General features: G+C 44.1%; 1 protein-coding gene across 1 annotated transcript; it reads right to left on the reverse strand.

The window, feature by feature from the left end:
- Positions 1–36,935: 36,935 nt before the first annotated feature.
- LOC123426699 (protein NSP-INTERACTING KINASE 3-like) lies at positions 36,936–48,829 on the reverse strand. Its single transcript, XM_045110574.1, has 10 exons — positions 48,420–48,829; positions 47,922–48,054; positions 47,762–47,833; positions 47,514–47,657; positions 47,334–47,393; positions 47,028–47,128; positions 46,727–46,894; positions 39,548–39,886; positions 38,436–38,827; positions 36,936–37,670 (listed from the first exon to the last, which is right to left on the reverse strand). The coding sequence occupies exons 1-10, from the start codon at positions 48,547–48,549 to the stop codon at positions 37,341–37,343; spliced, it is 1,869 nt and encodes a 622-aa protein (XP_044966509.1). The 5' UTR covers positions 48,550–48,829; the 3' UTR covers positions 36,936–37,340.
- Positions 48,830–72,089: the final 23,260 nt, after the last annotated feature.

A 72,089-nucleotide genomic window follows, 5' to 3' on the forward strand; every position in this document is an offset into this window, starting at 1 on the left:
GATAACTAACTACTCATGCAAGGTATCAAAAGGTATTGTGGGGTTTCATGCGGAAAGCCAGCATCTGACTCGTGGCTAGACAACTTGCATTTTTAAATAATTTCTCGTACACGAGTCCACTAATACCACAACAATACACTATCGTGGAATCATTCCGTCTCCATACGGAAATGCCATCCACGACACTCACGGTTATCTTGGCAATTTTATGAGTAGGCATTGAAGTTATCTATGAACAACATATGTCTCCAAGTAGTCCATATCCGCGGACGCGGCTATTCGAATAGATCATAACCCTGCAGGGGTGTACTTCGTCACACACGCTCTCGCCACTTATCACCATGTGCACGTCATGCACCTCGGCAACCTTCAAGCGGAAGCCCAGCGAGGGAGTCGGCCACGACCGTTAACCACACTAGTACCTAGTCCAGGTTTATCGCCTATCTGAGAGTAACCCGTACGGAAGTCCGGCCGAGGTTTCCGCCACGGCCTCAAACAATGTGCGCAGGGTTCCCAAGCCCACCATCCGGATGCCACTTGGTACACCGTGCCACTGCCTACCGCATCACGGCCCACCTCTCAGGTCAGCACCATGCACGGCCTCCAGCATTACTATAAACACCGGAAACTACGTGCAACTCCTGGACCGAGTACTAAGCGATTAATAGGCCGAGCGGGGTCATATTTCAGGGCCCAGCATGTGGTAGTAACTAGTCTTGGATTACATACACGGAACTCAGTTCCTATGGACGGTTCCAATGAAACAACCCACCATGTACTAATACACAGCCTTTCACTGGTACCTTTAGGTTCAACACACAACCTTTGCTTACCGAACACATTCTCACAATTCTGTTCATCTCCCAGATGACAGACCATACACAACTCTAAGCATAGCATGCATAGCAGGATAAGGCACATCATAGCTCAAGCAACTACCAGGTATGCTAGGTTGCAAGGTTCGGCTATTTACTGTGACAAGGTTAGGTCATGCAAAGGAGGTGGGTTCAACTAACGTGGCAAAAGCAGTTGAAGCATTTGATACTAATGCAATAAATAAGTGCAGGAGCAAGAACATGGGAATTATTGGGATGATCAAAAGGGTTGCTTGCCTTGTTGCTTAGAGGAGGGACAATATCCGTCAGACGGATATTCGGTGGAATCCGGGGGAGCGGAGCCTACCGAAGGAAATGACAACAATCAATATCAAGCATATGCAATCAAGATGATGCATGAGCATGGCATGAGAATGCAAAGTGATATGCTATTATAATCATCATGTATTAGCTATGAAGTTGATTTGAATTGAATTCAAATATCAATTCAAACAAGGTATTCTCGGATACCGATTTAATTGATTCGACCTGATGCTCAGATCAACTTGATGTTAGCATGCATGAGATGTCATGTTAAGGTACTGGTTTGTTATTATAACAATGTTTGATCATGTCAAACAAAAAGAAATTTAATTACTTTTCATATTCCAATTATAAAGTATTTATAAGAGTTGACATATTCATTAATCTACATGTTTGGGTTCTGTAACTTTTCCAAACATGATTGAAAGTAGCATATTCAGATTCCTTGAATTTTTCTGATAGTTTTTCATATATAAATCATTTTCATTGGAGTTACAGATTAATTTCTATGAATTTTTGAAGTTTTAAACATTTCTGGAATTATTCTTATACTGAAAAATCCCTTTATTGCGTCAGCCTGACATCAGCAGGTCAGCCGACCTGTTCAGGTCAAACCTGACAGGGGGGACCCACTGGTCAGCCTCTCTGGGGTTAATCCCGCGCTGACCAGACCCTTAACTAAGTTGACTTGGCCTTGGGTCCACTGTCAGCGAGAGTTGAAGCCACTAAACTACCGGATTAACTTGGCCACCTCGGCCCCCACCGGAGTATGGCCGGCGGCGACCACGGGCGCGGCGGAGGGCTCGCCGGAGAGAGCAAGACAGCGCTACGGCCGTCGGTTTTGGGTGCAGAAGAGAGCTACATGCAGCTGGGGAAACGCCGCATCTATCTGGAGTGGAGCTGGACCCGGTGGTCACCGGAATCCTTGCCGGCGATGAGGCCAGCGACGGCTGCGTCTCGGGCGTCGATGAAAGTGCCGAAGCAGGGGGCTAGCGAGCTGGGAGAGAGACCCTACGCCATCTACAGAGCTCAAGGAGCTCATTCCTGAGCTCGGCCTCGCGAGCCGAGTACCACAACGACGGCAATGACATGGCCGGCGACGAGTTCCTTCGGGCTCCGGCGGCTAACGTGGTTAGAGGAGGGGGAAGGCCTCGGGAAGAGGGGGAATAGGAAGAGGAGCTCACGGCGGATCTTGTGAGGCTGCCGGCAGGGTCGGGGAGGACCGGGAGACGACAGATCGACGGCGACCGGAGCTTCGGGGGGAGAGAGATCCGAGAGGGAAAAGGGATCGAGAGGCCTAGGGAGAGGATAGAGCAGCAGGGAGGAGGATAAGAAGACGCGGGCATCGCGCTGGCGCTCCTGGAGGCCTCCAGCAGTGAGCAGGCAGGCAGGAGGTGGCCGGCTCGGCCGCCGTGCTCATCTTCTCCCCTGCCTTCTGGCAGGAGGAGGAAGATGACCGGGGAGCCCGTGGTGGGCTGGGTCGGCGACAAATAGAGGTAAGTCATTTCTTTCTCTTATTTCTTTTCTATTTTGTTTCTGTTTTGCTAACTATTGTTTTGCTATTTATTTCAGCTCCAAAATGGTTTGTAAAAACTATTTTAAACACACCTGAATATTTGTTGGAATATTTCCAACCATTTCCAAAGTTTTCAACATTTTTGAAAATTTAAAGTTCCTGATTTCAAATTAAAAACTTGAAACCAGTAGCTTTTGCATTTATTTAAAATGCTTAAAGTGTCAAGAAAATAGTTTTCTCCAATGCTCATTTACTTTCATGATTTATCAGAAAGTTTGAACATTTCTTGAGGCCATTTTGGGTTCATTGATTTTAACTAGTTTGAGATTTCCTTTATTTAAAGTAGTGGCTAGGGTTTTGAGTTTTTCCTTTGCCACTTTCTTGTTCTTGTTGAAAATTCTTAAATGCAAATGCAAAGAAGACATGAGCACAAGACTAACTTGCTTAAGGTGTCAGGGATGTGACACAATTGGTTCCACATAAGTGGATCTCTTAAAGAGATTAGCAAGTGGGTGAGGATCCTTATCAATAGATTTTCAGCAAGCGAAGATGCAAGCATATTGAAGGCACATAGCACTCAAGCAAAGGAAAGGCAAGCGAGAGAAAAGGGCGAACGAAAAAGGCAAACGAAAAAGGGCAAATCTTTTTTAAAATTTTTGTTTTTCAGAAGTGGGGGAGAGGAAAACGAGAGGCAACTCGCAAACAAAGTAAGTGCAAGAGATGAGTTTGCAACACTTACTTGGATGAGTTCTTGACTTGATCCTCCCCGGCAACGGCGCCAGAAATTCTTCTGCTACGGCAACAAAAGTCCTTCCCCGGCAACGCCAGGAATTCTTCTTGCTACTTCTCTTGCTTGCGTCGATTTTTTCCATGAAGAGGAAAGGGTGATGCAGCACAGGAGCAATAAGTATTTCCCTCAGTTTGAGAACCAAGGTATCAATCCAGTAGGAGAATCTCGTCGAGTCCAGAGTACCTGCGCAAACACAAAAGAGCTTGCACCCAACACTATAAAGGGGTTGTCAATCCCTTCAAGATTGATTGCAAAGTGAGATCTGAAGGCGGAAAGTGCAACGAAGAAAAAGTGTAAGGCTGAAAATATGGTGTGGAGTAGACTCGGGGGCCATAGTGTTCACTAGAGGCTTCTCTCAAAATAGAAAATATCACCGTGGATGAACAAATTACTGTCGAGAAATTGATAGAACCGCGCAAAGTCATGACGATATCTAAGGCAATGATCATACATATAGGCATCACGTCCGAGACAAGTAGACCGATACTTTCTGCATCTACTACTATTACATCCAAAGTTTGACAAGATAATAGCATGAAACCATCAAAAATTATAGATACGTTGGAGACGTATCATAGCCCCCAAGGGACGGGTCATCTTGTTTGAAGGTGAGCCGGGTCTGTAGTTTAAATTGTAAGAAAGCTTCAACCTCTAGCCCCCAGGGCCAGGTCATCTTCTTGAAGATGAGTCGGGTCTGTAGTTTAAATTGTAAGAAAGCTTGAACCTGTAGCCCCCAAGGGCCGAGTCATCTTCTTGAAGATGAGCCGGGTCTTGCTTAAGGTATTGCCATGGAAAATTGAATCTACATTAGCCCCCAAGTGTCAGGGATATTGCTTGCAATCTGCATGAAATTTGTCATAAACATCTGGATTTTTGTACCAATCGTTGATCCAGGTTGACTCAACTGTGTCCGTCTTGAAGAAAAGCTTAGCACAGCAACAAGATGCCCGAGCTAAGTTTGAAGAAAAACTCCACCTTGCACTGGTTGATATGGAGAAAATGAAGGCGAATCATGAAGAATTTGAAGAAAAAGTCGAGGTTGAGCGAGCCGCCTTGCTGAAAAGGGCCGAACAAGCCGAAGAACAAATGAAAGTCGTCGTTCAGGAACTGATTGGGCTGAAACTTCATGTCTCCAAAATGGCTAATGTTGTGTTTGGTAAGTATCCGCCACTGTCCTTATTTGTAAAGTAATGTTTTAAAACACATCGGCGACTTATGATTGTGTATCCTTGCTGTAGGTCCTCGATCTGCCAATCTCCATGATGATTGTGTATTGAAGCTAAAAGCAATATACACTTTAATAGAGCAACTTTATGCTGGCGGCTTGATGACTATAAAGGCTGTCATGGGCGATAAGGAGCCCGTGAAGACAATCAAGTATATGTTGGGGTGCTTGTCCACAATGGCAAAGCAGATTGAAGAATTTAAAAGATCAGCCTCCCGGAAAGGAGTAATTACCACCCTTAGTCGTTGCTTGTCTTATGCTCCAGAGCTTAAGCCGGAGGAGATAGCTGGCGGCTTTCCAGAATATAAAGACGACTAGTCAGAATTCAGTCAAGAGGACTATCATTGCTGTGTGAAGGAATCTCACCTATCGGCGACTTAACTCGCAGCCAGTCTTGACTTAGCCAAGTATCAGGCGGCTTATTACGAGAACAACAAACGTGTCACTCCTCCCTCGTTTGAAATCACAGATCTGACTCCGCAGCGCCCTAAGGACCTTTTTGACTCTGATACTGGCCCGTCCACCATCTTGACCGAAGAGGCTGAGTTCCACGCCTTAACCAATTGCAATTGGACAATGGGAGACTTACAGATCGAAGACGACGAAGGCTCGATGCAGGATAACCCGGAGGCGGCTTGAACAAGGTGTTACTTGAAGACTGCCCATGGAGATCGATCCAGAACATCCAATTCCGTGTCATGTAAAATTTGGTGGCCTTCTGAGCCATGTAATAGGTTAGAGATGAAAACAGTAGTATTTTGCACCGTACCTTTATTGACTCTGAAGTCTCACCCCTTTGAGAATATGAGCCGCCTTACTAGGCTTTTTGCTATGTCTTCATCAAAGTAATGACGCTTCATGTGGACAGAGAAGAATATTGAGCTGGCTCAATGAGACGCGGCGGGTAATCATGAGTCTTGAAAACTCTAACTGTACCCCAAAGATACTTTGTAGTTATAAAGTTTGCCGGCTCAATGAGTCGCGGCGGGGTAGGACGAGCTTGCAAGGCTCTAGTGCTACCCTAGAGAGGCTTTTGCAACAGCCTTAGTTGTTTAGACCGACTGATCAGGCGCGAGTCAAGCTTCAGTGAAGCAGGTTCAATGAACCCATGGTTTGTCTATTTTCCATATGCCGGCTCCCGCAAGCACCCTTCATGTTTTAACCAAGACAAATTCAGGGTCCAAAACTGTATTGACTCGGCAAGAGTACATGGGACCATAAGGTGAGTGATACGTCCATTTTGCATCATGTTTTCATGTTGATATTTATCGCTTCTTGGGCTGTTATTTCACTTCACGGTACAATACTTATGCCTTTTCCCTCTAATTTTGCAAGGTTTACATGAAGAGGGAGAATGCCGGCAGCTAGAATTCTAGCCTGAAAAAGGAGCAAGTTTGAGATACCTATTCTGCGCAACTCCAAACACGTGAAAATCAACGACTATATTTTTTTCAGGATTTATAAAAAATACTGGGCCGAAGAAGTGCCACAGGAGCGCAACCAGGGGGGCACATGCCTAGTAGGCGCGGCCACCCCCTGGCCGCGCCTAGGGGGCTTGTGGTCACCCAGCTGGCCCTCTGGCTCGCCCCTTTTGCTACAAGAAGGGTTTCGTCCGGAAAAAAATCAGGACGAGGCTTTTCGGAGGATTCGCCGCTGCCACGAGGCGGAACTTGAGCAGAACCAATCTAGAGCTCCGGCAGGACGATCGTGCCGGGGAAACTTCCCTCCCGGAGGGGGAAATCATCGCCATCGTCATCACCAACACTCCTCTCATCAGAGGGGAGTCGTCACCATCAACATCTTCATCAGCACCATCTCATCTCCAAACCCTAGTTCATCAGTTGTAACCAATCTCCGTCTCGCAACTCCGATTGGTACTTGTAAGGTTGCTAGTAATGTTGATTAATCTTTGTAGTTGATGCTAGTTGGATTACTTGGTGGAAGAGTTTATGTTGAGATCTTTGATGCTACTCATTACCTCTCTGGTCATGAATATGATTATGCTTTGTGAGTAGTTACTTTTGTTCCTGAGGACTGATACGTCTCCAACGTATCTACAATTTTTGATGGTTTCATGCTATTATCTTGTCAAACTTTGGATGTTCTGCATGCCTTTTATATATTTTTTGGGACTAATTTATCAACTCAGTGCCAAGTGCCAGTTCCTGTTTTTTCCATGTTTTTAACCTCTTTCAGAGGAGGATTTTGAACGGAGTCCAAACGGAATGAAACTGCCAAAAAGATTTTTTCCGGAACAGGAAAAGATCGGGGAGCCGGAGAATCAGGGCAGGGGCCACCAGGGACCCCACAAGCCCTCATGGAACGGCCAAGGGGGCACGGCCCCTAGGCTTGTGGGCTCCCTGACGCCCATTTGCCCTAGGTTTTGCGCCTATATATCCCCAAATATTCCAGAAAAAATCAGGAGATCATCGAAAGTACTTTTCCACCGCCGCAAGCATGTGTCTCCGCAAGATCCCATCTGGGCACGTTCTGGTGCCCTGCCAGTGGGGGGATTCGGATACGGAGGGTTTCTTCATGAACACCATGACCTCTCCGATGATGCGTGAGTAGTTCACCATAGACCTACGGGTCCATAGCTAGTAACTAGATGGCTTCTTCTCTCTCTTGGATCTTCAATACAAAGTTCTCCATGATCTTCATGGAGATCTATCCGATGTAATCTTCTTTTGCGGTGTGTTTGTCGAGATCCGACGAATTGTGAATTTATGATCAGATTATCTATGAATCTTATTTGAGTTTCTTCTGATCTCTCTTATGCATGATTTCATATCCTTGTAATTCTCTTCGAGTTGTGGTTTTGTTTGGCCAACTAGATATATGATTCTTGCAATGGGAGAAGTGCTTGGTTTTGGATTCATATCGTGCGGTGACCTCACCCAGTGACATAAGGGGTAGCGAGGCACGCATCATGTTGTTGCCATCAAGGGTAAAAAGATGGGGTTTCCATCATTGGTTTGAGATTCTCCGCCTACATGAACTCAATACACTATATGCATGCTGGATAGCGGTCGATGTGTGGAGTAATAGTAGTAGATGCAGAAAGTATAGGTCTACTTGTCTCGGACGTGATGCCTATATGCATGATCATTTCCTTAGATATCGTCATGACTTTGCACGGTTCTATGAATTGCTCCACAGTAATTTGTTCACCCACCGTGATATTTGCTATTTTGAGAGAAGCCTCTAGTGAACACTATGGCCGCCGGGTCTACTCCACACCATATTTTCAGCCTAACACTTTTTACTACGTTGCACTTTCCTCCTTTAGATCTCACTTTGCAAACAATCTTGAATGGATTGACAACCCCTTTGAAGCGTTGGGTGCAAGCTCGTTTGTGTTTGCGTAGGTACTCTAGACTTGACGAGACTCTCCTACTGGATTGATACCTTGGTTCTCAAACTAAGAGAAATACTTACTGCTCCGTTGCTGCATCACCCTTTCTTCTTTAAGGGAAAAACCAATGAAAACAAGTCTACGTCAACGTGTCAATTTTTGGCGCTGTTGTTTGAGAAGTAGCAAGGACATGGGATAAGTCATGCTAATAGTAGTCATGTGAATTTGGTATTCCTTCGGTATTTTGATGTGTTGTATGTTGTGTTCCTCTAGTGGTGTTATGTGAACGACGACTACATAACACTTCACCATTATTTGGGCCTAGATGAAGGCATTGGGAAGTAGTAAGTAGATGATCGGTTGCTAGAGTGATAGAAGCTTAAACCCTAGTTTATGCGTTGCTTCGTAAGGGGCTGATTTGGATCCACTAGTTTAATGCTATGGTTAGACTTTGTCTTAATTCTTCTTTCGTAGTTGCGGATGCTTGTGAGAGGGGTTAATCATAAGTGGGATGCTTGTCCAAGGAAGGGCAGTACCCAAGTGCCGGTCCACCCACATATCAAACTATCAAAGTAACGAACGTGAATCATGTGAACATGATGAAAACTAGCATGACAGAAATTCCCGTGTGTCCTCGGGAGCGTTTTTCCTCCTATAAGACTTTCTCCAGGCTTGTCCCTTGCTACAAAAGGGATTGGGCCACTTTGCTGCACTGTTGCTACTTTTGTTACTTGTTGCTTGCTACGAATCATCTCACCACACAATCACTTGTTACCGATAATTTCAGTGCTTGCAGATTTTACCTTGCTGAAAACCACTTGTCAGATCCTTCTGCTCCTCATTGGGTTTGACACTCTTACTTACCGAAAGAACTACGATTGATCCTCTATACTTGTGGGTCATCAAGACTCTTTTCTGGCGCCGTTGCCGGGGAGTGAAGCGCCTTTGGTAAGTGGAAATTGGTAAGGAAACATTCGTATAGTGTGCTGAAATTTATTGTCACTTGTCACTATGGATACTAATCCTTTGAGGGGCTTGTTCGGGGTATGTTCACCTCAAATGGAAGCACAAAGAGTTGCTCCTCAACCTGCTGCACCTACTGAAAATATTTGCTTTGAATTTCCTTCGGGTATGCTTGAGAAACTGCTGGCTAATCCTTTTACAGGAGATGGAACATCACATCCAGACTTGCATCTAATCTATGTAGATGAAGTTTGTGGTTTATTTAAGCTTGCAGGTTTGCCCGAGGATGAGGTCAAGAAGAAGGTCTTTGCTTTATCTTTGAAGGATAAGGCGTTGACATGGTATAGGCTATGTGATGATACTGGATCATGGGACTACAATCGGATGAAATTGGAATTTCATCAAATGTTTTATCCTATGCATTTAGTACATCGTGATCGGAATTATATTTATAATTTTTGGCCTCGTGACAGAGAAAGCATCGCTCAAGCTTGGGGGAGGCTTAAATCAATGTTATATTCATGCCCCAACCATGAGCTCTCGAGAGAAATTATCATTCAGAATTTCTATGCTCGGCTTTCTCATGATGATCGCACCATGCTTGACATTTCTTGTGCCGGTTCTTTTATGAAGAGAGATATTGACTTCATATGGAATTTATTGGAGAGAATTAAACACAACTCTGAAGATTGGGAGCTTGAAGAAGGTAAGGAGTCAGGTATGCATTTCAAGTTTGATTGCATTAAATCCTTTGTTGAAACAAATACTTTTTGTGACTTTAGCGCTAAGTATGGACTTGACTCTGAGATAGTAGCTTCATTGTGTGAATCATTTTCTGCTCATATTGATCTCCCCAAAGAGAAGTGGATTAAATATTGACCTCCTTTAGAAGTCAATGTAGTTAAACCCAATCCAGTTGAAGAGAAAGTCATTGCCTATAATGATCCTGTTGTTCCCAGTGCTTACATTGAGAAACCGACTTTCCCTGTTAGGATAAAGGATCATTAGAAAGCTTCAACTGTGATACGTAGAGGCTACATTAGAGCACCTACACCCCCTGAGCAAATTAGAGTTGAACCTAGCATTGCTATTATCAAAGATCTCCTATCCGACAATGTTGAGGGACATAATATTCACTTCTGTGAAGATGGTTCTAGAATTGCTAAACCTCACGCTAGAGACAAACATAGGCCTGTTGTTGGCACGCCTGTTGTTTCTGTTAAGATAGGAGATCATTGTTATCATGGTTTACGTGACATGGGTGCTAGTGTTAGTGCAATACCTCAATCCTTATATGATGAAATAAAAGGCGAGATTGCAACTATTGAGATAGAACATATTGATGTCACTATTCAGCTTGCCAATAGAGATACTATGTGCCGTCAGGGAATTGTTAGGGACGTTGAAGTCTTATGTGGTAAAACGAAGTATCCTGTTGATTTCCTCATTCTTGCTACCGCACAAGATAGCTTTTGTCCCATCATATTTGGCTGACCTTTTCTTAATACCGTCAATGCTCATATTGACTGTGAAAAGAAAAATGTCACTGTTGGCTTTGAAGGTGTGTCACACGAGTTCAATTTCTCCAAGTTTGGTAGAAAACCTCATGAAAAAGAGTTGCCTAGTAGGGTTGAAACTATTGTCCTAGCTTCTATTGATGTGCCTCCTACTGATCCTTTAGAGCAATACTTGCTTGAGCATGAAAATGATATGCATATGGATGAAAGGGATGAGATAGATAGAGTTGTCTTAGAAAAATATCCTATCCTTAAGAATAATCTCCCTGTTGAACTGCTTGGGGATCCACCCCCACCAAAGGGTGATCCTGTGTTCGAGCTTAAGCAGTTGCCTGATACTCTTAAGTATGCTTATCTTGATGAAAACGAGATATATCCTGTCACTATTAGTGCTAGCCTCTTAGAGCATGAAGAAAAGAAGTTACTAAAAACTCTGAGGAAGCACCGTGCTGCTATTGGATATACTCTTGGTGATATTAAGGGCATTAGTCCCACTCTATGCCAGCACAAGATTAAAACTGATCCTGATTCCAAACGAGTTGTTAATCATCAAAGGAGATTAAATCCTAAGATGAAAGAGGTAGTAAGAAAAGAAATACTAAAGCTCGTGGAAGCAGGTATTATCTATCATGTTGCTCATAACGATTGGGTGATTCCGGTGCATTGTGTCCCTAAGAAGGGAGGCATTACTATCGTCCCTAATGATAAGGATGAATTGATCCCACAGAGGATTATTATTGGCTATATGATGGTGATCGATTTTAGGAAATTGAATAAAGCCACTAGGAAAGATCATTACCCTTTGCCTTTTATCGACCAAATGCTGGAAAGACTGTCTAAACACACACACTTCTGCTTTCTAGACGGTTATTCTGGTTTCTCCTAAATACCAGTTGCACAAGCTGATCAGGAGAAAACCACTTTCACCTGCCCTTTCGGTACCTTTGCTTATAGACGTATGCCTTTTGGCTTATGTAATGCACCTGCCACCTTTCAAAGATGTGCGATGGCTATATTCTCTGACTTTTGTGAAAAGATTATTGAGGTTTTCATGGATGACTTCTCCGTCTACGGGTCTTCTTTTGATGATTGCCTCAGCAACCTTGATCGAGTCTTATAGAGATGTAAAGACACCAATCTTGTCTTGAATTGGGAGAAGTGCCACTTTATGGTTAATGAAGGCATCATCTTAGGACATAAAATTTCTGAAAGAGGTATTGAAGTCGATAAGGCTAAGGTTGGTGCAATCGAGAAAATGCCGTACCCCACAGATATCAAAGGTATAAGAAGTTTCCTTGGTCATGCTGGTTTCTATAGAAGGTTCATTAAAGACTTCTCTAAGATGTCTAGGCCTCTTACCAATCTCTTACAAAAGGATATTCCTTTTGTCTTTGACAATGATTGTGAGGAAGCCTTCGAAATACTTAAGAAGGCTTTGATAACTGCACCTATTGTTCAACCACCTGATTGGAACTTACCTTTTGAAATCATGTGTGATGCTAGTGATTATGCTATTGGTGTTGTGCTAGGGAAAATAGTTGATAAGAAGCTGAATGTTATTCACTATGCTAGTAAAAATCTAGACAGTACCCAAAGAAACTATGCTACTACGGAAAAGGAATTTTTAGCAGTTGTGTTTGCATGTGAAAAGTTCAGGTCTTACATAGTTGATTCCAGAGTCACTATTCACATTGATCATGCTGCTATTAAGTACCTCATGGAGAAGAAAGATGCTAAACCTAGACTCATCAGATGGGTTCTCTTGCTACAAGAATTTGATTTGCACGTTGTCGACAGGAAGGGTGCTGATAACCCAGTAGCAGATAACTTGTCGAGGTTGGAGAACATTCTTGATGACCCACAACCTATTGCTGATAGCTTTCCCGATGAGAAATTGAATGCCATCAATGCTTCACGTAGTGCACCGTGGTATGTTGATTATGCAAACTATATCGTTGCCAAATATATACCACCTAGTTTCACATACCAGCAAAAGAAGAAATTCTTCTTTGACTTGAGACATTACTTTTGGGATGATCCTCACGTTTATAAGGAAGGAGTAGATGGTGTTATTAGACGTTGTGTACCTGAACATGAACAGGGACAGATCCTACATAAGTGTCACTCCGAGGCCTACGGAGGACACCATGCGGGAGATAGAACTGCACACAAGGTTTTGCAATCTGGTTTCTATTGGCCCACTCTCTTCAAGGATGCCCATAAGTTTGTCTTGTCTTGTGACGAATGTCAAAGAATAGGTAATATCGGTAAACGTCAGGAAATGCCTATGAACTATTCACTTGTCATTGAACCATTTGATGTTTGGGGCTTTGATTATATTGGACCTTTTCCAAAATCCAATGGGTATACTCATATCCTAGTTGATGTTGATTACATCACTAAGTGGGTACAAGCTATCCCCACTAGTAGTGTTGATCACAACACCTCTATCAGGATGCTTAAAGAAGTTATTTTCCCTAGATTTGGAGTCCCTAGATATCTAATGACTGATGGTGGTTCACATTTCATTCATGGTGCTTTCCGAAAAATGCTTTCTACGTACGATGTGAACTATAGAATTGCGTCTCCCTATCACCCTCAGTCCAGTGGTCAAGTAGAGCTAAGCAAAAAAGAGATTAAACTAATTCTGCAAAAGACTGTCAACGGGTCTAGAAAGAATTGGTCTAAGAAGCTCGATGATGCACTGTGGGCTTATAGAACTGCCTATAAGAATCCCATGGGCATGTCTCCGTACAAAATGGTGTACGGAAAAGCATGTCATTTACCTCTTGAGCTAGAGCATAAGGCTTATTGGGCAATCAAAGAGCTCAACTTTGATTTCAAACTTGCTGGTGAGAATGGGTTATTTGATATTAGCTCGCTTGATGAATGGAGAACTCAGGCATACGAGAATGCCAAGTTGTTCAAAGAAAAGGTTAAGAGGTGGCATGATAAGAGGATACAAAAGCGTGAGTTCAATGTAGGTGATTATGTCTTGCTATATAATTCTCGTTTAAGATTTTTTGCAGTTAAGCTTCACTCTAAATGGGAAGGTCCCTATATTGTTGAGGAAGTATATTGTTCGGGTGCTATCAAGATCAACAACACGGAAGGTAATTGTCCGAGAGTGGTAAATGGGCAGAGAATCAAGCATTATATCTCACGTACTCTCATAAATGTTGAAAGCAATATTATCAATACCATAACTCCGGAAGAATACCTAAGGGATATTTATCAGCCTGTTTGAGACTCCGAAAATGAAGAGGTATGTGATTCAGTAAGAAAACAGACTCCAAAACTTTTCCAGTAGGAATTTTTCTCTGTTTTGGCATTTTTGAAAAAATAGAAATATTGGAAGTAGTCCGGAAATCGCGCGAGGAGGCGACAAGCCTGCCAGGCGCGGGGCCACCCCCTAGCCGCGCCTGGGGGGGCTTGTGGCCACCTCGTGCGCCTCCCGGACTCCGTTTTTGTGCGGAGTACTCCTTCTGGTCTGGAAAAATCATTATATATTCTCCCGTGAGGTCTGACCCTCGTATCACGCAGATTTCCTCTGTTTTCTTTTCGATCCTATTTTCTGTCGCAGATTTAGGGCAAGATGTCTTCTCAGGATTCAGAGAGGGAGAGTTATGTGGCATATTACCTTGCTAACCCCAAGGTGTATGGGGACTTGGATCCTTATGGCTGGACCACTGATGAGGAAGAAGATTATGATCCCAAGGGGAAGGAACAAACAAGTTCCGATGAGGAGGAGGCTCCTCTACCTCAATTTGGAGACACGCATGTGGAATTCAAGAAGTCGATCCTCCTTGACTCAAGGAAGAGGCCTAAGATTTTGTTTATCCCTTCTCGTTTCTTGCAGGAGAGTAAGCAGGAATTATGGCAAAGGGTGTTGAAGCTTGAAGATGAAATGACGATCTTAGGGAGCATAATTCTATGCTCAAGTGGAAATTAAACAAGCTCAAGACCTCTGCAACAACTCCACCACCATGACCTCCAAAAGGAAGACAACTGAGCATGGGTATGGGCAATCCCCTTGGCTTGTGCCAAGCTTGGAGGAGTTGCCCCGGTATTGTATCACCATCACATCTTTTGCCTTTACCTTTGTTTTAGTTTGTTCCTTTTCAGTTTTCTCTTTCTCTAGTAGAATAAAAGTCTTAGTGTTTTAGGCTTGGGTTTTTCATTGTGTCACCCCCGATGTATTCGAGCTCGTGAGCCATATAATAAAGAGTGTCTTAGTTGAAGGGCTTTGCCTCTTGCCATGATCAATAGAGTGAGAAAAGAACAAAAGCATGAAAGATCATGTAATGATCTTATGGGAAGTGATGGCTTCACATATAAAAAGATTGATGATTGAAACTTATTGAGGGTAGACAAACGTAGACCTTGGTCATTGTTGCAATTAATAGGAAGTGATAAAAAAGGAGAGGTTCACATATGAATATATCATTTTTGACACCATCTATGATTGTGAATACTCACTAAACTATTGCATGCCTAGCAGTAGATGTTGGACAAGGAAGACAACATAATGAACTGTGTTTGCTTGGTTCCGAACAATGTTATATGATTAGCGATCCCTCAGCATGTGACAATTGCTTCCACCTCATATTAGCCAAAACTCCCGCACCAAGTAGAGATACTACTTGTGTATCCATAAACCTTCAACCCAGTTTTGCCATGAGAGTCCACCATACCTACCTATGGATTGAATAAGATCCCTCAAGTAAGTTGTCGTCGGTGCAAGCAATAAAAATTGCTCTCTAATATGTATGATCTATTAGTGTGTGTAAAATAAGCTTTGTACGAACCTGTGATGAGGAAGACATAAAAGCGACAGACTGCGTAATAAAGTTCTTTGTTACAGGAGGCAATATAAAGTGACGTTCCTCCGCACTAAGAGGACACACATCCCAACCTCAAAAGCGCATGACAACCTCTGCTTCCCTCTGCGAAGGGCCTATCTTGTACCTTTACTTTTTGCCCTTGAAAGAGTCATGGTGATCTTCACCAATTCCTTGTTTCGCCTTTATCTTGGTTAACGTCATATGCTTGGGAAAGATCTATATTCATATGTCAACTTGGAAGTAAGTATTCATGAATTATTATTGTTGACATTACCCTTGAGGTAAGCAGTTGGGAGGCAAAACTATAAGTCCCTATCTTTCTCTCTGTCTAGCTGAAACTTTGATCTCATGAGTACCACGTGAGTTGTAGCAATTGTAGAGAATGAAAGGATGATTGAGTATGTGGATTTGCTTTACAAGCTCTTAGTTGACTCTTTCTGATGTTGTGATAAATTGCAATTGCTTCAATGACTAAAGGCTATCGGTTGTTACTTCTCGGTAAGGTTCTTGATCCATGCTTTACTTTGTGAAGGAATTATCACTTTAGCATGAGAGATTATATGTTTGTATTGCTGTTCTGATCATGATCATGATGCATGCATGTTCGTATCTTGTTTTGTCGACACCTCTCTCCCTAAACATGTGGACATATTTATTGAGCTAGGCTTTCGCTTGAGGACAAGCGAGGTCTAAGCTTGGGGGAGTTGATACGTCCATTTTGCATCATGTTTTCATGTTGATATTTATCGCTTCTTGGGCTATTATTTCACTTCACGGTACAATACTTATGCCTTTTCCCTCTTATTTTGCAAGGTTTACATGAAGAGGGAGAATGCCGGCAGGTGGAATTCTGGCCTGAAAAAGGAGCAAGTTTGAGATACCTATTCTACGCAACTCCAAACGCCGTGAAAATCAACGATGATTTTTTCTCTGGATTTATAAAAAATACTGGGCCGAAGAAGTGCCAGAGGAGCGCAACCAGGGGGGCACAAGCCTGGTAGGCGCGGCCACCCCCGTGGCCGCGCCTAGGGGGCTTATGGGCACCAGCTGGCCCTCTGGCTCCCCCCTTTTGCTACAAGAAGGGTTTCGTTCAGAAAAAAAAATCAGGAGGAGGCTGATTTGGATCCACTAGTTTAATGACATGGTTAGACTTTGTCTTAATTCTTCTTTCGTAGTTGCGGATTCTTCCGAGAGGGGTTACTCATAATTGGTATGCTTGTCCAAGTAAGGGCAGTACCCAAGCGCCGGTCCACCCACATATCAAACTATCAAAGTAACGAACGCGTATCATATGAACATGATGAAAACTAGCATGACAGAAATTCACGTGTGTCCTCTGGAGCGTTTTTCCTCCTATAAGACTTTGTCCATGCTTGTCCCTTGCTACAAAAGGGATTGGGCCACTTTGCTGCAACGTTGCTACTTTTGTTACTTGTTGCTTGCTACAAATCATCTCACCACACAATCACTTGTTACCGATAATTTCAGTGCTTGCAGATTTTACCTTGCTGAAAACCACTTGTCAGATTCTTCTGCTCCTTGTTGGGTTCGAACTCTTACTTATTGAAAGGACTATGATTGATACCATATACTTGTGGGTCATTAGCGAGTCGCCAAACATACAGTCCAGTATAACCATTGCTATGCGTTCATTTTTTGCTAGCCAAGAGGGTATTCAGGGTGAACTGAGTGAGTAGAAGCCCCCAAGTGACCTATGATTTGGGAAAAGTCGGACATAGGATTGCAGAAGCGTTTACGCTCTTACTGTAGAATGACTTGGGAACTAGTAGCCCCCAAGTAAGTCGGCTTAATTCCCAAAATCATATAAGATGCCCATGTTTGAACCGTGCAACGTGCCAACTTTGGTCCTCTTTGGCTTACCAGTATCCAGTTTTGAAATAAGTGCAGCATGGCAACTTATACTCTTTGATACTGATAGCGTCCATGCTTGGACGACTTGTGAAACAATAAAGACTCATGCTTTCAAGAAGCTGAAATGGCAGAGGCCCCGAATTTCATGGGCCTCGGCTTTATTGCTATATATAAAAATGAGTACAAGGACTAAACTATGTACAATGATAAGGAGCCAGTGGCTCTAAGTAAAATATGGCCGCAAGTGGGCGATGTTCCACGCCCGGGTTGTTTCTACCTCTGTCCTTGGACTATGTGGACGAAGGTCCACCAGGTAGTAAGAACCATTATGAAGACTTTTGCTGATGATAAAAGGCCTTCCCTCGAAGGTGATAATTTGTGCATACCAGTATGATCTTGAATCAACCGAAGCACCAAATCGCCTTCCTGAAAGACCTGGCTTTTGACTCTGCGGCTATGATAGCGTCGGAGGTCTTGCTGGTAAATCGCCGACCATGTTGCGGCTAAGTCACGCTCCTCCTCCAAGGCATACAATGAATCTTGATGCGCCAGCTCATTGTCCTCCTCAACATAGGCGGTGAATCGTGGCGAGTCATGCCTTATGTCACTTGGTAAGACCGCTTCAGCTCCGTAGACCAAGAAAAAGGGCGTGTAACCAGTGGACCTGTTGGGGGTAGTCCTTATGCTCCAAAGTAATGAAGAAAGCTCCTCAACCCAGCAACCCGGAGTGCGCTCCACGGGAACCATGAGTCGAGGTTTGATCCCACGCGGGATTTCTTGATTTGCTCTTTCCGCATGTCCATTGGATTAGGGATGTGCAACCGCAGAGACATCAAGACGGATGTGATCCTTTTCACAAAACTCTTGCATGGCGCCTTTGGATAAATTAGTACCATTATCAGTAAGGATACTATGAGGATACCTGAAGCTAAAGATCAACTTTTTGAGGAACTTGACGGTCGTTTCTGCAACACAACTACTAACCGGCACTACTTCAACCCACTTGGTAAACTTGTCAACCACCACGAGTAGATGAGTCTTTTTGTTGGAAGACATCTTGAAAGGACCAACCATGTCGAGCCCCCGGACTGCAAAAGGCCATGTAATTGGGATCATCCGCAATTCTTGAGCCGGCACATGCATCTGACACCCAAATTTCTGATAATCATCACACCTGCGCACTATGTCTTCAGCATCGGCCTCAGCCGTCAACCAATAGAATCCATGTCTAAAGGCTTTCGATACCAACGATCGTGACCCGGCATGATGACCACAGTCGCCAGCGTGAATCTCATTGAGGATCGCACGACCCTCTTCGGGCGAGACACATCTTTGAAAAATTCCACAAGTTCTTTGTTTGTGCAACTCGCCCTTATGTATTACCATGGATTTGCATCGCCGGATAATTTGGCGAGACAACAACTCATCAGCCGGTAACTCGCCCTGTGCCAAATAAGCCATGTAAGTGACCACCCAATCCAGAGTGGCATGAAGAGCCGCCACATGTTGAGATTTCAGGTCAGGGACCGCTATATCCTCCTCAGAAGGCAACTTCACCGACGGGTTATGGAGGATATCCAAAAATACATTGGGAGAACCGGCTTACGCCGTGACCCGAGTCGTGAAAGAGCGTCAGCTGCCTCATTGAGCCCGCGGTTAATATGATCAACTTGATAACCATGAAAGTGACCCGCCACATTTGATACAACACGCCTCTAAGACGCCATCAAAGGATCCCTGGAATCCCACGTTCCGGAAACTTGTTGCGCCACAAGATCTGAGTCGCCTAGGCATCTAACCCGGCTAAGGTTCATCTCTTTGGCGATCCGAGGCCCGTGGAGCAAAGCCTCGTACTCCGCTGCATTGTTAGTGCATGGAAACATGAGCCATAGAACATAGAAAAACTTATCACCCTGTGGGGAAGTCAGTACCACGCCAGCCCCCGAGCCTTCCAGCTTCCTAGACCCGTCAAAGTGGATAGTCCAATATGTGTGATCAGGTCTGTCATCTGGAATTTGCAACGCGGTCCAGTCATTGATGAAATCTACTAAGGCCTGAGACTTGATGGCCATGCGGGGCATATACTTCACGTGGTGAGGACCAAGCTCAATGGCCAACTTAGCAATCCGCCCGGTTGCTTCACGGTTTTGTATGATATCGCCAAGTGGAGCGGAACTGACCATCGTGATCGGATGCTCCTGGAAGTAGTGCTTTAGCTTCCGAATCGCCATAAAGATCCCGAAAACCAGCTTCTGCCAGTGTGGATAACGTTGTTTAGAGAGGGTCAAGACTTCGTTGACAAAGTACACATGCCTTTGGACCGGGTACTCCTTTCCTTCTTCCTTGTGTTCGACAACCACTGCCACGCTTACTACTTTAGAGTTAGCAGCAATGTACAGGAGCATAGGCTCTTTGTCGGTGGGGGCAGCTAAAACGGACGACTCAGCCAATTGCTTCTTTAGGGCCTCAAAGGGTTCGTTGGCCGCGTCTGTCCACACAAAACGACATGTTTTCTTTAGCAGCTAATAAAGAGGGATGGCCTTCTCACCAAGGCGGCTTATGAAGCGACTCACAGCTGCGATACGACGAGCCATATGCTGGACCTGGTTGATATTAGCCGGCTTGCCAAGGGAAGTAATCGACTTAATCTTGTCCGGGTTGGCCTCAATACCTCTCTCTGACACCAAGAAACCCAATAACTTCCCTGCAGGGACACCAAAAACACACTTGGTCGGGTTAAGCTTCATCTGATACACACGCAAACTGTCAAACATTTCCTTGAGATCCTCCGGAAGTGACCCCTTCTTCTGGGATTTCACCACTATGTCATCAACATAGGCGTGAATGTTGCGCCTGATATGATTGTGCAGACAATTCTCGATACATCGTTGATAAGTCGCCCTACCCTCTTAAGCCCAAATGGCATGGAGACATGGCAGAAAGCACCAAAAAGATTTATGAAGGTCGTCTTCTCTTGATCCTCCAGAGCCATCTTGATCTGGTGATAACATGAGTATGCATCCAAAAAACACAGCCGCTCGCCACTCACCGTAGAGTCAATGATTTGATCGATACGAGGGAGAGCGAAAGGGTCCTTCGGGCAGGCCTTGTTAAGGTCGGTGTAGTCAATGCACATGCAAAAAGTCCCATTTGAAAGGATCGATATCGTTGACTAGAGGGGGGGTTGAATAGGCAACGACCACTTTTTAATTAATCTTAGCAAGTTAGGGTTAGCGACATAAGGGTTCTCTAAAATGTCAACAAAGAGGTGAACCTATATGATGCTACCAACAAAGATAACTACGACAAGTAAGAGATAAACAACAACATAAGCATACACAATGTAAAGGTTAGAGATAACCGCAAGTGAAACCAATGAAGACGAGGATGTGTTACCGAACTTCCTTCCCTTTGACAGGAAGTACGTCTCCATTGGAGCGTTGTGGAGGCACAATGCTCCCCAATAAGCCACTAGGGCCACCGTATTCTCCTCATGCCCTCACACAATGCGAGGTACCGTGATTCCACTATAGGTGCCCTTGAAGGCGGCGACCGAACCTTTACAAACAAGGTTGGGGCAAACTCCACACAAAGCTTGGAGGCTCCCAACAAGACCACGAAGCTTCACCACAATGGAATGTGGCTCCGAGGTGACCTCAACCGTCTAGGGTTCTCAAACACCCAAGAGTAACAAGATCCGCAAGGGATTGGTGGGGGAATCAATTTTCTCTTGGTGGAAGTGTAGATCTAGGCCTTCTCAACCAATCCCTAGAGAATCAACAAGTTTGATTGTCTAGGGAGAGAGATCGGGCACTTTTGAGCTTAGGGAGCAACAATGGAGCTTGGGAGGGTCAAAGGTAGGGTTCTAGAGCAAGAAGAACCCCTTATATAGTGGGGGGGGAATCCAACCGTTTTCCCACTCACAGCCCGAGCCTAGCGGTACTACCGCTGGCTGCAGCGGTACTACCGCTGGCACTCTAGCGGTACTACCGCTGGCTGCAGCGGTACTACCGCTGGGCCCATGGTAGTGCAGAAGCACTACCGGGCCAACCACCGCCAAGAAAGTATTTGCAAAAAGTCCGACGAAGTACAGCCGCTAGGAAGGCGGTACTAAGTTCCTGGAGCGGTACTACCGCTAGGGCTAGCGGTATTACCGCCAGCTCTAGCGGTACTACCGCTAGGCCCAGCGGTACTACCGCTGAGAGACCTTTTTGCTTAGAGGAGATAAACCAGAGGCGGGAACCACTCCAAAGTTGCAAGGAAAGGGAAAGGAGATAAAGTGTGTGCGTGCAAAATTAATTCCACCCAAACCTTTCCACTACGGGTCCCCTCTTAATAGTACGGCGTTCCTATGACTCAAGGCAAGAGAATCGTAGAGGCCACCGTGCTTCTATTCCATGGAGGGGGCCGAGTCGTCTTGTGCCGTTGACATGTGTAATCTGAAATCTTAATGCACACGATTAGTACTTTACGGTACTGTCATCAATCACCAAAATTACTTAGGCATAAATATGCCCTAACAATCTCCCCCTTTTTGGTGGATTGATGACAATACCGGATTTGCACAGTAGATAGCATGTGAACATAAAGATAATGGTAGAGATAATTGAAGAGCATATGACTCACAACATATGATAGAAATAAGTCTCACACTAGACCAAGTCTCACATCACACAAAGCAAAGATAGCAAATAAGATCAAACCAAGTTCAAAGCAAGCACGATAAAGATAAGCAAATCTAAAGCAAAGCGCAAATCCAGATCCTAGACTCTCTCCCCCTTTGGCACAAGACACCAAAAAGGGGCACACCTAACGACATAGGTGCTTACTACGCATCCTCATCAGCCCCAGACTCGTCCGTGGCATCCGTATCGTCCTGCTCCTCCTCATTGTCCTCCTCAGACGCCTCCTCCTCTGCATCAGACCCAGTCCACTGATAATCTTGAGCCCACATCCAATCAGACTCTGGAGTGATGTCGTCATGTGAGCCGCTTGAGATATCAACATCAAGGGTCCTCAAGACACGCTTGTGCCTCTCACGGTTCTCCTTCTGGGCCACATGAGACAGATACTGTCCCTTGGCCTGCATACAGAAGAGAGTCTTCATTTTATCCTGCAGTTTCACTGCCCAAGATGGCATAGCAGAAGAGCGGGACTGAGAAGTGGGGCCTCCTCCAGCAGCAGTCTCTGTGTCAGTGTCCATGTGCTGAGACGAAGTTGATGGGTTGGCCCATTTGTCTTTGATACGGAGCTTGATAGGATCATGCACAAAGGGATCAGCCTGAATAGGGAACTCATCCATCAGATAGACTTCGTGCCACCTCTTGCGAATATAGGCAAACAAGTAGGGCCCGTAGATGGGAACCTTGCGGTTCATGATGCAGTTCCAGAGCTCATTGAACATCACATGGGCAATATCGAGAGGGGCAGACTCCTTAGTCTTAGCCTCCTCATAGAGAAGAAGCATCTCAGCAAGATGACCATGCACCTCGTCAAAGTTGCCAATGCGAGGAAAGAGAGTGTTGCGGAAGATCCGATGCATGATATCTAGATGCTTGGGGAGCACACCTTTCTTCACATAAAGTTGTTGCAGCCTGTCCTTGGGGGTGGCAGTACATGAAGATGGAGCATGAGGATGCATCCCAAGAGGAGTTTCATCTCCCTGAAAGTCAACTTTGAGAAGCTGAATGAATTCTGACCAGGAACCTGTCATCTTCTGAGTATCGGTCATCCAAGTCATGGTGCGCACGTAATGAGGTGCAAAGTGAACAGTGACATAGAATTGGGCCACAACATCTGGGTCAAAATCTTCCCTGAAGGTGATGATCTCTTTAAGGCCAAGCTTATCAATCAAGGAGAGAGCCTCACCAAAGTAATCCGGGTTCCGCTGAAGGTGAGCAAGGTCAATCCAGTGCACTGAAAAAAAAATCTTCTTGAATGGCTTGATGATGTCGCGATAGATCATGCAGTGATCCCGTGACCAAACATGCTGGATGTTCTTGATCTGAGCCTTGTCTTCTAGATAGTGATTGCGGGTGCGGAAACGCAGAAAATCCTTAGGGGGCATAGTGCGAACGTTGATCCCCATGTTCTTCTGAGTTGTCTTCTTAAAAGACTTCTTTTTGGGATTCAGACCGGAAGTGGCGGAGCCTCTGGAGCATCTGGAGTGCGATACTGCTTCGGTTGGGTGTCCCGTGAGGGATTCGAGCGATGAGCACCACCTGTGACACACAAGACACACACCAAAAAAGAGCGACATGAGGAGTCAAGGCAATGGTCAAAAAGAAGCATAAGAATAAACTTACATTGTCAAACAAAACGAAAAATATCCTCCTAGCGGTAGTACCGCTACCCCTGGCGGTAGTACCGCTGGGGTCCTAGCGGTAGTACCGCCAGGCTGGCGGTAGTACCGCTAGGGGGTTGACTTTCAGATCTGAATAGAGAAAGACCCATAAGAATGGCTAGATTTGATTTACGAGGTCCATGGCTATTGCATAAAATCACTACAAGAACCACCATAGCCCTAATCACATGTGGACCTCAAGAACATCTAGATAGAGACATGCCTAGTCAAGAGGATTCAAGTTTTAGATATAATCCAATGAGAAATAAGAAAGGAAGTACTTGATCTAAAACATGAAGAACTTAGGGCATGTCAAGATAAAAGCAATGAATCATAGAACCTAAACTCCCCTAGGATATCTCATTCATTCCATCATAGAACAAAAACGTAAACCATAGCCATGGATCCAAATCATCAAGCTCCTAACCCTAGAACAAGAAAACACCAATCAAGAGAATAAAGGGAGGAGCTTTACCGGTGTCCATGGCACTTGATGGAGGAAGGAGGAGTGGAGCAAACCCTCCAACTCAAGGGAGAGAAGGGGCTCCGCAGATAGAGATCCAAATGGGGGGAGTTTGGGGTAGAGGAAGGAAGAGCCACGAGGAAGAAGAAAGAGGGCAGAAAAAACGGGTTCCCCCTCCTTTATATAGCCCAAAGGGGTATAGGCCAGCGGTAGGACCGGCGAGGTCCTAGCGGTAGTACCGCTGCCCTAGCGGTAGTACCGCTGGGGTCCTGGCGGTAGTACCGCTACCCCTGGCGGTAGTACCGCTCCCCCTTGTGACAGCCCTAAAAAGCCCTAGTCAAGTCGTGATAGACCGAGGTCCTGGCGGTAGTACCGTTGGGGTCCTGGTGGTAGTACCTCTACCCCTGGCGGTAGTACCGCTGGGGTCCTGGCGGTAGTACCGCTACCCCTGGCGGTAGTATGCTGGGGTCCTGGCGGTAGTACTCGAAATGACACAACGAGACATAGGATTGCGTGGAAAAGACGTGGGCAGCGACTAGTCAGTGTAAAAACAAAGATAGCACCAGCAAGGTATACTGACTAGTCATTTTGTATCCTTTCTTCCATATGAGAGAAAGGTGGGGACAGTGGCCGAGGCCACCTATGTTTGAGGCAAAGGTATGACACCGCGAAAAATTATCCTTGGGTTCATGACCAACGCTCGTCTTTGAAGCACAAGTGCCGTTTAGTAATGTCCAAAGTGAAAGACTTGATCGATTTATGCATAATGGGGGGAGGGAAAGTTCATTGAGAGAGCAACACTCCCCCTATGTGCATGCCTACATCTAGAACAAGATCTAATGCATAGTGAGGTGCAAAGTGCCTAGTTTCAATCCACATTACTTGAATCAATGATATTTAGCTCATGCCTTAACTCCCGGAACCTTGCTTCATCTAGGGGCTTAGTGAAAAAATCTGCAAGTTGCTCTTCAGTGTGGATGAAGTGAACCTCAATATCACCTAGCTTGATATGTTCACGAATGAAGTGACGGCGAATATCAGTATGCTTGGTCTTGCTATGTTGCACCGGGTTGAGGGAAATCTTGATAGCACTTTGATTGTCACATAGAAGAGGCACTTTGTCACAAGTGACACCGTAATCCTTTAAAGTTTGCCTCATCCATAGCAACTGTGCACAACAACTTGCAGCTGCCACATACTCAGCTTCGGTGGATGATAGTGAGACACAATTTTGCTTCTTTGAAGACCAACTTACCAGTGAGCGACCAAGGAATTGGCATCCTCCAGAAGTTGACTTCCTCTCCACACAATGTCCTGCCCAATCTGAGTCAGAATAGCCCACTAGGTTGAAGTTTGCTCCTTTGGGATACCATAGACCAAAGTTTGGGGTATGAGCCAAATATTGAAAGATTCGCTTAACATCCATATAATGACTTTCTTTTGGTGCGGATTGAAACCGTGCACAGATCCCTACACTCAACATAATATCTGGTCTAGATGCACAAAGGTAAAGGAGGGATCCAATCATGGAGCGATATACCTTTTGATCCACTGCTTTACCATTGGGATCACTGTCAAGCTTGCATCTTGTTGGCATGGGGAACTTGACTGTCTTGACATCTTCGAGCTCAAACCTTTTGAGCATGTCTTGAGTGTACTTGGCTTGTTTAATGAAGGTCCCTTCTAAGCCTTGTTTAATCTCGAATCCGAGGAAGAACTTCAACTCTCCCATAATGGACATCTCAAATTTCTCGGTCATTAGTGCAACAAATACTTCATTGAAAGAAATGTTAGGAGAACCAAAAATGATATCATCAACATATAGTTGGCATATGAACAAATCCCCTTTAACCCTCTTAGTAAAAAGAGTGGGATCTATCTTCCCAATTACAAACCCACGATCTTGTAACAACCCAGTAAGATACTCATACCACGCACGTGGGGCTTGTTTAAGGCCATAGAGTGCCTTATTAAGTTTGTACACATGATTGGGGAGCTTGGGATGTTCGAATCCCGGGGGTTGTTTGACATAGACTAACTCATTTAAAGGACCATTAAGAAAAGCACTTTTCACATCCATTTTCTATAATTTGAAATTATGATCAGAAGCAAATGCAAGCAGCATGCGAATAGATTCTAGACGAGCAACAGGGGCAAAGGTTTCACCGTAGTCGATACCCTCGACTTGGGAGTAGCCTTGAGCCACCAATCTTGCCCTGTTTCGAATCACAATCCCATTGGCATCTTGCTTGTTTTTGAAAATCCATTTGGTCCCGATGACATTATGTTCCTCCTTTGGTCTTGGCACTAAATCCCAGACTTGATTACGCTCAAAGTTGTTGAGTTCTTCATGCATGGCCATAAGCCAATCCTCATCATCGAGCCCTTCCTGTACATGTTGAGGTTCACAATACGAAACAAACATGTGATGCTCACAATAATTCCAAATCTGTTGACAGGTGGATACTCCCCTTTTTAAACTGCCAAGTACATTCTTCATAAGATGTGACTTGACTCTCAGCTTGTTCGCAATCTTGGCTGCTCAACGCTCCAAGAGTTCTTCATTGGATAACTGGGGAGCATTGACTAGATTACTTTGCTTGCCCTTGCGTCTTGAACCTCCCTTAGCACCAGTTTTTGGCGCTGCAGAAGGGAATTGCGAGATAGTATCTTGATCAACTTGATTTTCGACTTGAGCAGGTTCACATGTTTTTCCTTGTTCTTGCGGTTGCTCTTGATCTTGTTCTTGTGCTTCTATTTGGTCTGGATCTTGTAGTTGCACTTGATCTTGATCTTGATCTTGAGTAGGTTCGGAACCTTGGGTAAGTGCTTCTACATCATGGGACACATCACCATCTTTGGTCAATTGATCTTGACCTTGAGCTTGTTCAACTTGTTGAGGGTCTTCTCTTTGTTCATCAGAAGCGTGTGGGGCTTGTGAGGGTGATGGCTCCACTTGAGTAGAGCATTGTCCTTCTCCTTCGGCCACAAGGGGTTCCTCAATGGGGAGTATTTGACCAATCCCCATTCTTCTTATGGCTTGGGGAGGAATTTCATCACCTACATCACAAAAACCACTTTGCTCCACTTGGGAGCCATTATTTTCATCAAACTCCACGTTACACGTCTCCTCAATGAGTCTGGTGGACTTGCTGAGGACATGGTAAGCATGAGAGTTTGGAGCATAACCAACAAAGATGCCCTCTTGTGCTCTAGAATCAAATTTAGCTAAACGAGCACCTTTCTTGAGAATGAAACACTTACAACCGAATACCCGGAAGTACTTGAGATTGGGTTTGTTTCCGGTGAGAATCTCATATGGAGTCTTGTTCAAGCCTTTGCGGATATAGAGCCAATTTGACGCGTGACATGCTGTGTTGATGGCCTCAGCCCAAAAGTTATATGGAGATTTGAATTCCGCCATCATTGTTCTTGCAGCATCCATCAAAGTACGGTTCTTCCTTTTCGCCACACCATTTTGTTGAGGGGTATATGGTGCTGAATATTGATGTTTTATTCCCTCATCACCTAGAAACTCATCCAAGGTGTAGTTCTTGAACTCAGTGTCGTTGTCACTTCTAATCATCAAAATCTTTGCTTCATGTTGACGTTGAGCTTCATTAGCAAAGTTGATGATAGTTTGTTGAGTCTCACTCTTCCTCTTGAAGACATATACTCAGGTGTATCTTGAGTAGTCATCAACAATCACCAAGCAGTACTTTCTGCCTCCAAGACTATCAAATGATGGAGGACCGAAAAGATCCATATGGAGGAGCTCCAATGGCCTCTTAGTGTAAATGAGAGTCGTTGGACGATGAGCAGTTTCATGATTCTTTCCTTCAATGCAGGCACTGCAAGCACGATCTTTAGCAAAACTCACATTTGTTAGTCCACGAATATGGTCCCCTTTGAGAAGACTTTGCAAAGATCTCATATTGACATGAGCTAGTCGGCGATGCCAAAGCCAGCCCACATCAACTTTAGCCATTAGACAAGTCGCAGTCTTAGTGGGTCGCTTTGAAAAGTTCACCACATAGAGACCATTTTTTACATATCCAACATAGGCTACTTTAAGAGTCTTGCTCCACAAGAGGACCACACTATCAAGATTAAAGAATGTGGAAAACCCATAATTGCAAGTTGACGAACCGAAAGTAAATTATAGGCAAGAGACTCAACAAGCATGACCTTCTCAATAGATAACTCTTGAGAGATGACCACCTTACCAAATCCCAATACCTTTGACGAGGATGCATCGGCGAATTGGACATGGGTGGGCATAGATGGAGAAGGATGCACATCCACCACTAAGCCCTTGCTTCCGGTCATATGATTTGTTGCTCCACTATCGAGCAACCATGACACCCCACCGGAAGCAAACTCCAGATCAAGGCTTGGGTTTAGGTACCCATTATTGAATGGGTCCTTTAATGTTAGAGACAAGGGTCTTAGGAACCCAAATAGCCCATTCAATGGACTCATAGTAAGAACCAACAAATCTGGCATAAACATGCCCATCACCAGCACGACATAAAACATAGGAAGCATTGAGTTTGCCGGCTGTGTTGGTAGGAATGGTTTTGCCCTTCTTGACGTTACCATCGTCCACCTTGTTCCTGTTCACCTCATAAGTCCCTTCACCCTCTTTGACAAAGATGTCCATGAGGGTAGGGGATCGTTTGTTCCTGTTCCTCCTTTTTCTTTTTGAGTTGGAGGTAAGTCCAAGTCCCTCCTTTCCTACCACACCCTTTTGATTGCTCAAGAGGTCGTTCAGGCTCTTCTTGCCTTGTATGCATGACACAAGGCCCTTCTCAAGTCTCTCCTTCAACTTGGCATTTTCCTCCACAAGATCTACATGCTCACAACAAGGGTTAGTTGTACAAGCATTATCAATTAACACAAAGGGAGGACAAGTAGAGATTTCTTGGGTAAGTTTTGCTTGGACTTGATCATGAGACTCTTTTATAGACAAATGAACACCTTTCAAGACCTTGTGAGCCTTGTCAAGTGTGTCAAACTCCACTTTTAGTCTATCATGGCCAACCCCAAGAGCATCATTTTCAGACTTAAGCATACGAGTAAGAACAATATCATGATCTAGTTTCTTTTGCATTTTAGCGCAGTCATCGTTGTATGACTCCTCAAGAGCCAAACGAAGAGTGCGCTCCTTTTCTAGTGCAATAAATAGTTCAACAATCTCATCGGCATAGTCACGACTATGTCCCTGAAGCTCGGAGATTGTCTCCTCATGAGACTCGATGAGGTCATTAGCGTCACCTAGTTGTTCCAAGAGAGCAACAAAGTGCTTCTTGGATTCTCCCTTGATAGTGCACAGAAATTTTTCAAGATCATGCTCATTAAGTTCCCCAACATCACTATCATCAACACAATTCAACAATGAAGGAGCAGTAGCGATGTTGGTCTTAATGATGGGGGTTACCTGATCGATACCTTTGGCCACGAGGCACTTGGCGATGTGGTTCTCGTTGGGGGCGTTGAAGAGAGAAACCTTCTTGGGAGAGGGGGTGGAAATGGCAACAGTTGCAGTTGCCACCATATCATCATCGTCATCATCATCGGAGGGGTACTCTTCAAGGGCCACCATACCCTTTGGGTGGGGTTTCTTCACAAAGTTGTTCTTGTTTGGGAATGACTTGGTTTTGTCTTTGCGAATGAGCTTGCCCCCGTTGTCTTCCCTTTTCTCATAGGGACATTCGGCCACGAAGTGACTCACATTACCACAGTTATAGCATGTCCTCACTCGTTGCTTGGGTTTGAACCCACTTGAGTTGTTCATGGTGAAGGTGGGTCTTGAGTTCCTCTTGTTGCCCCAGAATTGCCTTGACGCAAGAGCCATGTGCTCATGATAAGAATACTTCGTGTCTTCAGGGAAGCTCTCCTCTTCCTCATCCTCTTCTTCTTCTTCAAAAGTTGCTTTTGCCTTTAATGCAAGGTTGGGTGAAGCTGTCTTTGAGCGAACTCGAGGAAATGCATTGTCAGCTGTCTCATTCATGATTGACATTGCAATGAATTCATCCAACACCTCACTGGAAGACAAGGAGTGCAAATCTGGTCGTTGGCGAATGACAGATGACATGGCTTTATTCAAAGGCATGATGGCCTTGAGAAACTTGCGCTTGACCCATGTATCATCCACATCCTTGCTCCCATTGTCCTTGAGAGCCACATCAATAGCAGTCACCCTTCGATAGAGATCACGAGGGTCCTCATCTTCCTTCATCACAAACTCATCGGCCTTATCAAGTACCACTTCATAGTTGGACCGTTGAATGCTTGAGCTTCCCTTGTACAACACCATAATGTGCTCCCAACAGTCCTTGGCCAAAGTGAAGGGACGCAAGTGAGGAAGATCTTCAGGTGGCACTGCAGACTGGAGAATAAACAATGCGGAGTGATTATATTTATTGTCCGCTTCTTCTCTTGGAGTGAGGTTGCTTGGGTCATGGGGATAATAGCCTTGCTCGATGATTCTCCACAAATTTGTTGAGCTGTGATTCAAATGAGACTTAATAGAAAATACCCAGTTAGCAAAATCACCTTTTACAAGCTTAGGAGGACGACCAACAGGATTAAGACGCAGTGTGGGAACCGGTCCTCCATAGACCACGGGTGGTGGAACAGATGCATAAGTCCCATTCCCATCATTTTCGAGAGGAGGGGAAGGTTGCATACCTTTAGCCGTTTCCCTAAAGAAATTGGCCTCCGAATCTGTGTTGGTGGGTTTAACCACCAACGCCGGTTCGGGAGAACTTTTAATTCCCTCAATTAACTCTTTAAGCATGGTCTTGACCTCGTTCGTCAAGGACGTCTTGAGTGCGGCCATAGCCATATTCAAGTCGTCCCTTGTGATCGAAGTCAAGTCCATGGCCTCGGTTTGCGCACGGGGAACTCCCCCATCATCTTCCATACTCTTCGGGTGGTGAAACCCTTAATAAAGAGACGTGGCTCTGATACCAATTGAAAGCATCGATATGGTTGACTAGAGGGGGGGGTGAATAGGCAACGACCACTTTTTAATTAATCTTAGCAAGTTAGGGTTAGCAAAATAAGGGTTCTCTAAAATTTCAACAAAGAGGTGAACCAATATGATGCTACCAACAAAGATAACTAAGACAAGTAAGAGATAAACAACAACATAAGCATACACAATGTAAAGGTTAGAGATAACCGCAAGTGGAACCAATGAAGACGGGGATGTGTTACCGAAGTTCCTTCCCTTTGATAGGAAGTACGTCTCCGTTGGAGCGGTGTGGAGGCACAATGCTCCCCAATAAGCCACTAGGACCACCGTATTCTCCTCACGCCCTCACACAATGCGAGGTACCGTGATTCCACTATAGGTGCCCTTGAAGGCAGCGACCGAACCTTTACAAACAAGGTTGGGGCAAACTCCACACAAAGCTTCGAGGCTCCCAACAAGACCACGAAGCTTCACCACAATGGAATGTGGCTCCGAGATGACCTCAACCGTTTAGGGTGCTCAAACACCCAAGAGTAACAAGATCCGCAAGGGATTGGTGGGGGGATCAATTTTCTCTTGGTGGAAGTGTAGATCTAGGCCTTCTCAACCAATCCCTAGAGAATCAACAAGTTTGATTAGCTAGGGAGAGAGATCGGGCACTTTTGAGCTTAGGGAGCAATAATGGAGCTTGGGAGGGTCAAAGGTAGGGTTCTAGAGCAAGAAGAACCCCTTATATAGTGGGGGGGGGGGAATCCAACCGTTTTCCCACTCACAGCCCGAGCCTAGCGGTACTACCGCTGGGCCCATGGTAGTGCAGAAGCACTACCGAGCCAACCACTGCCAAGAAAGTCTTCGCAAAAAGTCCGACGAAGTACAACCGCTAGGAAGGCGGTACTAAGTTCCTGGAGCGGTACTACCGCTGACCAGGGGCGGTACTACCGCCACCACATCAGTACTACCGCCAGCACAGCGGTACTACCGCTAGGGCTAGTGGTACTACCGCCAGCTCTAGCGGTACTACCGCTAGGGACAGCGGTACTACCGCTGAGAGACCTTTTTGCTTAGAGGGGATAAACCACAGGCGGGAACCACTCCAAAGTTGCAAGGAAAGGGAAAGGAGATAAAGTGTGTGCGTGCAAAATTGATTCCACCCAAACCATTCCACTACGGGTCCCCTCTTAATAGTACGGCGTTCCTATGACTCAAGGAAAGAGAATCGTAGAGGACACCGTGCTTCTGTTCCATGGAGGGGGTCGAGTCGTCTTGTGCCGTTGACATGCGTTATCTGAAATCTTAATGCACAAGATTAGTCCTTTACGGTATTGTCATCAATCACCAAAATTACTTAGGCATAAATATGCCCTAACACCATTCTTCTTGAGGACCAAGACTGGATTGGCCAGCCACTCTGGGTGAAAAAATTCCATAATGAACCCAGCAGCCAAAAGCCGGGCTACCTCTTCCCCGATTGCCTTACGCCTCTCCTCGTTGAAACGACGAAGGTACTGCCGAATTGACTTCATCTTGGGATCTATATTAAGGTGGTGCTCAGCGAACTCTCTCGGTACACCTCGCATGTCAGAAGGTTTCTATGCAAAAATGTTCCTATTCTCAAGGATGAATTCGATGAGCGTGCTTTCCTATTTGGGATCTAGACCGGTCCCAATAGTGAATTGCTTGGAAGAGTCGCTAGGCGTGAAATCAACCTCGTTGGTGTCATTTGTAGGTTTAAACTTGAGGGGCGGCTCTAAATCGATTGTGAGCTTCTTGAGTGGAGTCATGTCTACAGGTCAACATTGGCCTGATGAAACTTGAGTTCCTTGATACGTCTCCAACGTATCTATAATTTTTGTTAGTTTCATGCTATTATTTTGTCAAACTTTGGATGTTTTGTATGCCTTTTATATATTTTTTGGGACTAACTTATTAACTCAGTGCCAAGTGCGAGTTCCTGTTTTTTCCGTGTTTTTGACCCTTTTCAGAGGAGAATATTAAACGGAGTCCAAACAGAATAAAACTTCTGAAAATATTTTTTCCGGAACAGAAGATATGCAGGGGGCGTGAGAACCAAGGCAGAGGCCACCACGGGAGGCCACAAGCCCCCTAGGCGCAGCCAGGGGCATCTAGCAGGCTTGTGGGCCCCCTGTGGCTCGTCTGCCCTACTTCTTCCGCCTATAAATCCCCGAAAATCCAAAACCACGGGAGAGATCCATGAAAATACTTTTCCACCGGCGCAAGCTTCAGTCTCCGCAAGATCCCATCTGGGGCACGTTCTGGTGCCCTGCCGGAGGGGGGATTCAGATACAGAGGGCTTCTTCATCAACACCATTGCCTCTCCAATGATGCGTGAGTAGTTCATCGTAGACCTTCGGGTCCATAGCTAGTAGCTATATGGCTTCTTCTCTCTCTTGGATCTTCAATACAAAGTTCTCCATGATCTTCATGGAGATCTATCCGATGTAATCTTCTTTTGCAGTGTGTTTGTCGAGATCCGATGAATTGTGGATTTATGATCAGATTATCTATGAATCTTATTTGAGTTTCTTCTGATCTCTTATATGCATGATTTCATATTCTTTTAATTCTCTTCGAGTTGTGGGTTTTGTTTGGCCAACTTGATCTATGATTCTTGCAATGGGAGAAGTGCTTGGTTTTGGGTTCATACCGTGCGGTGACCTCACCCAGTGACAGAGGGGGTAGCGAGGCACGCATCATGTTGTTGCAATCAAGGGTAAAAAGATGGGGTTTATATCTATTGCATGAATTTATTCCTCTACATCATGTCATCTTGCTTAAGGCGTTACTCTGTTCGTCATGAACTCAATACACTAGATGGATGCTGGATAGCGGTAGATGTGTGGAGTAATAGTAGTAGATGCAGACAGTGTCGGTCTACTTGTCTCAGACGTGATGCCTATATGTATGATCATTGCCTTAGATATCGTCATGACTTTGCGCGGTTCTATCAATTGCTCGACAGTAATTCGTTCACCCACCGTAATATTTGCTATTTTGAGAGAAGCCTCTAGTGAACACTATGGCCTCCGGGTCTACTTCACATCATATTTTCAGCCTTACACTTTTACTTCGTTGAACTTTCCGCCTTCAGATCTCACTTTGCAATCAATCTTGAAGTAACATAATTAGCTAATTTAGCTCCAAAATGACATAATTAGCTACTTTAGATCCAAAATAACATAATTAGCTTAGTTAGGTAAAAAAACATGACAAGAACCTTGGTTAGCTTATAACTTAGGGCATCTTCCTCCTAAATCACTTAATAAGCTCAAAATGGCATAAGGGTTGTAATCATCCTCTTCTTCTCCTCCTCCTTCTTCTCCTTCTTCCCCTTCTTCTTGTTCTTCTTGTTCTTCTTCGTCTTCTTCTCCTTCTTCTTCTTCTTCTCCTTCTCCTCTTTATTATGCTTTTTCTTCTTCTCCTTAGCTTATTTTTCCAACAAAGACATACTTAGCTAATTATCCTTCAAAATGACATAATTAGCTAATTTAGCTCCAAAATGACATAATTACCTACGTTAGCTCCAAAATGACATAATTGACTAATTTAGCTTCAAAATGACATAATTAGCTTAGTTAGGTTAAAAAATATCACAAAAACCTTGGTTAGCTCATAACTTAGCGTATCTTCCTCCTAAATCACATAATAAGTTCATAATGGCATAAGAGTTGTAATCATCCTCTTCCTCTTGTTCTCCTTCTTCTTCTTCTCATTCTCCTTCTTCTCCTCCTCCTCCTTCTTCTTCTTCTTATTCTTCTCTTCTTCTTCTTCTTCTCCTTCTTTTCTTTCTTCTCCTTTTTTCTTCTTTTCCTTAGCTTATTTTTCCAATAAAGACACACTTAGCTAATTATCCTTTAAAATGACATAATTAGCCAATTTAGCTCTAAAATGACATAATTAGGCTTAGCAAGGCTGCCCTGCTAAGAGGAGGTCATTACCATTAGCTCCTCCAGTTGCACTCTCGTTCACGCATATTCGTATGAATAAAACAAGAACTAAGCCTGCTGAATCCTGTTTTTTTTTTCCACCCTGCCTGGTGGATCATCCTCAAAACCCGGCCTGCAAACAGCTAGCTACAACACGTGCAGAGAAAAATGTCCCTGCCCTGCAGTTTGTCTTGCAGCTGGCCAGCCACCTTGAAGAGCCAAGCCAGGCTCTGATGCGTGGTTGCATCGATCGCATGAGAGTGTGTGCCTGCCGCTGCCGGCCAAGTCCAGACTCGAGAGCCCTTGGTAACAGCGGTTATACACCGATGAAGCGTTCCATCCAACAGCATCCGCCAAACTACCTCTCTCTCTCTCTATCACCCACCCAGCTTCAGTCCCAGCAACAGCTACAGTGGTAACAGTGAGCAGATGTTCTCATGGATGCAAGCATGCATGCCCATGACGATGGGCCCACACGCCGGGTCCTGAACTGGAAAACGGAAGCTAGTGACATGCGTTGCCATCCCGAGTTCACTGCCACTAACGCTATGCTGCGCTACACCTACACTACGCACCTGCATGGCAGGCAGCATCTGTGATTGCTCCAACACATTGCGCTCATCGATCAGGCACGTGGCTCAGCGCGCGCTCTGGGCTTCTGTTGCTTTGCCATGCATCGGAATAGTTCTGCTTGCAGGCCGGTGGGCAGAAAGTCAGAAACGAAGCCAGAGAGTAAGTAGTCTATTGTCACAATGTGTGCGTCTTGTTTGCACCAGGGTGTTGTTTGCCAATTGCTTGGATACACTAACATGTCAATTCCACCTAATACTGTACTAATAGTCACTAAAAATCCCGAGAAAGGAAAATAAAGTGTGACAACGGCCAGCCTTGCTAAGCCTGATAAGATTAAGAAAGCAACATTTTTTTTTGCGAGAAGAAGAAATGAACAGTTGGCATGGAAAAAATTCTGAAAAACGTTACAAATCATCCAACGGATCACACGCTGGTGCCCGCCCCCTTCTCTTCACGCCACGTGTCTCATGGCCACCACCACAAGTTATTGCAACTAGCCCGTTGTTGCAATCTCTCTCATCGCAACAAGTTCTTTGTTGCAAGATCTAGATCCGTGAGAGGAATCGTTTCTCGTGCTCCTTCGGATATCCCGTCGAGTTTGCAGCCTTCCCGCGCTGCTCCGACTATCCTGAGCTCACCGTGGATCTGTCTGCCCCGCCATTGGTGTGAGAGGGGATAGCTTCTGCAGCCTGACCCTCGCACGCCATGGCATTGCAAGCGTCGCCGTCGCCGTCGCCACCTCAGTGCCATGACCGCCGCTCGAGGGGCACGCCCAAGCTCCGCTCCGGCATCCCCTATCGCCTCCGTCGTTGCTTCAGCCGGCAATGGTCTTTTATACTTTTTCGCAATAACGGCCTTGTTGCAAAAGTACACCCACAACATTATCTCTGTTACATAAATTTCTTGATTGACACCGCAGACACGTCATCTTTTTTAGCAATTTTTTTTTGCAACAGAAGTCCTTCCGCAACATCATCTATGTTACAAAAAAAAAACAGCAACATAATCTTAGTTGCATATGTTTCTGCAACAGAAAGTCTGTTGCATTGGTGAGGACAGTATTGAGCCATCCAATAACACCTCATCTACGGCCGTGGAGGCGATGGATCTTTTAAAAAGATCCGCCGGCAGCAGACCCCAAAAAATATACCTATAGAAATATTTTCTATATTCGGTTTTGTTTTGTTTCCACCAAATCGATATATGCACCCTTTTTATTCTCTTTCCAGCCAACGATATATTCAGCAAGGATGTGTTAACGTAGAAAGGCTATACGCACCACTGTAAATACGATACTATTAAAGTCTGAGGCATAATATACCTCTTATTCCAATCAAATCTGGATGCTCTGGAAGACTGAAACTGGCAATTACACATGCATATACATGCACCTAAACTCTGACAGAAGACATATCCAGTGCTACCACCACATACGGCGCCGCGACGCTCCCTCCATTTCGAATTTTGGAAAACCATGATTGGGCATGAGAATTTCATAAGGATGGAAAAAAAAAACATGTTACGAAATTTGGAACCGCAGCGTTCTAAGACAAAAGGGTGGTGGCAGAGGGCAGAAAATATCAACTGAATTTTATTTTATTTGAGCGGGAAAATATCAACTGAAATTTGTCTCTCTGTTTCCTCGGAGATGTTTTGACAGGCGCTAAATTATTATATGATGGTTTATCAATCCAAGTCGTTTCAGAAACGTTTATGACCATCGCAATTCTTTCCGATGGGTGGGAGCGCAGCATCACCGTAAAATGGGTGGGAGAACCAGATGTGTCATCTGGCAAGGCAAATGGTTACCGAGATCACCTTGGCCCTGAGAGCTCAACTGCTTCCAGCTCCACCGAATTACACTCATCTTCACTGTAATGTGCAGGAGACAGAACAAAGTTGGGGGTTCCGGTTCCGTCCTGCGGCACCTGGACATTCTTCAAGCTCTCCCATCTCCCTGCGACCGACCCATCTCCCTCCAGCATCCTAACGACTTCAGACATCCTTGGGCGATGAGCTGCCCTGTACATTGTGCAGAGCAAGGCTATCTGGACCATCTCCTCCGCCTCCGCTTCGTTGTAGTCGGACTTTAGCCTCGTGTCCACGAACGAGCTTAGCTGACCATCTTCAAGGAGCTCCCTTGCCTGCAAGAAGTGGATCACACATTTACGCGCAGCCGTGTGAGATCAATGGCTGTTCATGGCACATTTTGCGCAACAAGTTCTTGAACTCTTGAACATTCTGTGAAAAGGTTTATGTAATCCTAAGAAACCCATTGTAATGTAGTACTAATGGAGTATATGAGCTGCTTGTTGTCTTAATCGAAGCTAAAGATTTACATTCCTGAAAATGGCGAAAGATTGACAGTAATGCTCATAAATAAAATTTTCGACAGAAATGAACATTCAGATATGCATGACATATTTCAGAAGTCAACTTTTTCCGCATGTCAAAGTTTCTTACAATGCCTAGGGCATAAAAAGATTATGTTTATGTTTTCTTTTATGAGTCATTTTTGCCACAGAAAACCAAAGACATTTTCCAATTGTGTATTGTTAAGATTTCAGTAAGTTGAGATGGTATGTATAATCAATTGGCATAAACCCAATCAAATTGGGTGCATGTGTATCTCACTAACTGCAACATGCAACTAAATAGTGATTTCACACATTCATTTATTTTTCCTAAGGGTACTTTCAACTGATTTTTCTCCACGGAAGAAAAAAGAAATCCATTTTGTGCAGGCACCTGTTCTTCTTATGCACAAACATTGTTCAATGAATTTGCACGCTATATGCTACGAATTACACTAAGAGATATCCAAGCCTTGGCGGTAAGAATAACTTAAAGAAACATTTTTTTTTACCAAGAAGAAATGTAACCGATTTGGCACAAAAGGAAGGACTTACCCAATCAACCACTCCTCCGTTCTCAAACTCATCCGGATTGACGTCCAACTTGTTTCGACCAGTGATTAGCTCCATCAGCAGGAGTCCATATGCGAAAACATCGGTCTTCTCCGATGATTCACCTGTCATCAGATACTCCGGAGCGATACGCCCAAATGTCCCACGGATTGCTGTGAAAACATGGGACTGCCCTTCACCCAAGAGCTTTGCCAGCCCAAAATCGGAGACTATCGCTTGAAAATGTTCATCAAGAAGAATATTGGAGGCTTTAATGTCGCGATGGATTATTTTAGGAACACAACGCTCATGCAAATAGGCGAGCCCTCTTGCCGTGCCAAGCGCAATCTTCTTTCTCGTTGGCCAGTCTAAGGCAGGTCTTCCACTCACATATGCTGACAAAACCGACGGAAAACACTTTGCTAAATTTGCTAGTAAAAAAAGAGGAAAAAGCTTCATTCTGAAAATAGATATGAGTAATAAAAGTGATTTTAAATTAGCAAGACAACATAATCAACTAATTAGTCCAATGTATTATCATTTGTTCGCAGAGTAACAAATCATTTACTGTTCAAGAATTTTCACACATTTGCATTTTTCACCGGACATCTTGACCTGCACCAAAATATTGTATGAATGAATCTGACACTCTATGACTGTAACTCTGCTCTTTTTTACTCTGTAACTCTGCTCTTTCTTACTTATTATTATAAAACCAATGCAGTTAACCTTTTTCGAAACTTTGATTATACATAGTAGTATTCATATTTGTCATAAGAAATTCAGTACTAATGGATAACCATATAAAATACAGCCTTTTTACAAGTTAATGATTTTTGAAATCAGTAATTAGTACAATTAGGTGTCAAGTATTTATCTCTGAGATTGCACGGTTTCTCAAAATGGTGAAAGGAAAAGAACGTACATAGTATTTACCTTGCTTATCTTGCTAAAAAATTAATGATGAAAACACAAGCTAGAGAACCAATTAGGTCAACCATGCATTTCTATTACTTGTCATGTGAAGAAAGTGCATTACAATTTATGATGAAGGATAGGATATATTACATAACCCACATCTGTGCATATATGAAGATAAATCATGATAAACTAACCTTGTAATTGAGAAGCAACAGTTCCATTTAGCATGTAAGGGTATACAAGGATCCTCTCATTATCTTCAGAGCAGAACCCAATTAGATTAATGAGGTTGCGATGAACAACCAAGCTCATGACTTCAACTTCTGTATGGAATTGAACTTCACCAGAAGAAGCAAAATCCTTCAACCTTTTCACAGCAGCAATGGTGCCACCATGCAAAATGCCCTTGTATACTACCCCAAATCCTCCATGTCCCAAGATGTTATTTTGGTGGAAGTCGATGGTACCTTGTTTGATATCCTTTAGCGTGTACATCTTCAGATGACCATGACATACTTCTGAGTTCTTTTTGTCTGGAAAACATTTACCCCTTACCATAAGCAGCGATCAGGTATACAGAGTGCTACAATGGAACATAATAAATGAATGCCCACTGTAGCCGATGCCCAAGAAAGTTGATTAACTAGTCATGTGATCATGATTATTAATCACATGAAAACGTTGCTGTTTCGCATTGAATTTTAGGAAGGAACTGAAGTATTCAAATGTATTGAGGGAAAATGGTAAGATATTTCTTAAGGAAAATAAAAAAGGCAACCATGACAAGACTAAAAAATAAAAATAGAATATACATAGGGGATTCAGAAAATGAAATGAGTTGATTATGATTGTTTATTTCTAGCAAACACATCTCCTAACCAATGTATGATTTAGTGGAAAGGACAAAACAAATTTATAGGGAGTGAGTGAGGATTGGGGAGATAAAGTTCTTCCCAAGCAAAGGTTGACACAGAGTAGATAAAACTTCCTTGCTCAGTGGTTGGGCATGCGGTTGTGCAGCCTAACGACCCGAGTTCAATTTCTAGAATTGACCGGTGATGCACAGGGGTTTCCCCCCATTTATTGAGGATCAAGTTTGATGTGTGGTGGAACTACTCATCAAAAAATGTCTTGATACTCATATAAAAAAATTATGAGGACCATGTTTATCTTGATACTCATACTAATATGGCCGTATGCATCCCTAGTTGGTGCAGAGGCTGGGAAGTGAAATTCTCCCCATTTTTAAAGAACAGAGACGGGTAGATAAGAGTTCGCGACCTAACCTATCTCTCGCGACCCCCGCGTCGCCTCCCCCGGCGGCAGTGGGGGAACCCTAGCCGCCCCACCTCGTCCCACCTCCTCCAAGCCGGGGGTGCCAAGGATGGTGGCGGCGGGATCTCGGCTGCCCTGGCTCTGCGTGGGGAGTTCCGGATCTGGAGCGGCGGCTCCTTTTGGCGAGGCACGGCAGGCTCTGGCGAGCAGCTATATGGGCGGCGGATCTGGCGTCCTGGCCGTACGGGTGGCGGGATCCCGGTGGTCGTTGGCGGCTGGCGGCGGCTTCTGCGACGGTCGGTGCGCGCGATCTCGCGCCTCCCCTCCTCCTTTATTTGGCGTGCAGGTCAGCCTGGTTGGGCCGCGCTTCCCTTGGTCCCCGCCGGTTCTGTACAGGAGGCGCTGCTGGTGGCGGGGATCTAGTTCGGGCGAAATCCCTAGCCGGCCATGGCTGGCCGCGCTGACGGAGGCACCTTGGGCGGCGTTCCCCTCCTTGGAGGCGTCGGTATGGACTGATCTCCTCATTTCCCCTTCCACTATGTCTCCCGGGCGAAAGCCCTAACTTTGTTGGGCGGCGGCGGCGCTCACGGTGTCGTTACCTTCTTGAAGGCCCCGCTTTGGGAACCTTGGGGTTGGGTGGCGCTTGTGGGTGATGGGCGACGGTGGTGATGCGAACCTATCCTAGCATGGATCTACGTCCGTTGCTTGGAGATGGACTCGCGTAGGTGGAGGTCGTCATTTGGCGTCGTGGTGGCGTCCATGGCGGAAGACCTTCCAAGGCTTGCGTAGGCGGTGCTCATTGTTTGGCGTCGTGGTGGCGTCGATGACGGAGGACCTGCTAAGGTTGACACCTCAATATGCTATGAAGATGGACCAGTGGAAGATGGCAGCAACGACACATGTGAGTGAGTCAGACCGGTTTGTGCCCCGGACCCGGTAGATGGCTCGGTCGGGACCTCCGGCTTTAGATATTAGGCTGAGGTGAGAGGTCTGGGTATATGGCCATGCTTGCACCCCTTCATCATATAGATAGGGTAGCGGTAGATGTTGCCAGGATGGCGGATTCAGACATATTGTTGTTCTACTTTGTAAGGTCCTCGAGAATAACCAATAAAATGGCCGCATGCATCTCCCAGATGCAGAGGCCGGGGGTCATCCTCCTTTTCTAAAAAAATATAAAAGTTCATTGTTGTACACAACACAAGAAGTAAATCATATAAATGTGACAATGATAATGAAAATGTTATCAAAGTAGTTTTTGTTATACCTAATCCAATAGATACGATGGGATCCATTTGATAAAATTTCTATCGATGTTAGAACCCTCAAGTATACTCCCAACCCTTCAAAGTAATAGGTGAACATGGTCACCACCCATATGCTTGTCACCCCCTTGCTATAGGAGCATTGGCGAAGCAGGAAGAGCAATGTACTATGCACATCCATGCTTCCCTGAATGCAAGGAGTGATCATTACTATGAATTTAGTGAAGAAGGCATTATCAGAAGAAGAACAATTCCCTTCTGAGTGACTAGACATGTATTACAAGGAAGAAAGGCTCCTCGGCAAATGAGTTAATCCTGGAAATGGTTGTTGAGAAACTCAATCAAATTCCTATACCATTTGAATCGATACATCAATGAACATGGTGATTGGGAGGTTTCGTGTATCAGAAGCGTTGACACCCAATAAGCTTTGAAGTGGGTGGCACACATAATGCTAGGGTTGAGGTGATGAATGAAATGACCCATGTCACATGCTTGCTAAGGGCCCATACCATGTATGTTCCATGTACTATATGTGTGGAAATTTAGTCACAACCAAGAATCCCTGTACCAATTTCTTATTTTTTTTCCTAGGGCTCAAGAACAACTAGGCCAACCATGCATATGGTTAGCTACTAGTATTGCGAAAACACTATTCCTATATTGGCCTCACATTTAAGTGGGTGGTAACGTGACATATGAGTCCTGTGTTGAACAACACAACCTATAGTATGCCCCACCTTTTCATGGTTTCTGGTTCCACTGTTGTGCTAGGGGTGAACGACAAAAGATCTCAAACATGTTAGCTCTTTACAACTATCTATATTTTAGTGAATGAGTACATGAACGAGATTAAGGTGGAAAATAAGTTTATAAGTCGCCCGCATACGACTCATGATATATTAGGAGCAACCGAACTATACATGATAGTGTGGTAACATGGACGTGGATGCCTAACATGTTGTACTTATTTCCAACCCCGACAAAGTAAGTCACGTGCAAACACTTTGGCTAACCATTGAACACAAAAGAAATGTGTCATTACCAAGGTGTGCTCGATACCAGAGAGTACGAGTTTGAATCATTGTTCGATTATGCTTATTGCCATCGATTGATTTTTAACCTCCCAAATTGTGTGATAATACAAATAGACAAGTTAAAAATATGATTCATGTGGGCGGGATCAGGATAGCTAAAGTTAAATCGATGTTGGTGTGTCACCAATAATAATTCCTAGGCTTGGTTAAATCCAGAAGGCACTATAGAAAAAATGGCTATGGTGCCATTGGGCAAGAAAAGAGAGGCCATTGCACTCCTCAGAAATCCCTCACAACGACAACTTCAAACCAAAGGATTCCAAATCGATTTCATTGTAATTATATAGATGATTCACCTTTGAACAAACTATACAAAATGATATTGCTTCATTCTTGACAATCAATGTCATCCTCACGAAGTTTCCATTATACATCAACAAGTTTATTGTAGTGTCATGTTAGTTTCCTTGCAATAAGGTTGCACTTGATTACAAACCAAATGATGGATCTCCCCTTATGGTAGATTTAGAGAGTAACTTGTGAGCAATTTTACTTGATTCCACTCTTTTGAAAGGGGTAGTAAACCAAGAGCGCACTTCTAAACGAACATGCACCTTAGAGTTCCAAGGATCCATAGAAATTTTGGCATTGAACAACAATGTCGCTCACATGACCAAATTGCAAAACTAGGCTCGGGATCCTATACTAATTTATTCAGGGGAATTCCTCCTAACGTTGGAAACTTTATGTTTCCCCTAGCTTTGCATTTAGGCGTGTTGCAGAGGTATCCTTCAAGCAAGGTGTCCACCAACATGGGCTCACGGGTTAGCAGCCCAATGAATATTTTGTTTCTCCATAGCTATGTTAGGTTCAAATGGACAAGTGTTCCCTTGCTTGTTCTTGAGCGCGGTCAAGGCGGTGACTGTTGCGAAAAAAGAAAGGCTAAAGAATTCTAGCATCTAAGATGGAGTCTTTAGCTTCAAAACTACTGATTTTCTCCCTTGTGCCGAATGTGCATTTCCCTCGTCTATCATATTTCTTCCTTGGTTTCGTCCCAAACCAAGGAGGCATGATGGGGAGCGTGTGTGTTTGCCAAATGTATAGACTACAAGCCAATGTCGGAAGCGACTCGCTTCTATTCATAATTGGATGTATATGGGGAACCTATATAGATTGTAGTTTTTTGACAATTTCCCTAAAACGCATATGAGAAAATTTCACTTCATGGCACGGCAACAAAAGGGCGTCACTCAGTTGGCCATCCTAGGCTTCCACCTAGCTACTTTCTTTTCTCTTAACTTTACAACAATGTGACGAGTAGTATCGTCCATCAAGGTTGTTAGGATCACATATTAAGAATCTGGTCGGATTCAAGTGGTAAGATCACAAGTCACAAGAGCGTAGCGATGAGAGATTCGATATCATAGATTCTACTATTTAAAATCATAGAATAATCCAAATGAGTTTAGACCATTAATCTGTAGAATCGCTTCATAGAACCGCCATTTTTGACAACTAAAAAAAGAAGAATCCATTGTTACTTAGTCCCAACATTGCATTGGTAACAATCTTCCTTTGCAAAGGTATTAGTGTGAAGATGAGCATGTGGAAATTTGTATGGGCCTTTATGAGGATAATGCTTTGTGTATGATGAAATGAGTGAAAGAGAAGATTCATCACTTTTTCCAAGAAACAACACTTGGGCAACCAACTAGTGATGAACGGAACATGAGGGGAGATCTATTGCACATATCTCACACATCATCCAAGACAATACACATTTGCCCTTGTGAAACACATATCGAGGCAAGAAGTTGAAATCTTTTGATCATCTCCTTACGATGAAAAGGAGTAGAGCTAACAGATGGGCATCCGCGCTAGTAGCCCCCTTGGAGCGGTTGAGAATAGGGGGACTTTCCATTTTTGAAGGTTGCATGTCTGACACCTTTCCGTTTCAGACAGTTTCCTATTTTTGTGCAACTTTCAAAAATTACAATACCAACTTTCAAAAATTACAATACCAACTTTCAAGAATTCTCAGTTTGGCATTCACAATTCAAAACTTTCGTAATTTCAACTACCAACAAAATTTTGGAATTTCTAAAAGTTCGGAAATATGAACTTTCAATTTTTTTGAAGTATTGAAAATAAACTTTTGAAATTTCAAAACTTTCATGATTTGTACTTGGAGAAAATTTGAACATTCAGAATTTGAAACTCTTTCAGAGAAAATAAGGAAAAAAGCCACATGTGTGTGAGCCATACACCAGGAAAAGACAAAATATATGAGAGCAAAGCGGAGGGAAGCCGCACATGTGGGATCCACATAACCACGTATCGGAAGGGACCATCACACATGCGGACTGAGGGTACGGTTTGCCGCGCGGGAGCCCATTCGGGTGCAAAGAATCAACATAAGTTTCAATTTCCAAAAATGGATCCATACAGAACTGAGTGGCTTTGCAATGCTCCTAGTGAAGCAGAATGAATTAAAAGAAGAAGGTGCAATTGTCTTGTCGCCTAAGCATCGTCTTGGGGTCCTCTCTGGAACGATGGCCTTGACATCCTTCACATTTTGCGTCTCAGGCCTGCACTCCACATACAATGGCTCAATGACTGCATTGTACTAATTGCTCTCTCCATGGGTTGTGTTCGATCTCCACCACCGCGATGATGTGACGTCTCTCTTCCACTCATACGCTAATTGGGTCATGGCTAACATGACCTTAACATAATTTTGGGAGGACACATGGATCAACGAAACATGTGTTAACATAATGCCAACCATCTATGCCCTAGTACCGCCAAAGTCTCGATTTAGGAGCATTATCAAGCAGGGGCTCATTACATAGGCTTGGATTGTGCAATATATCAAGCTTTCACACCGTGTTTGTTTCTTTACTCTGATCATGACCCTGGCATTTCAAATGACGATGCGCAACTCACTCGGTCAATAAGCTTCTAATTAATGCAACCTTGTTTAGTGCCACAACTTGGTGACTAACCAACACCAAAAGCTCATTTGGCATACATAGGTGCTAAATACGGTGTGTTTGACCCACACTTGGTTTTGCTTGCCGTAGCAGGTGTTGGATCGGCCTATGCAAGACTTGCTTATCGAGGCCTCCCACACTCGCTAGCATGTGTGATCAATTGTTTGCCCCAGACTTGCTTATCGAGGCCTCTGTGATCAATTGTGAGCGACACGACAACACATCCTTGTTGACTGCTCCTTCTCAACCATGACAAGTGTTCCCTTGGTCCCACTTCCTGCATTAATGGGCGGCAATCGTGCACTCTTCAAGCTCGAGACCGAAGAACAACATGGCTTCACCAATCATGTTGAGTCTATGGTGAATATGGAAGCACTTCAATGATAACACCTTTAGTACTGCATGAGCTAACACTTGATGGCTCCTAGATGCTATACAAACGAGACACATGCACACATGGTGTAGGCATGTGCAAAAGGGCCAAGTGAAATCATATAGAATCGTAGACCTAGATCCAGGGATGGGTGTGTGATTGGCGAGAAGCCCCCATCCGTTTTGCAACAAAACTTATGTAACATTCTCTTTCTTTCTAAATGCAATAATATGTTTCGTAAAATGCTAATGATGCTTTATGTTTACTAAAGTTGCCTAGGAACATAACCTAGGTATAAAAATAAGAACAGAGCCGGGAAATCCCAAGCTCACAATTGATTATTATGATCATCATCTACAAAGAAAGACATGAACATGTCACTCCTCTAGATGCAAGATGTAAAGAATAAGCAATGCAGATGCATACACACCATTCGATATCATATGGTTACCATCCATATCAGCAAATATTCGGAGACGACGCCTACGCCACTGGTGAGTAGCCGCGATAAGTGTTGTCAAGACGACAGCTACTGCAAAGCCAATTGATAGGCACATCACCACCGTCTTGATGCTTGCTGGAAAGCTTTGTGAGTATGCTGTGACAATTTAGAATTGAGTGTAAGTAGCACATAGAGGATACCGTGGAGAGAAACCCAAACATGATTAACCCCTGCCATATTATATGAAACACGATTCTCCATATTTGGGCAAAGAAGAGTAATGTCTTACTCGGCGGGTCTAGTGCGGAGAGAGTGATCCCTTTCTGCCATACTGTGGAGGCACAACTTCCTCCGCAACCGGGATAATGTAACAACGGATTTCCGGTAAGGCTATCGTTCCAGCATATGCCATGGAAAGAGAAGAAGAAAATCAGGTCAGAGCTAGTTTTCTTTCAAGACCACATATGCATTGAGGAAAAAAAGAAAGTGAACTGAAGTAGTGAACCACTCCCTCCGTAAGTCTAGTTCTCCCCAACTACAATTATTTAGATCAGTTACAATTATTTAGGTACCGGAGGGAGTAGAAAACACTTACAGTACATTCTTTATGTTGAAAGCCTGCACCGTACCACTCAGGTTGTTGAAGGACAGATCCCTGAAAAATAGAGCAATATTTTTGAGGCTCACTTATCGCAATATAAAAATCATCAGCAAATATGTCCACAAATTTAAGAAGAGGAATGACAGTAATTAGTAGACTGAGGAAATGAAATACATGATGAAGAGGCTGCGAGAATTGATCAGCGAATCCGGTATTGTGCCGTTGAGCTGATTGTTCGACAGGGAAAGATTTCGTAGCAGCGGCAACCCTCCAATGGCGTCTGGAATAGGGCCGGAGATTGCGTTATGGTCCAGTAACCTGTGGAAGAAAACACCGAGATCAAACCTTCAAATTCTTGCCTCCCGAACGGATCGGAGCTTAAGGTAGTAGTATAATAGTAGTATCTATCTAACAGGTCTTACAGATTCCGCAGCCGCCGCAGTTTTCCAATCGCGGGCGGGAGTGTTCCGGCGAGGTGCATGTTTTGCAGTTGTCTGCGAGCAGGGAGAGAAACCATGCATGAGTCGAGAAAACTCCAAACCAAGCACGGCACGGAAAGGATTCGTTAACGGCGGTACGTACAGTGTGTCAATACGGCCGACGGAACAGGTGACCCCCGTCCACCGGCACCGGTGCCGGCCGGCGGTGACGATCCAGTCGCCGAGAATTTCGTCCGGGTCCTGAAGCGCCGCCCTGATTGCCATCAGCGCCTCCACTGCATGCAACCACGCCACAACGACCGACGCGACGACCATGCAATGCAAAAAGGGAGTGAGTGTACTGCTGAGTAGTGACTAGTGAGTACATGAACTGAATTTTGGTTCGAACGAAAAAGAGGGGTAGGAGTATACTAGTAGAATTAAAGGAAGAGCTAATCAAGTAACGACATGCAGTTTCTTTTACAGTAGACGAGAAGCATTCACGAAAATTGCGTCCGGCGTGCGTACAGCTAGCACAGAGCGAAGATCAAGGAAACGGGAGAACCCGTCGTGAACAGGAAGGACAAAGGATCGATCGAGTGTTGCAAGCAAGGCAAACTGTTAGAGAGGCAGATCTAGGTAGGGGACGAGGAGTACGTACATTCCTCGGCGCGGGAAGAAATAAGCTCCTCGGTGGAGGACGCCGAAGCCGCGAGCCCCAGCACGGCCACGGCTAGGGCCACCGCCGGCGCCGCCCTGATCACGCCCCAGGAAGCCCCACGCTCGCCCATGGCGTCCACCACTGCCGTGGCGACGAGGACGACGACGCGCACGGCGAGCGAGAGGGGGGAGAGACCGAGAGATGGAAGCGCTGAGAGGACCGAAACCGCCCCGGAGCGACAGGAGGTCGGGCGGAGAAAAGCGGACGGTGCAAACGCAAATGGTGGGGTACTAGGCGGCAGCGGGCCGGGGGGCAGTGCTGTGTGCCTGGCAAGCCGAGGGGCGAGGTGCTGGAGCAAACGGATGCGCCGCTTGTCGGCTACTGCATGCGCGCCTGGCCGGCTGGGGCGCGCGCGGTCTGGCCTGTCTCTCCCCCGGGCATCGGTCGGTCGGTTACCAGTGCGGCGGGGTGGACGGCGGGTCTCGGCCGCGCGTGAGGCAGGCGTCATGCAGCGGCTTGGGGCTGCGGAAAACGCCGAGGCCATGCGTACGCATGCATGCATGGCGTGCATCCCCTCTCGTTTTCTCCTGGCCTTATTTAATTCGAGATACACTGAGTTTGAAAGATTAGGCTGGCCCTAATAGGAGTATCATAAGTACAGTATCATGCATGTCAACTAGGCATATTTAATGATGTAGCATGGAATTAAATGAGAAAAAAAGGATTAAGTATCATATTATGATATCGTATCATATTAAATATTATGTTACTATGTGTCATGCATGACAATAAATGAATTGTTCTATAATACTAGCACATGATATTATGTATTACGGATGTAGTATCATACAGTAGTATCATATGCATGATACTAGTAGTATATGATACTTCCCATTACAACCAACCTTACGCATTGGGATACCCATAATCTATCTCGTGCTTAACTCGCTGCAGTTATGTGGGTTCGCTATGAACGAGGAAGAGGATATCTCCTTCTTCATGATTTATTGCGCTGAGATATCTCAGTGCTACGATTATGGAACAGAAGATCGAGGTCCCATTTTGTATGCACTGGCTATATATCTGGCGATTAACTCACTGCAGTTATTGAGTTGTGAACAAGGAAAAGGATAGTGTATCTCGTTTCCCAAGATTTACTGGAGTGCAGTTATTGAGAATATCTCTCATTCTTCAACATTTACTGGACCAGGCCCGCTGACAAATCCCAGTGAAATAATTTAGTTCCAGATGTTGGAATGATAAAAACGAGATTCTGTTTTGTACACTCAAGTTCTTCTTTCATGAATACACAAAGCTTGCGTATTTTCCATTGATAGATAGAAAGAGTTTGTGCAGATAAAGTTGGCAGACCAGTGTATCAACCTAAGTAAAACAAGAGGGGATGTTTAGCCCCAAAGTAGACATAAAAAATGCATGAAGCTAGTTCATGGGTAAGATGCCTAGGACGCGTTTGGTTGCCTGCATTAGACCCAGCCAAAGCCGTGCGGGATGAAATGGGCTGTTTGGTAGCCTGCATTCACTGTTTGGCCAGCATAGCATGAACCTCAAAGCACCTCTCAGCCAGGCCCGCTGGGATCTGTCGAATCGAACTTTTTTGCGAGCCAGGCTCGAGCGATGCAATGGAGGGGAACGCCACGCCGCATAGCGCAGTGGAGGGAGATGGCGGGAGCGATGGCGCATCTCCGAAAAAGCGGCAGGACGAATTCGAGTCACCGCCCGTCGATTCGGCCGCCCTATATATTGAGGGTGACCGCGGTGGCAAAACTCCCGCCACCATTTCCCCCCTCTCGAGCTTTCCTCCGGCGCAGATCCAGTTCGACGACGAGGTAAGCGGCACAACAACTCCGTCGGCCGGTTGACTGTGGCGATGGGCCCTCCTCCTCCTCTCGGACGTGTCAGGCGCCTCCTCCCCGGCCGTTCCGATGGTGTCTGTAAGTTCAATCATCACCTCTCTACTAGTTCTAGCTAGATCTGTCCATGTGGTCGAGTTAGGTTGTCTGATCTGTTTGACTATGATGTTGTAGTAGCTAGCTGTGATGGATTTGGAGCATGCTGGGGGTTGTTTTCGTGTGGGAAAGTGTTGGTAGCTAGTGGTCATGGATGGTTTTCTGGTAGTGTGCAAGTGTTGAACAAGATCATCCATATGTGTCCAAGATTAGTGCTCTGTTCTACTGTGTTGATGTGTGTTATACTTTCATGGATTTGGTAGTTCATGACACTTACGTTTGTAGGACATGACCACACAAACGCAAGAGATTAGTCAGGCCCTCGTGCTGTCCGAGAGCCAGTTCCTGCCGTCATACGTCGAGGATTCTCAGCCCCTATGCAACAGATGCCTCTTGATTCAGAGGTTTTTGAGGTGCCTCCTACGGTTCCTCCATTTGTACTACCTCAGCCCAATACCGTTTCTCATGCTACCACTCAAAAGGCAGCATCATAGTAGAAGAAGGATGGCATGGGGAACAACATGGAATGGTAGCCGTCCCTCTCCACTTTTGTGCTTAACAAGATGTGTGAGATCATATCTAGTGGGGTGAGGACTGACAAGGGCTTCAAGGAGGTGCACTTGAACCTTGTCGCAAAGTAGGTGTTCGTCTACTGTGGACAGGAGGTCACCTCGACCCAAGTGTACAACCACCTGAGGAAGTGGAGGGCTAGGTGGATCACCGCATCCAAGCTCAGAGACCTTAGCGGTGCTTCATGGGATGAGGACACCTGCTCGATCCTTGTGGAGGCAGAGCATGTTGGAAATATGTGTTAGAGCATATATTTCCATATGTGGTTTTGGTAATTGATGACAGTTCCTATGGACTAATGGTTGCCTTAAGTTATATTTATAGGATTTGTCCATAGGCACTTCTTGAAGTCCATCTATTGGGTTCAAGGAGTTTATATGATGACCAAGATGTTATTCAAGGTATTATCCAAAGAATGGTCATAGAAACACTAGGTTGATCAAGATCTCACACAAAGAGTAAATCAAGATGATCAACACACAAAGCGTATAAGATGTACCGAGAGGGATCAAGTGATCCCATGGTATGGTAATCATTGTCCATTACGTGTTTGTGTACTAACCCATGGTCTTTGTGAGACTCTTATGTGGGGGTTAGGTGTGCCTTCATTTGGGCTTACGGCAAAAGGAAGATCTCATACGACCCATGAAGGATGACGCCAAGTGGTGATCGTCATCAAGATTGTGGTGTGCAAGTTCAAGTGGAGCAGCACGAATATATCATTGAAACTATTGTCAATCATCATGTGTTGATAAGGACAAGCTCATGTGCTAACAAGGACAAGATCAAGATAAGCATTCCTGAGCACTGTATGCTTGATTCTTGTGAATGTTCACATGGTGGACAAATGATGATGAATACATAAGCTAGGCTTTCCGCATTGTGTATGGGAGAGCTACTTGAAGACTTCATCATGTCTTGCTTTCAACTTGAGCCAAGAAGGAACAACAACATCAAGCTCAAGTGAAAGGGCTAACTCAAAGGTATCAGTTCCTTTGACGTTAGTGGTGCGGAGTGATGATCAGCGAATAAAAGTATACACTCAAGTATGGATCATGAGTACTCTTTTATGATTCTTGAGTCCTTAGGGATCCCGCACTATTAAGAGGGGATCACAGGTTTTGTGATGAACTTGCTCAAACTACAACTTCACTTTCTGCTCAGACCACATCTTCACAGCTGTGTTGTTATCTGAAAACAGAACCAGTGCCTCGGACATCCGGCTTCCTCCGGAAGTCCGAGGGCCGGACGTCCGACAGCTTCGGAAATCCGGAATCCTATACCAGAGATATCAGAGCTATATAGCTCGGACTTCCGGCTCCCTCCGGACGTCTGAGGCCAGGATGTCCGACCAGCTTCGGAATTCCGGAACTATGCTCCAGAGAAACTTAAGCCATATAACTCGGACTTCCGGCTCCCTCCGGACGTTCGAGGGCCGGTCAAGGTCCGTACGTCCAACCAGCCTCGGAAATCCGGAGCCCTGCACCAGTAGAACATGAGTTCTATAACTCGGATTTCCGGCTCCCTCCGGACGTCCGAGGGCCGGACGTTCGACCCCCCGTCGGAAATCCGGAACCTACCACCAGTAGAAGTTGAGTTGTATAACTCGGATTTCCGGTCCTCTCCGGACGTCCGGTCGCTGTTTAATTCAAAATACTTTCAGTCGTATCTACAGGCCTCGGACGACCGACCCCTGTCGGACGTCCAGTCGCTGATAAATTCAAAATAGGTTCAGTCGTATCTACAGGCCTCGGACGACCGACCCTTGTCGGACGTCCGACCACTCGCGGACGCCCGGACTTCCGACAACTGTCGGACGTCCGGACCCTGTGTGTCTTAAAGTACCTCCAACGGCTGGATTTCACTCCACACTATAAATACCCCCTCCCACTTTGTGAGAGAGGATCCTAACACAGCCTTATCCTCATAAGAACACATTTCCACCTCACACACATTTGCTCACTCCAAATCTTAGATCCCAAGAGCATTTGTGAGCCCCTTCGAGAGTTGTTCCAATCAAAAGATAGATCGTCTCCCTCTCCTTCTCTCAACCCAAGCTATTTGTGATTTGAGCAACTTTTGAGCATTCCCCGTGATCTTGTTACTCTTGTAGGTTGGAGACTCCTAGGCGGTAGGAGTTCTTCGGAGAGGAATCAATCCGTGTGATTTCCCCCGGATAAGTTTGTGAGGGTTTGGAAGCCACCTCAAAGGCTTACCACTAGTGGTTGAGAAACGCCTTCGTGGTGTTATCTCAAAGGGAGAATAGGGTGAGCCTTCGTGGCGTTGGTGTGCCTTCGTGGTAACATCCACGTCTCTAACGGTGACTAGCTTCCCTCCAAGGAAGTGAACATAGGGATACATCTTCGTCTCAGTGACCTTGGTTATCCTTAACCCTAACTCCTTACTTGTGGTTTACTTGTGTTATTTGAGCATACATATATTGCATATTGGTTGTGATCATTATATTGTGTTGGCTATTTCTTGTACAAGATTAATCATTCAAGCATACCCTCTATATCCACATGTTCATTCTTGCAGCCCTTGATATATCGTGTGATATAGTGTGATCTAGTATCTTGTGTTGTTCACCTACTTGTCGTGTGATATAGCTCAAGTAAGTTTGTGTAACTTACTTGTGCTTGTTAGTAACTGTATTGTGTCCATCTTGGTAGATCGTGTTGTTGATACACGTTGCAGTGCCTAGTGCATTTAGGATTTGTGCTTGACAAGTACCCTCTTAGTTTATTTCCGCATTGGGTTCAAGCCAAATTTGAAGAAGTTTTTAAATAGCCTATTCACCCCCTCTAGGCGTCATCGAGGTCTTTTCAATTGGTATCTGAGCTAGGTCTCTCTTTAATTAGGTTTCATGACCTAGAGAGTATCGATGTCGACTATTGGATTGATGCACAATGGCATCTTTGACTTTGATGGCACAAATTATACCCTATGGAGAATTCGTATGCTTCATCACTTTCAGGCCATGGGCCCAAATACTTTACGAATTGTTCTTGTAGGGATTGCCGACAAGAAGGATGATGCATCTTCATCTACTAATGAAATGTATCTTGATTGTGAGGCTTTTCTTGCCATTCAACGAACCATAAGTCCTGAAGTGTTTAAGTCTATCTCGACTTGCAAGTCAGCTCATGAAGTTTGGACTAAACTTGAAGATATATATGGTGGGTCCAATCTTGATGAAGACGGTATTATGATGAAGGAGTTGGTGCATGAGCTATTCACTCTTTTCGATCTTAAAGAGTCCACCACTACTTCCATATCCGATTGCTTGCACACCTCAGCATCTTCAATCTCACAAGGCAATGACATGGTGAGTGAAGAAATATATATTGATGAAAATTTCATAGCCTCTATGGACACGAGCATATCTAGCACCACACATAGTGTAAATTATTGTGCTGATAGGTCATGCATTTCACCTCAAGATTCCTTGACAAATGTCTGTGGTGATATGCCTGCTTCCTCGTGTCCTCTTGATCAAAATATCTTGGTTCTCCCTAGTTGCTCTATGACTAATCATTTAAGGGAAATCAAGAAATATGAAGCACTTTTGACTAATGAAGAATCTGATTCACCAAAAGAATCATCATCAACTCCTCCAGTCCACATGTGCCTCATGGCAAGAGGTAATAATGAGGTATCATCTTCCCTGTGCAATAACGATGATATTTGCGATGAGGATGATGATGATGATTTGACCGAAAATATCTATGTGATCAGTAAAATTCTTCATAAAGCTAAAAATAACGCTCTTCAAAGATTCCAAGATGTTCTTGCTTACTTTGAAAATCGTAATGATTTACTTAATCATGAACAAGCTAAAAGTGAACAACTTGAACATGAACTTGAGAAGAGTCATCAAGCATGTAGAGACTTAAGATCTTCAAAAGGAGAGATTGAAGTTGCTCATGATAAACTTAAAAAGGATTTTGAGGTCCTTCTCCTTGAATGCAATAATGTCAAGGGAGAGCTCATCAAAACCTCTAAGATCTATGAGGAGCTTCAATCTACTCATGAGAAGTCTCTATTTGCTACTTACTCCTCTCATGTTGTTGATGATACTTGTACATCTAACTCTACCTCATTTGAAGTATCAACATTGAAGGAGAATGTTGAGCTACGTGCTCAACTTGATTTACTAACTAGCATTTATGGGAAGTTCGAAGAAAACCATGTAATGCTCACAAGCTCTCATGCCGATCTTCTAACATCTCATAATGTGCAAAAGTTAGTTCATGAGGCTATCATCACCAAGGCAACATCAAGTGAGCCTCATGTGGACAATGGCACTACTTCTAGTCAAAGTACTATATTTCCATGTGCTAGTCCTCGTAATTCATCTACTCATAATGTTGCAACCTCGTGTGATGAATTACTTTCCTTGCCTTGTTGCTCTAACATTGAAGCTTACACTTCCTCTAGTACTTGCATTGATACTAACCGTGCAGAGGAAATCGAAGAGCTCAAGGCCCAAGTCACTTCTTTGAAGAAAGACTTGGAACAGTGTCATGAAGGGATGTCCACACTCAACAACGTCCTGTGTGAGCAAACATCTCCGAATGACAAAAATGATGTTGGAGTAAACTCAAACAAGAACAAGAGGGGCCTAGAACAAGTCAAGAATTCGGCCAAAATCATTTGCTTCAAGTGCAAAGTTAAAGGGCACCATGTTAGATCTTGCCCTCTGAAGACGAAGTCTCAAAGACACAAGCAACAAGGGAAGCGGCCACAAACTCAATCACATATTCAACTACAAGTTGAAGGAATGCCTCTTCCCAATAAGACCCAAGCCAACACTCCCCAAGGTGAGAAATCAACTGGGAAGAAAACAAAGGGTAGATGTTGCTACTTATGTCGTGAGAAGGGTCACGTCGCTTCGTCTTGCACGAGAGGTAACTTATCCAACCCAATCACTATTGATGATACCTATTCCCTTGGGAAGGATAAGGTTGGCAATGTGTTTGCCAAGTTTGTTGGTACTCAAAATGGTGTGAAGAAAAGAACCATTTGGGTTGCCAAGCCTATTGTGATTAACCTCTTAGGACCCAACGTAGTTGGGGACCAACAAGCTCAAACTTGATCAATAGGTGACTATGGAGGACATTAGAGACTTGGAAACATAATGAAGAATTAAGGGGTCTTCATCATTCATATTATCTCAAGCCAAGTCATTTGGATTATCGAGTTTCTATCTTATATCCAATGTGCCTCAATACGGTAACCTATACTTAAATTGTTTACATTGTTAGGTGCTTGCCCCTTTGCATGTTGTGGTTCTGTACCTTGCATGCGTTTGTATATGTTGTGCTTCCAACTTGCTTATTTTGAGTAATCGAGTATGTGTATGTTGGTTTGCACATCCTGTACATGTGAGTCTTGTATTGAGCCTATTTGCATCTTGTTTGTATTTTTGTTGGCTCTTGTGAGAGATTAATGGACTATCCCATTGTGGGGGAGTGATGTGCTTTGCACACCTCACAATCCTATAAATGTGTATACATGGGGAATGCCACTTAGTTTTGATGTTTCAAGATTATCTAGTTTCTATGTGGTATGTCTTACTCATGAGAAATTCAAATTCTATATGGTCCATTAAGTATCTCTTGTTCGTTTTTAATTTGCCACTTGTTAAAGTTGTTGGTTTATCACATTATGGGGGAGTAATATGTTATGTGCATATTACAAACCTAGAAAATGTGTACATTTGACGTATTGCCCCTTAGTGTTGATATTGTAAATTATCCTGTTCCTAGGTGGCATGTTAGCTCTACAAGTGTCATTTGCTTGCGTTTTATGGGTAAAGATGATCTTGGATATATTTGTGATCTACCAATGAGTATCACTTCGAAAATACTTCTTGTTCTTGACAATTGGTATTCCCATCATGTGATTGGAATTGCTAATCATCTTTACATTGGATTTTGTGTTTCGTTTGTCTTCCTTGCCTCTTATGGATCTATTTTAACATGTCTAGTGTTTTTTATAGATATAGAGAAAGTGATGATCCCATCGTGTGCGTTTTGTATTCAAATGCAAATTCTATATAATGCCCGTCCCTTGGGGGAGCTATCCTATTTTCTTTAGAACACTCTCTTTATTCACCCATCATAATATCTTTTGATCCCCATCAAGTATGTGTTGATGGGAGGCAAGTCTTGCTCTTTATGATGCTTTGTGCCATCATGAAAATTTGTCGAGGGCTTGGTTTGTTGGAACCTAGCTCTCTTTTGGAAATTATATACCTCGTGTTTGTTTTTCTTCAATTGGTTTCTTGTTTCCTTTTATTTGTCATGTGTCAATGGGTATCTCATTCCTTGAGGTATCTTTTAGTTGATATCCTTCAAGTGATATTTCTTTTTGTTTAGGATCTTATTATCACTTGATATCTTGCCTTTTTGGTGACTTATCAACTTTGTGTTGAGTTGATTCTTGATAGTCTTGAGCATGCATATCTACTGTATACAACTTCTTTTGCTTGCTTTCCTTCTTTGACCCAATATATAAGGGAAACTCCACCGTGTCATAAATTGGCTAAAGTGTGCATGGAATTCAAATTCGTATCTATATGCACATATGTATGTGGAGTTTGTCCTATGTATTGCTGGTTTTCTAACTCTTTGGTCCCAATGAGTTTGGGCACCATTTTTGTTTGTTTTGTTGTTCCAGGAACAACTGGAGATGCATTGGATGCTCGGCTCACCTATAAGGAAGGTGTTGATACCATGTGATTATTGGAGCCAAGTTAGGATGATCAAAGAACAACTATCTACTACATCAATCCAATGTTGTCTCGGTAACAAGTATCCACTTCATGCATTATTTTCTTGCAAAGGCCCCAACCTGTCTTTTCTTTTCCAGGTTGCATCATGGCATGAATCTCTTGATTCGTTCTCGTGGTACTTGTTTGCTTTCTCAAAGCATCCGAACGATGATGTCCTACTACTAGTTGGGATGTCTTTGATGTTCGTACGTTGGAAGTTCATATTATACAATAAGAAAATATTAGGCCATGTGCTATGCTTCCAAGCAAAAGATCTCATTGATATATTTATGACTTCCTTTTGGATATCTAGTTTGTTCCTTCTTGTAACCATTTTGTGTGTATATCCTTCTTTGTGGATAAATATCATCATGATTGTCTTCTACCTAGAATATTTTACACATGAGAGAAGTTACATCTCTAATTGATATCCTCTCTTCTTTCACGTCCATCGTTACATTCCCTTTTTCGGTTTTTGGTGGCTTCGTGAAAGGATTTGTTTTGAGTGCGTATCTTATTTTCCTACATCTTGATGCACTTTTTGGCCTTGAAGATTATTTTTCCTCATGCTTGTCTTGATGAGGGTTTTGCCATTTTCAATTAGTATCCCTCTTCTTGACAAGGTTTTTACTTTCTATCTTCACAATGGGTTGTCACAAGCGTTGGTTCTTATTTTTGTTTATTAGTAAGCTTGTGAACCCATTTTCTAGTATGTGTGTGTGGGAATGATATGTCTTGCACTTTGTATCTCATTTCATCAAGACTATGTTGATGAGTAATGCTCATCCTTTACATGTTGCTCAACCATTTGTTTTATGCAATTGATATGCTTATTGTCTCATCTATGCTCTTGCACTCGTTGTGTGTTTTATAAATTCTGGGGGAGCAACGATCCTATTTTGTGCACGTGTGTCAAATACAAAAATCTCATATTAGTGCACAAATCATGGGGAGCTTCTCTAGTTTTTGATAAAGCACTATGTTGCCTTTATCATAATATCTTTTACTCATGTGGTTCGAAGGACCATATGATTGTTTGTTCCATCTGGAATCTTTTGATTGCTTGCCTCTATCTGTGTATGTCTTTGTGGCATACGATCCTTTTATTTGCAATCTTTGGGTCCTCAATATAGTTTGTTTTCCTCCAACTACTTATCATTGTATTTGTGTATTTTTCTGCACTCATTTTCTGAGAAGTACACACTTTTTGGAGGACCACCTACTATATTGGCTTTCTAAACTTTTCGTCCATTTTGGCAATCGATGCCAATAGAGAGTTTACTTCGGATATGTTTAGAGGGTTTGCTTTTATTGCGTAAGCATTTACATCTTGCACACATGCATTATTACCTTGTATGTGTGCGCTTGGTTATGCTTATTTCTTTACATAAACTCTCTTGAAGTGGTTGTCTTCAATTACCAAAATGGGGGAGATTGTTAGAGCATATACCTCCATATGTGGTTTTGGTAATTGATGACAATTCCTATGGACTAATGGTTGCCTTAAGTTATATTTATAGGATTTGTCCATAGGCACTTCTTGAAGTCCATCTATTGGGTTCAAGGAGTTTATATGATGACCAAGATGTTATTCAAGGTATTATCCAAAGAATGGTCATAGAAACACTAGGTTGATCAAGATCTCAGACAAAGAGTAAATCAAGATGATCAACACACAAAGCGTATAAGATGTACCAAGAGGGAACAAGTGATCCCATGGTATGGTAAGCATTGTCCATTACGTGTTTGTGTACTAACCCATGGTCTTTGTGAGACTCCTATGTGGGGGTTAGGTGTGCCTCCATTTGGGCTTACGACAAAAGGAAGATCTCATACGACCCATGAAGGATGACGTCAAGTGGTGATCGTCATCAAGATTGTGGTGTGCAAGTTCAAGTGGAGCAGCACGAATATATCATTGAAACTATTGTAAATCATCATGTGTTGATAAGGACAAGCTCATGTGCTAACAAGGACAAGATCAAGATAAGCATTCCTGAGCACTGTATGCTTGATTCTTGTGAATGTTCACATGGTGGACAAATGATGATGAATACATAAGCTAGGCTTTCCGCATTGTGTATGGGAGAGCTACTTGAAGACTTCATCATGTCTTGCTTTCAACTTGAGCCAAGAAGGAACAACAACATCAAGCTCAAGTGAAAGGGCTAACTCAAAGGTATCAGTTCCTTTGACGTTAGTGCTGCGGAGTGATGATCAGCGAATAAAAGTATACACTCAAGTATGGATCATGAGTACTCTTTTATGATTCTTGAGTCCTTAGGGATCCCGCACTATTAAGAGGGGATCACAGGTTTTGTGATGAACTTGCTCAAACTACAACTTCACTTTCTTCTCAGACCACATCTTCACTGCTCTGCTGTTATCTGAAAACAGAACCAGTGCCTCGGACATCCGGCTTCCTCTGGACGTCCGAGGGCCGGACGTCCGACAGCTTCAGAAATCCGGAATCCTATACCAGAGATATCAGAGCTATATAGCTCGGACTTCCGGCTCCCTCCGGACGTCCGAGGCCAGGATGTCCGACCAGCTTCGCAATTTCGGAACTATGCTCGAGAGAAACTTAAGCCATATAACTCGGACTTCCGGCTCCCTCCAGACGTCCGAGGGCCGGTCAAGGTCCGGACGTCCGAGGGCCGGTCAAGGTCCGGACGTCCGACCAGCCTCGGAAATCCGGAGCCCTGCACCAGTAGAACATGAGTTCTATAACTCGGATTTCCGGCTCCCTCCGGACGTCCGAGGGCCGGACGTTCGACCCCCGTCGGAAATCTGGAACCTACCACCAGTAGAAGTTGAGTTGTATAACTCGGATTTCCGGTCCTCTCCGGACATCCGGTCGCTGTTTAATTCAAAATAGTTTTAGTCGTATCTACACGCCTCGGACGACCGACCCGTGTCGGACGTTCGGTCGCTGATAAATTCGAAATAGGTTCAGTCGTATCTACAGGCCTCGGACGACCGGCCCCTGTCGGACGTCCGACCCCTCGTGGACGCCCGGACTTCCGACAACTGTCGGACGTCCGGACCCTGTGTGTCTTAAAGTACCTCCAACGGCTGGATTTCACTCCACACTATAAATACCCCCTCCCACTTCGTGAGAGAGGAGCCTAACACAGCCTTATCCTCATAAGGACACATTTCCACCTCAAACACATTTGCTCACTCCAAATCTTAGATCCCAAGAGCATTTGTGAGCCCCTTTGAGAGTTGTTCCAATCAAAAGATAGATCGTCTCCCTCTCCTTCTCTCAACCCAAGCTATTTGTGATTTGAGCAACTTTTGAGCATTCCCCGTGATCTTGTTACTCTTGGAGGTTGGAGACTCCTAGGCGGTAGGAGTTCTTCGGAGAGGAATCAATCCGTGTGATTTCCCCCGGAAAAGTTTGTGAGGGTTTGGAAGCCACCTCAAAGGCTTACCACTACTGGTTGAGAAACGCCTTCGTGGTGTTATCTCAAAGGGAGAATAGGGTGAGCCTTCGTGGTAACATCCACCTCTCTAACGGTGACTAGCTTCCCTCCAAGGAAGTGAACATCGGGATACATCTTCGTCTCAGTGACCTTGGTTATCCTTAACCCTAACTCCTTACTTGTGGTTTACTTGTGTTATTTGAGCATACATATATTGCATATTGGTTGTGCTCATTATATTGTGTTGGCTATTTCTTGTACAAGATTAATCATTCAAGCATACCCTCTATATCCACATGTTCATTCTTGCAGCCCTTGATATATCGTGTGATATAGTGTGATCTAGTATCTTGTGTTGTTCACCTACTTGTCATGTGATATAGTTCAAGTAAGTTTGTGTGACTTACTTGTGCTTGTTAGTAACTGTATTGTGTCCATCTTGGTAGATCGTGTTGTTGATACACGTTGCAGTGCCTAGTGCATTTAGGATTTGTGCTTGACAAGTACCCTCTTAGTTTATTTCCGCATTGGGTTCAAGCCAAATCTGAAGAAGTTTTTAAATAGCATATTCACCCCCCTCCAGGCGTCATCGAGGTCTTTTCAATATGCTCTAGAGGCAATAATAAAATACTTGTTATTATATTTCCTGTTTCAAGATAATCATTTATTATCCATGTTATAATTGTATTGAATGGAAACATAAATACATGTGTGGATGTATATACAAAACAATATCCGTAGTGAGCCTCTAGTTGACTAGCTCGTTGATCAAAGATGGTTAAGGTTTCCTAGCCATAGAGAAGTGTTGTCACTTGATGACAGGATCACGTCATTAGGAGAATGATGTGATGGACAAGACCCAAACTACAAACGAATCATATGATCAAGTCATTTTGTTGCTATTGTTTTCTGCATGTCAAGTATACATTCCTATGACCATGAGATCATGTAACTCATTGACACCGGAGGAATACCTTGTGTGTATCAAACGTCGCAACGTTATTGGGTGACTTTAAAGGTGCTCTACATGTATCTCCGAAGGTGTCCGTTGAGTTAAGACTGGGATTTGTCACTTGTGTGACGGAGAGGTATCTCGGGGCCCACTCGGTAAGAAAACATCACAAAAAAGCCTTGCAAGCAATGTGACTAAAGAGTTACCATCGGATCTAGTATTACCGAACAAGTAAAGAGAATTGCCGATAACGAGATTGCAGTTGGTATGTCGATACCGATGATCAAATCTCGGGCAAGTAACATACCAAAGTACAAAGGGAATGATATACGGGATTGTGTGAATCCTTGACATAGAGGTTCAACAAGATAAGATCTTCGTAGACTATGTAGGATCCAATATGGACGTGCAGGTCCCGCTATTGGATATTACCGAAGAGTGTCTCGGTCATGTCTACATAGTTCTCGAACCTGCAGGGTCTGCACACTTAAGGTTTGGTGACATTTTCCGTATAGTTGAATTATTGATGTTGATAACCGAATGTTGTTCGGAGCTCCGAATGAGATCCTAGACATCACGAGGGTCTCCGGAATGGTCTGGAAACAAAGATTGATATATATGATTGTTACATTTGGCTTCAGGAAAGATTTCGGGCATTACCGGTAAAGTACCGGGAGTGATGAATGGGTTTCGGGGTTTTACTGGGAGGGGCCACCCACCCGGGAGAGGACGTAATAAGCCCATGGGTGGCGCACCAGCCCTTAGTGGGTTGCTGAGACCAGCCCATTAAGCCTATTTCGGCCAAAGCAAAAATAAGAAGGAAAAGGAAAAAAAGGAAGGAGGTGGACAAGATGGGAATGAGTCCTCCAGCAAACCGAATTGGAGGAGGACTCCTCCCTCTTGGCTCGGTCGGCTCCTCCTACTTGGAGTAGGATGCAAGCCACCCTCCCTCTTGTTCCTCATATATATAGGGGAGGTTTGAGAGGCTTTTTGCACCCAAGCATTTGTGCATCCCTCTCTCTCTCCACTACTTCATGACACCCCGTAGCTAGTTCGGTACGGCACAACGAAGTCGTGCTGGAGTAGCTCCACCATCATCACCGCCACACCGTCGTGCTGCCGGAGAATTCAACTATCTCTTCGTCTCTCTTGCTGGATCAAGAATGCGGAGATCGTCATCGAGCTGTACGTGTGCTGAACGCGGAGGTGCCGTCCATTCCTTGCTAGATTGGGACGGAACGTGGGACGGCGGCGATTTGGATCAGGAAGACATTCTACTACATCAACCGCGTTTCCTAACGCTTCCCGCTTAGCGATCTACAAGGGTATGTGGATCCGATCTCCCTCTCGTAGATGATCATCACCATGATAGGTCTTCGTGTGCGTAGGAATTTATTTGTTTCCCATGCAACGTTCCCCAACAGTGGCATCATGAGCTAGGTTCATGCGTAGATGATATCTCGAGTAGAACACAAAATACTTTGTGGGCGTTGATGTTCAATTTGCTGCCTTCCTTAGTATTTTCTTGATTCAGCGACATTGTTGGATTGAAGCGGCCCAGACCAACTTTACTTATACGCTTACGAGAGACCGGTTTCATCGATTGACATGCCAGTTGTTGCATAAAGATGACTGGCGGGTATCTGTTTCTTCAACTTTACTTGAATCGGATTTGCCGAGGCGGTCCTTGGACAAGGTTAAAATGAAATTTTCATATCACCGTTGTGGCTTTGCGTAAGTAAGATGCGATCAGACTAGATACCCCTAACAGCCACGTAAAACATGCAACAACAAATTAGAGGACGTCTAACTTGTTTTTGGAGGGTATGCTTGTGATGTGATATGGCCAATGACATGATATGATCTATTGGATGTATGAGATGATCATGTTGTAAATATCGACTTGCACGTCGATGCTACGGCAACCGGCGGGAGCCATAGGTTGTCTTTAAATTTATTTTGCTCTTGCAGATGCTCTTGCTATATGGCTAGGAAGTAGCTTTAGTAGTAACAACATAGATAGCGCGACAACTTTGATGGCAGCACAATGATGGAGATCATGATGATGGAGATCATGGTGTGGTGCCGGTGACGATGGAGATAATGCCGGTGCTTTGGTGATGGAGATCAAGAAGCACAAGTTCATGGCCATATCATGTAACTTTTTGATTTGCATGTGATGTTAATCCTTTTCTGCACCTTATTTTGCTTAGAACGACGGTAGCATTATAAGGTGATCCCTCACTAAAATTTCAAGATAAAATTGTGTTCTTCCCGACTATGCACCGTTGCGACAGTTCATCGTTTCGAGACACCATGTGATGATCGGGTGTGATAGACTCAACGTTCACATACAAGGGGTGCAAAACAGTTGCACACGCGGAACACTCGGGTTAAACTTGACGAGCCTAGCATGTACAAACATGGCCTCGGAACACAAGAGACCGAAAGGTCAAGCATGAATCATATAGTTGATATGATCAACATGGAGATGTTCACCATTGAAACTAATCTCAACTCACGTGATGATCGGACTTGAGTTAGTGGATTTGGATCATGCCACACTCGAATGACTAGAGGGATGTCTTTTTGATTGGTAGTTTATTACTAATATGATTAGCTAAACTCAATTGTCTTGAGCATAGTCTAAGTAATCTTTGCAAAATTTTATGTTGTAGATCAATGGCTCGCGTAGTAGAAACCCTGAATTTTAATACGTTCCTAGAGAAAGCTAAGCTGAAAGATGATGGAAGCAACTTTGTTGACTGGGCTCGTAATCTGAGGCTTATCCTCACAACTGGCCTAAAGCAATATGTCCTTGATGTTGCGCTAAGTGATGCACCACCCGCTATGGCGACCCAAGATGTTTTGAACGCTTGGCAATCCCGTAAGGATGACTACTCATTGGTTCAGTGTGCAATTTTGTATGGCTTAGAATCAGGACTTCAAAGATGTTTTGATCATCATGGAGCATATGAGATGTTCCAGGAGTTGAAATTTATCTTTGGGAAGAATGCCCGAATCGAGAGGTATGCGACCTCCGATAAATTCTATGCTTGCAAAATGGAGGAGAACGGATCTGTCAGTGAACACATACTCCGAATGTCTGGGTAGTCTCACTGTCTAGTTGAGCTGGGGATTGAACTCCCGCAAGAGGCTGTCACTGATAGAGTTCTTCAACCACCGCCACCTAGCTATAAGAGCTTCGTGTTGAACTATAACATGAAAGGGATGAATAATTCACTCGCCAAGTTGTTTGCGATGTTGAAAGTCGCAGAGTCAGAAATCCAGAAAGAGCATCAAGTTTGATGGTCAATAAGACCACCAGTTTCAAGAAAAACGACAAACGAAAGAAACGTAACTCCAAGAAGAGTGGAAAACATGTTGCCCCTCCAACGAAGAAACCCAAGGCTGGACCTAAACCGGAAACCGAGTGTTATTATTGCAAGGGAACTGGTCACTGGAAGCGAAACTGCCCCAAGTATCTGGCCGATAAAAAGGCGGCCAAGGCCAAACAAGGTATATTTGATATACATGTTATTGATGTGTACTTCACCAGATCTCGTAGTAGTGCATGGGTATTTGATATCGGTTCTGTTGCTCACATTTCCAACTCGAAACATGAATTGCGGAATAAACGAAGGCTAGCGAAGGACGAAGTGACGATGTGCGTGGGAAATAGTTCCAAGGTTGATGCGATCGCCGTCGGCACGCTCTCACTTGAGTTGCCATTGGGATTAGTGACGAACTTAAATAATTGTTATTTAGTTCCTACGTTGAGCATGAACATTATATCTGGATCTTTTTTATTGCGAGACGGTTACTCATTTAAGTCAGAGAATAATGGTTGTTCTATTTATATGAGTAATATCTTTTATGTTCATGCACCCAATGTGAGGGGTTTGTTCATATTGAATCTCTATTGTGATGACACTCATGTCCATAACATTGAGACAAAAAGATGTAGAGTTCGTAATGATGGCGCCATTTTCTTGTGGCACTGCCGCTTAGGTCATATTGGTGTAAAGCGCATGAAGAAACTCCATGCTGATGGACTTTTGGAGTCACTTGATTTTGAATCTCTTAACACATGTGAACCATGTCTCGTGGGCAAGATGACTAGGACTCCGTTCTCCGGAACAATGGAGCATGCAACTGACTTGTTGGAGATCATACGTACTAATGTGTGCGGATCGATGAGCATAGAGGCGTGCGGTGGATATCGTTATTTTCTCATCTTCACTGACGATTTGAGTAGGTATGGTTATATCTACTTGATGAAGCACAAGTCTGAAACGTTTGAAAAATTCAAGCAATTTCAGACTGAAGTTGAAAATCATCGTAGCAAGAAGATCAAGTTCCTACGATCTGATCGAGGGGGTGAATATTTGAGTTACGAGTTTGGCGCTCACTTAAGACAATGTGGAATTGTTTCACATTTGACACCGCCTAGAACACCGCAATGCAGTGGTGTGTCCTAACCTCATAATCATACTTTATTAGATATGGTGCATTCTATGATGTCTCTTATCGATTTGTCGTTATCATTTTGGGGCTATGCATTGGAGACAGCTGCATTCACTTTAAATAGGGCACCATCAAAATTCGTTGAGATGGCACCATATGAGTTGTGGTATGGCAAGAAGCAAAGTTATTTTTCCTTAAAGTTTGGGGATGTGATGCTTATGTCAAAAAGCTTCATCTTAAAAAGCTGGAACCCAAAGCGGAAAAGTGCGTCTTCATAGGTTACCCAAAAGAGATAGTTGGGTATACCTTCTATATCAGATCTGAGGGCAAAGTGTTTATCTCTAAGAAAGGAGCTTTTCTTGAGAGTGAGTTTCTCTCAAAAGAATTGAGTGGGAGGAAGATAGAAATTGATGAGGTTGTGGAACCTCTACTTCAACAAAATGGTGGCGCGTGGCAGAAATAAATTTCTGTCGAGGCAACACCAGTTTAAGAGGAAGCTGATGATGGTGATCATGAAGCTTCATATCAAGTTGTTGTCAGACCTCGCAGGTCGACAAGAGCACGTACTGCTCCTGAGTGGTACGGGAATCCTGTCTTATCAATCATCTTGTTGGACAACAATGAGCCTACGAATTATGGAGAAGCAATGGTGGGCCCAGATTCCAACATATGGTTAGAAGCCATGAAATCCGAGATAGGATCTATGTATGAAAACGAAGTCTGGACTTTTGAAGTATAACCTGAAGGTCGAAAGGCTATTCAGAACAAATGGATCTTTAAGAAGAAGACAAAAGCAGACGGTAGTGTGACCGTTTATAAAACTCAACTTGTGGCAAAGGGTTTTTCACAAGTTCAAGGAGTTGACTACGATGAGACATTCTCACCCGTAGCGATGCTTAAGTCCGTCCGTATCATGTTAGCAATAGTTGCATTTTTCGATTATGAAATATAGTAGATGGATGTCAAAACGGCGTTCCTCAACGGGTTTCTTAAGGAAGAGTTGTATATGATGCAACCTGAAGGTTTTGTCGATCCAGAGAATGCTGACAAAGTGTGTAAACTCCAGCGATCCACTTATGGACTGGTGCAAGCATCTCGGAGTTTCAATCAGCGCTTTTATGAGGTGAGCAAGGCGTTTGGGTTTATACAAGTTTTTGGAGAAGCTTGTATTTACAAGAAAGTGAGTGAGAGCTCTATAGCGTTTCTAATATTATATGTGAATGACATATTACTGATTGGAAACAATGTAGAGTTTTTGCAAAGCGTAAAGGATTACTTGAATAAAAGTTTTTCAATGAATGACCTAGGAGAAGCTTCTTACATATTGGGCATAAATATCTATAGAGATAGGTCAAGGCGCCTGATAGCTCTTTCAAAAAGCACATACCTTGATAAAGTTTTGACGAAGTTCAAAGTGGAAGAATCCAAGAAGGGATTCTTGCCATTGTTACAAGGTATAAAGATGAGTAAGACTCAATGTCCAGTAACTGGAGAAGATAGAGAAAACATGAGTGTCGTCCCCTATGTTTCAGCCATAGGGTCTATCATGTATGGAATGTTGTGCACACGAACGGATGTCAGCCTAGCCATAAGTATGGTAGGCAGGTTTCAGAGTGATTCAGGAGTGGAGCACTGGGGGCAGTGAAGAATATTCTAAAGTACCTGAAAAGGACTAAGGAAATCTTTCTTGTTTATGGATGTGACGAAGAGCTCATCGTAAAGGGTTACGTCGATGCAAGCTTCGACCCTGACCTGGATGACTCTAAGTCACAAACCGGATATGTATTTATTCTTAACGGGCGTTGATATGTCTCAGTCGTATCTACTTTTCCAAACTCTTTTGCCCTTGTTTTGGACTCTAACTTGCATGATTTGAATGGAACTAACCCGGACTGACGTTGTTTTAAGCAGAATTGCCATGGTGTTCTTTTTGTGCAGAAATAAAAGTTCTCGGAATGTCCTGAAAATTTACGGAATTTTTTTCTGGAATAAATGAAAAATACCTGCGCAAAGATCCACCGGTGGGGGCGTGCCAGTGGGCCACAAGCCCACAGGCCGCAGACACCCCCCTAGGCCGCTCCGTGAGGGCTTGTGGGGCCCACGTGGCACCACCGCCCCAAACTCAGCTCTATATCTTCCGTCTCGCCCAGGAAAAAAATCAGAGAGAAGGTTTCATCGTGTTTTACGATACGGAGGCGCCACCACCTCCTGTTCTTCATCTGGAGGGCAGATATGGAGTCCGTTCCAGGCTCTGGAGAGGGGAAATCGTCGCCATCGTCATCATCAACCTCTTTCCATCGATAATTCCATGATGCTCTTCATCGCTCGTGAGTAATCTCATCGTAGGCTTGCTAGACGGTGATGAGTTGGATGAGATCTATCATGTAATCGAGTTAGTTTTGATGGGGATTGATCCCTAGTATCCACTATGTTCTAGATTGATGTTGCTACTACTTGGCTATGCTTAATGCTTGTCACTAGGGCCCGAGTGCCATGATTTCAGATCTGAACCTATTATGTTGTCGCCAATATATGTGTGTTTTAGATCCTATCTTGCAAGTTGTAGTCACCTACTATGTGTTATGACCCGGCAACCCCAGAGTGACAATAGCCGGAACCACTCCCGGAGATGACCATAGTATGTGGAGTTCATGTATTCACCGTGTGTTACTGCGTTGGTCCGGTTCTTTATTAAAAGGAGAACCTTAATATCCCGTAGTTTCCATTAGGACCCTGCTGCCACGGGAGGGATGGACAATAGATGTCATGCAAGTTCTTTTCCCTAAGCACGTATGACTACATACGGAATACATGCCTACATTAGATTGATGAACGGGAGCTAGTTACATATCTCTCCGTGTTATAGCTGTTACATGATGAATCACATCCGTCAGACTCATCCATCACCGATCCACTGCCTACGAGTCTTTTACTACTGGTCCTTGCTACGTTACTTTGTTGCTGCTACACCTGAGAGTCCAAACGATGTCTCTATCTCTGATGCTGAAACACAATCTGATGATGAACATGAGCCTAATGATGCTCAGCCTAGAAATGAAAAGGATGTGGAGATTGAACCTGTTGATCTTGATAACCCACAACCTAAGACTAAGAGATACGATAAGAATGACTTCATTGCTAGGAAGCATGGTAAAGAAAGGGAACCATGGGTTCGGAAACCCATGCCCTTTCCTCCTAAAGCATCCAAGAAAAAGGATGATGAGGATTTTGAGCGCTTCGTTGAAATGATCAGACCTGTCTTTTTGCAAATGCGTTTGACAGATATGCTCAAGATGTCTTTGTATGGTAAGTACATGAAAGATATTGTGACAAATAAGAGGAGGATACCTGAGGTTGAGATTTCCACCATGCTTGCTAATTACACTTTCAAGGTTGGAACTCCTAAGAAACTAGGTGATCCCGGTGTGCCCACTATACCTTGCTCCATTAAACGTAACTACGTTAGAACTGCTTTATGCGACCTGGGAGCCGGTGTTAGTGTTATGCCTCTCTCCCTTTATCGTAGACTTGAATTGGATAAGTTGACACCCACTGAAATCCCTCGGCAAATGGCCGACAAATCAACTGCTTTCACTATCGGCATTTGCGAGGATGTGCCTGTTGTGGTTGCTAACACCACTATCTTAACAGACATTGTTATCTTGGATATTCCTGAGGACGATGCCATGGCGGTTATCCTTGGAAGACCCTTTTGAAACACTACAGGGGCTGTTATAGATTGCAACAAAGGCAATGTCACTTTCCATGTCAACGGTAATGAGCATACGGTGCACTTTCCGAAGAAACAATATCGAGTACATTGCATCAATGCTATCAAAAAAACTTCATCGATTCTTATTGGGAGCTTTGAATGCCCTATTCCTCGTGTCAAGATGAAGTACGATTTGCTTGTTGGGGAGATACACATCCCCATTGAGGTGACCTAGTGACTATTCGAAAATTCTCCGCTCTCTTTTGTGATTCGAAAAAGTTTGTCAAAGAGGCTTGATCAACCTCACTGGCGGATTTCTCTCGATGACCATGAGATGGATGAATCAAGAAGTCACAAACCTCTGTTCCAAGCTTTCACTTTAGGTTGCTTAGAAGAAAAATGATAGATTTAGTTTAGTTTTCCCTCTTTTCTATTTTGGCGTCTGTTAGAAAAGTACCCCAAAAGTAGAAGTTCTCCGAACGTCCTGAAAATCAAGTATGATTTTTTCTAGATATTTTGAAAAAATACTGGGACAAAGAGTCTATCTGGGGGCCACACCAGTGGGCCACAAGCCCTAGGGGCGCGGGCACCCCTGGCCGCGCCACCGAGGCTTGTGGGGCCCACAGGCACCCCCTCCACTACTTCTTGCTCTTATCTCCTTCTACTACCTCCAGAAAAAATCGTTTCACAGCTCAAACCCGTGTTCTTGCTCCTCTTGCTGGGATTTTCGATCTCTTTGCTCAAATCACCGTTCTCTGAACTGTTTTGGGGAAATTACTCCTTGGTAAGTGACTCCTCCATTGGTCCAATTAGTTTTTTCTCTAGTGCCTTATACTCCACATATTTTTGCTGCCTTGGTGACCATGTTCTTGAGCTTTGCATGCTGATTCTAGCTGGTCCCAAGTAGTTTTGATGCGAAATATGGTCTCTAGGCACTTGTGGGAGTAGTTACTACGAGTTTAGTTGAGCCTTGTTCATTTTTCCTGTGGGTCACTGAAAATTTCAGAAAAGGAAGATGTTCAGGAGAAACTTTCATGGTGGTTCCTCAAGCAAGAGAGGTCCCCGTCTTGCGATTCGGGAGCCTGATTCTTACCAACCTAGGGACGCGCAGGTACAACCATGTGAATGGCCTTCTGATTAATTTATGATCGAGGAAGATTTCAAAGATGAGTTTGATGCACTTGTTCACAACGTCGGACTAGAAGAATTCATCTCCGATAAATGTGAACAATATGTTGATCTCACTGCCTCTTTTGTTCGTAGATTCAAATTTTCAGCTGGCTGTGAGCCATCGGTACTATTTGATCTCTATGATAAATCGTATACCATGGATTTAGAGGATTTCAATAGAATTTGCAAAATACCTACTTGGGGTAGCCTCAATGATCCTCCTAAATCTTCGGTTAGAGATTTTTGCTCTGGTATTACAGTTGGAGAAACTAGAGACACTACGCAAGCTACCATGGGGAGTATTCATTTTGCTGCCTTGCATTACTTTGCCCTCTTCATAGGCAGATGCATTAATGGCAAGATTGAGCATTGTCACCTCTACACACCCGACCTTAGTATCCTTAAGAGCGCAGTGACAGGTGACAAAAGCTTCAACATGGGAGCTATTATAGCAAGGAGGCTGAATAAGAATGCAATTGAAGGGGATTTCTTTGGTGGGATCTATGCCACTCACATAGAAAATTTTCTTGGAGTACCCATCCGCGAAGGAGATCCCCCGCTCCATACAACTTTCCTTGACCGCGTCGCTTTGACACGCTACCAGTTCCTTGAGAGGGATGATGAAT

This window comes from Hordeum vulgare, chromosome 1H, assembly GCF_904849725.1.
Source record: "Hordeum vulgare subsp. vulgare chromosome 1H, MorexV3_pseudomolecules_assembly, whole genome shotgun sequence".
Taxonomy (NCBI): Eukaryota; Viridiplantae; Streptophyta; class Magnoliopsida; order Poales; family Poaceae; genus Hordeum; species Hordeum vulgare.

Bases quoted from the DNA above. Each gene is read 5' to 3' on its own strand.
- LOC123426699 (XM_045110574.1), bottom strand. From the start codon at position 48,549: ATGGGCGAGCGTGGGGCTTCCTGGGGCGTGATCAGGGCGGCGCCGGCG. The intron at 47,658-47,761 runs GTAAGACCTGTT...TTTCTTCCACAG, and splicing joins CTGCGGCGGCTGCGGAATCT to GTTACTGGACCATAACGCAA. The intron at 47,394-47,513 runs GTATTTCATTTC...TCTATTTTTCAG, and splicing joins TCTCGCAGCCTCTTCATCAT to GGATCTGTCCTTCAACAACC.